The following is a 53,750-nucleotide window of genomic DNA, read 5'->3' as shown; positions in this document are numbered from 1 at the left end:
TGCATGCAGTTTGTACAGTTCAAAGCTTACTCTGCATGCAACGCATGTACACCAAGGCTTTCAGCCATCACTCCAAAAGCACCGCAGCAAGCCACACTAAGACAAGAGCTCTGACAAAAGTCCTTCACAAATCCCTGTCCTACAGGGAAGGAAGTCAGCTGTCAGGGACACAGTCTGCAGTGATGTAGGGAGGAAGTCAGCAGGTAGATGAGGGGTCAGACGTTCCCGCTGTTTGGGCTGGAACAACCCCCTGTATCTACCTATGTAATCCTCGGCCCAGCACCAATATCTGAGAGGACACGGCTCCCTGTCCTAACAAAGAGCTAAAGTGCTTCTTTTGTCTTAAGTGCCTTGCCTGTTCCCAGTGCTCCCTGGGGTATTTCAGCTCCATGGTCTACTAGATGATTCGTACTTGCTTCTGGCTCAGCATCAGTGAATGAGTTGAACAAAGCCAAAAATGGCTGGGCTTCTTATCTGCTATGTCAAAGGAACCCTTGACCCTACATAACTGCTTCTGCTTTTTATTCTGTAGCATACAGCCTGGATGTGAGTCCAGCAAAAGTTTCACAGGAATGAAGTGATGCAACCCATCGCCATCTCATGCTGGGATTTTTCCCTAAAATTTAAGAGACTGAGGTTCCCTCTCTCATGGAAAGTCTTTTCGGAAAGCCTTGGGATTCACCTGTATTTGGGTCACTGCCTTGTGTAACTTCCTTGTCAATGCGAGCTACTAGAAAGAATCCTATCCTCATAAATAGGGAAGGATGTTTCCTCGATGTAAAAATTACAGGAGAAGCCTGAATTCCAAATATCCTCCTTATAGCCCTCGCTCTGATTTTGCATAATGCATGCTTAGTAAAAGGACTCTGTATGTTGTTATTCCAGCAGCCAGTGATGAGAGAAGATGGACTATTGATATGCTCCTGTACTTTTGATGTGCTGTCAGTAAAATGTATTTCTGTTAAGTAACTCAGCACGCTGGGTGAGACCAGGACAATTGCTCGGGTGGTATTTCAGAGGATTGAAAACCCTAAAACACGGCTCAGTCCATGCAAATCTCACATCTACCTCAAACTCTTCACCTGACAGTTTGTTTTCAGGGCTGGATCTGTCAGCAGCCCCACTGGCCCCACTGGACATAGCATGTTGCTTGCTATGGGGGCCTCCAGCCATACTTACAGGGCAGCTCTCTACCTGTGAACCCTGCAATTTATCACTATGTGATTACTCTTCTGGCTAAACACTCCATCCCAGCATCTTCTCTTCTTGAAACACCGAAGAAGAGACCCTCAGGTAAACCCTTGCAGTGTGGTTTAGTGCCTGGGCTGAGTGCTGTGTATTTGGCTGCTCAAATCCCTTCAGCAGAAGACAGAAATACAGAATGGGAAGCAGCTCATGACTGCAAACTACTGTTAACTGTAGGGGTCATGACCCTCCTGCAATATCGTGTCTCATCTCTACTCACTTCCTGCGGTCCAAGCAAAGAACTTGCATTTCCAGACTTGCTCAACACTGTTAGCAGTGGAGATGGACCTTTGACAACCTCCGTTCTGATTTGGATCTGAACTTTTGGAAAGCTTAAAGGGGGCAAAACACTGCTGTTGACCCCTTCTAATATGCTGAGACTTGACTCATTTCAACTTTCTGCCGTATTCTGAGATGAGCTGAAGTTCATGCCTTTCAGTAGCATTATACCAAAACAAGAGTTTACCATGTAAGTGGAATTCAGTTCCTCTCTGGCAGCAACTAATCTGCATACAGTGTTTGGCTCTTGCAATTTTGTAGTGCAGGCTACTGTAGACAGACACATCTAAAATACTACCGAGCAGGGTGCTGAAATGTGTTCACCCCCTAACAACTCTTAACATGTCACCACTGCCCAAACCTGTCCTCTGAGCACACACAAACCTATACAGTCACTCCCTTTGCCATGCGGTGGATGAGATATCACTGGGACATTCATTAACAGACCATTCACAGTAATGTTGTGCTAATTTCGAAGTTATCAGTTTATTACTCCCCCCAGTAGCAGGTCAGGGTACCGGTTAAACTGGTGTTAAGAATACCTGTGTTAAGAATACCTTAACACACTGGTGTGCAGCAGTCAGCTGTGCTCAGTGCTTACCAGCCAGCTCCTGGTTTGTGGAAGGCAGATTCTGAAGGTGCAGTTCACAAGTTTCTTTTCCAGAGAATTGAGCAGCTGGAATTACACTGTTTGGCATGTGACATCTTTTTCTCCTTTGAGATACCTGCCTCACAACGTGTCCAGCCCTCGGTAACCTAGAGACTGAAATATAAAGATGGGGGAAATAAATAAATAAATAGGTAAACAAACAAACAAATAATCAAAGAATGGGTGTGGTTCAAAACGTATAGAAATCAATGGAAGTTTCAGATCACACCCACCGCCTAGCCTAAAAAGAGGTGCCAAACTAACTTGAAGCTATTGGGCTTTCCAAAACTCCCACCTCCACAAAGAACATATTTCTAGAGTGTTGTGTTTCCAGACAACTATTGGGTCTTGTTACAGCAGCATGCTTGGCTGTATCAAGAGTTCAGTGAAATTGATTGTCGACTGTGCGCAATGAAAAAAGGATCATAAAGCGTACAGTGAAAAATCCTGTTTGTCGCAGAGTCAACTTCCCAGCAAGGGCAGGAATCTTGTATCACACAACACACCTTCTTGTTTGTGATCGTACGCTTGAATCACTTCCTCATCATTTATACAGCAGCTATCTAGGAAATACGTTCAGGGAGTATCCTAGTACGTGCAAGCATGACTTTCTGATACGCCGTTTTTTTGTTAGGCAAACATCTTTGCTGCTTAGAAACAGAGGTCCCTGTGACCACCCTGCCCTGCTGATAAGTCTGGAAGCCTTCCTGCTGCGTGGCGTGGGGCATGGCCAGGTCCTGGCCAGGAGAGGACCAGCGCTGCTTATTCCACAACACTCCCCATGGGTGAAATGGCCCCTCCCTAGAGCCGGAGAAGGGAGCCGAAGGGATTTGGTGCCTGGGGGCTCAGATTACTGAGTAAGATAGACAGGAACTAGGGCTAATGAAAAAGCTCTGTCTGAGAGATAAAGAAGAGAGAATAAGTAAAAAGCAGGAATTAATCTGAAGAATATTTCAACCATGGCCATTGAAATGCCACAGATAAGGAAAGATCTTGGAGTAGGAAAAGTCTCCAGCTTGGCATAGCAATAGCTGAGTACCTTTCAACCAGGAAACTCTTAACATTTTTTATGCAGGAGCTTTATATCATCTTCCCTGCTGGAACACAGTATCTGCTTAAGCCTGACATTTTGAAATACTTCTGCCACATGGACACAGGCGGGTGATTCGGTAGAAACACGCAGACCTCAGCTTGGCCCTCAGATCGCAGAACAGCGTGTGAAATCAACAGCTATGAGATGCTTCTGGGAGAAGCATGCCAGCCAGCGGGCAGATCTGCTTGCACAGTCACTGCACCTGGCACAGCAGCTTATGTTACCCTCCAGACTCTCTACGGATGGAGCTGTTCAAGGGTCTGGGGCGGCCCCAAGGAGCAATAGGCTCCGGATGGAGCATGCTGATCGCTGCTACACCAAAGCCAGATGAATGAGGTTTACTGACAGGGCTGGAGTTTGTTTTCCTGCTCTCAGAATGAGGTGCGATTTCTGTGTCACCAGCTGGATCACTAACAGCAGCAGGCTGCAGATCAAATCCCTTTCTTTGACTGACACAGAGGGAGTAAGGAGCACCAAATGATTTTTTGCTGAGCCTAAAGCTGAGCTCCCCTGCGCTGGGTTGCAGCATGCAGACGGCGGGGAGTGGGAAGGCACACACCGTCAGCGCACGGACAGAAAGCTCTCTGCTCTCCAAGCCTGGCACCCTGCCCAAGCCCTACGTTTGCTTAAAATGCAGTCTGTAAGGGTTTGTCTTGAGACAATTTGATGGATACTGGGGGCAGGCGAAGCCAAGAAAATGAGGGATCTGTCTGTCAGCTGATCTATTCCCTCAGATTTTTAATGCAAACCCTTCATTTCTGTAAATATACTCTGCATGCTGCTATAGATAGGATATGATTATTGGTGTGATGCCGTGAGAAAAAGGTGCCATACGTGAACCAAAACTGAAGAGTTTTCATTTATGGACCACATTTCTTATAGGTGGTGATAACATCCGTGTGATAAATTCATTTATTTCTGTAAACAGGTAATATATTACACGTCAAAAAAAGTAATCCACGTTTATCCCATTCTTTGACCTTCCCTGCAATATGCCTATTGGGTCTTCTCTGTTTGGACTGCTTTTAACTTTACAAAGTGCCTTAAACTCCCTGAATTTTGATCATCACTTGCCAACAACTGCACTTCTTAAAGTGAAGCCTGAACTATCCATATTAATAAAAACTCAACACTTGCCTTTTCTGCAAATCAGATTTCAACAGCACTCCTCTCCTCTTCCCCCTTGACTGGCTCTGCCTGAAAAATATGCAGGACCATTTGCCAGGGTTAATTTTTAATAGTGTCCTCACTGCTGCAGTGAATTAAGTCATTTATTTTCCAGCAAGCAGCATGCTAACACACTGGGCAATAACAAACGCTGAAGAAGGTGACTCGGGAATAAGCAGCCGGGCAGAGCTTTACATTTCCACCTGCCTGATGGCTCAGCATAAAGGGCAGAGCACTGTGTTTTGGTTTACTGTACACTGAGTCTTCATTCGAGGGACTTCTGGATCGAAGCCACAAGGCCAGCTAGGTTTATTTACTCTGTAGTCATGTGTATACATACATATATAAACAGAGTCACAGCAGGCTGTGTGGCCAGCCCTCCTCTCTGCCTGGCACTCATCTCCTCTAACTCAGCGGGTTAATATTCCTCCTAGGTGGTCACCCCTGCAGGGGGAACGTGTCAGCCCGGGCAGTCTGGCCCTAAATACGCTTTGTGATCTCTGGCGGCCTGGAGCTCAGCCTACCCACCTGTAAAACAGGTTTAATGGTTGTCAGATTTTCTCTAGAAATGCTAGAAGGATTACTTCATGTCTGAGAACTTTAAATGAGAGCTGCTCAGTGATAGAGAGCACTTTAAAAGAGCGACTGGAAAACTGGGCTAGAGCAGGCTGGCAGCCCCGTGAGCATGTGATGACCACAGAAGGAGCGCTGTTCTCATCTCATCACCCCAGATCCTCAAAAAGGCTGGGATGCAGATGATTCAGAAACAAGGGGAGAAAGGGCTTTTGAATTACTTATTAGGTAGGATTTATGTTGATTTTACTGTCCTGGGACATACAAGTTTGGGTTGTAGAATCTCTTTTGCCATCTCTTCTGGGTGGAATGCGGTGGTAATATAGGGTCCCCTCCCCCATGCACCTACCGGTTGTTGTGTTTTTGTGTCCACAGAGTAGTCCAAAGGCCACTAAAGAATCTTCCCCATAGCCTGCAGTAAGCTTTGGATCAGACCTCAGTGATCAACAAGAATGTGCTCCTCGGCATGCTGTAACAAGTTCACCGGCACGTGCTGATCACTGCAGGAGAGCTGTTACAAGAATGCTCCTCCTAGAAATGAGGAAGGCCTTGACTAAGGAGGCAGCGCCTTCCCGCTTAGTTCTCAACCCCCACGTGGTGCCTGAAATGTACCAGTGTCCTTAAATTTGGGAACAGAGCAGACCTGAATCCATTGCTTCCTCTCTGTGATATCACAGGGAAGCTAGAGAGAGAGTATTGCATTACTCTTAATTCACTTTGTGATCGTGTAAGTCTCCCAAATCCCAATGCCAGTAAGCTCTGATGATTAAACAGCTTACTGAAAGGAAAATATAGCTAACACTTTCTACCCTTATCAAAGTGTATTGCTAATGAGGGCTGGGAAATCCCTCAGTGTTAATACAACATCTGTAGATTAATGTTAGCTTACTCATGTTTTCATAGTCAATGGCTAAAATTCAGTCAATCACTTGGATTCACACATTTCTAATTGGTGTTACAGTACATCAGTCTCAGTATTTTCCCAACTTAAGCACACTGACTGGAAGTAGAAAAGGCAATGCCAAGAGTCTGAGGCCAAAGAAGACATGTGCTACACATTGATTAAGACATCTTGACTTAGGAATCTTACAGAAGGTCTGACTTCAAAAACGTTTAGCTCACAGGGAGCAGTATAACTCGGGTTCTCTAGCTGTGATGGCAAGTGTCTGCTCTGCAGGAAAGTCTACCTTTGCTGTAAGTAAGGTGGAGGCTGAGGCCAGTGCAGATTTTAGGTAATCACAGAAGAGGATGAAGGGGCGGATGGAAATGCCCCGCAAGAGCCTCAGAAAGAGGCTGCCACGGTGGCAAACAGCTTTTTGCAATGGAAAAGGATCAGATGAGCAACGCCAGCTTTTACAAAAGTTGAGTATAGCAAGAGCATCCATCATGGAGGTTTGAGAGCACCAAAAAGCAGAGGTGGTGGAAAGGCCGGACTCCATCCTCCTGTCCAGTCTATAGGGTGGCTACATTTTATGTGAGTATTGCTTTGCATCAGCTTTACTCGCTCACAAAGGTGGGAACAGAGGTTCAGGGATCCTTATGGAAGGAAAAACATACTTTAATGAAAGATGTGACAGAAAAGAAAAGGTCAGCAGCTTGACTCTCATGATGCGAAGGAGGGACATGATGCGTGGCAGGGACAGAGACAGTGTGCAGCCAGCACATTAAAAAGCAATCAAAGGAAAAGAAACCAGTAGTTTAACTGGATAAACACAAATGTCTTTAATTCTATCTAGTTTTACCATGTGTGCATACTTGAATCATGCTGCGCAACATTGCTTTGAAATTTCTGCGAGAAACGGGTGTAGTTAACAATTGTTCCCCACCATTGAAGGGAAATCAGCATTAGTTGACAGAGGAGTAAGAAGACTTTTCAAAAAGAATGAGAATGTCTTGTCTGGAGTGCATGTGGGATGGTCTCAGACTTAAGCACAAAGTCATCTGCTACAGAGAAGCAGATGAACTACACAAAGATAAATCTGTTGCACATCAGTGAATACAGAAATGACAGAGAGAGCAAGACATCCCTTAGCAACTCATCTGGTTTCCACGCCTGGAAATCTGGCTCCTGCCAGCAAAAGTGACATAGATGACCCAGAGCATGGGAAGTGATCCGAACTGTCCCATAAAGAAACTGCTGGTGTGCCAGTGTTCAAACTCCTCCATAGGGTTTGAAAATGAAAATCACAAGGGGCCTAAATAATATTGCAAGAGCTTGTTAGAAAAAAAAAAAAAGAAAAAGAAAAAAAGAAGTAGGGTTTTCTGCTTCCAGAGACCTGAGCTGCTGCTGTGTGAAGATGAGGGCAAAAACCTCCCTCAGAGTACAGTGATCTGAGGATCAGGCTGCAAGAGAATGATTGACGTTCAACTCATGCTGACAGCTAACAAAAGCTCTTGCACACGTGCCAGCAAACCGCTGCCAGGAAAGTCAGCATGGCTCCTAACTTGCAGATTTCTCCATTAGTAGACCTCGTACCCTATTTGACCTTTGCTGATCTACCCTGGCAGTCTTGGCAGAGAGGCCCGGGGTTGCGTGGAAGTGGACACAGGACACTTATCAGCCCTGGTCCCTCTTGGTCAGGCGGGGACATCTCACAGAGGAATCTGCGTCATTTCTAAGTAACTCAGACTCTCGACTCATTGTACAATCAGCTATAACCCAAGCAAAAAAGCATAAAAAGTCAAAAAGTCAACATTTGCTAGGGACTTAAGCACCCACAAGAACAAAGGGGACGCTTTCTGTAGAGGGCAGTGTGTTTCGCATCAGGCTGCAACTGGTAGAGAGCACCACTACTTCTAAATACAGCCTCTGACCTATACAGATCTGACTTACAGCTCATCTCTCCCCATCGCCAGCATAATTTGAAGTCCAAACACACCACTGTCCTCCCAGGTGAGGGCTTCACATTAGTAACTACTACCTATCGTGTAGGGAGATAGAATTGTTCATTCCTACAGTGTCTCTCCAAGGAGACCGGCCCATTAAAAGTGATCAGTCTTTGAATGATGTCCATTTTTACGTATTTTTGTTTGTTTGTTTTAAATGGAAAAAAGGCATCAGCAGTTGTTTGTATTCTTAAACTGTGGAACACACCTTCCATGTCCAAGCTCTGATTACAAAGCCTTTCCCTTCTGCGATTCTAGAGCACCTCATGTCTGTGAGTTTCTATTTTCAGTTTATAATTGATCAAATCCGACTGGTAGCAAAATCCATTTAGTCAATAGGAATCTTTCTCTGGGGGAGCTTGGGTCCTTGGGAGTACCTGGCAAGGCGCTGCCTGAATTCTTTGTTTATTTCAAAAAGGAAATCCATGATGAGAAAGTTCATGATGTGGATTAGAATACTCTCTGAGACCAATGATTTTGCTCTGTCCACCCAGAATCTTCTGCAATGTTTCAAATGGTTTGATTAAAAGAAGCTTGAGTATTTTATTTAGTAGAATTTAATCCAACCTTAATGCTGTTACTTTTAGGATTAAAAACAAAGTGGGCCCAGTCACCGGTTGGGTCATCTGAAGCAATGCAATATTTTTGGAGATGGTATGAGAGGAAGGTTTTGCTAATTGATTTGGGTTGATTAATTAATTCAGAGTTTGGTTTTGTTAATTAATTAGTACAGGAAATCTGTCTAGTTCTGCTCAGTGTCTGTCTTAAACAAAAAAAAAAAAAAAAAAAAGAAGAAGAAAAGAAACCAGGACTCACTGGTCTTCTTTTTTCCTCTGTCTGGTATCTCAGCTGGACTTCTGTTTCCAAGTTTCAGGTGTCTCTGTGTGTCCCAGCCCCTTGGGATGATGGCAGAAGTTCACGCTTGTGATATCTTTTGGTGCAATCTGCAGTAAGGATTAGATGATAGACTTCTTCCATTCTCTAGAACACTGTGTTAAATTATAGCGTTGAATAGTTTTAGCATGCATTTTTTTTTTGTAATTAACAACTTTCATTTACCTCCCGGTTTCTTTGTGCTGCAGAAGACTCAGATTTTCCCCATAGTGTTTTTATAGCCAGTCATTCACAGCACAACAATTCATTGTCAGGAGTAAGCTATAGCCTTGCATCCCCATATAGATTTATCTGATACATTAAGCACTTCTCTCAAAGGCTGCTTTCCAAGTCGTGCTATTGTTGGGGCTTGTGATCCAGCACTATTTTCTCTACAACCTCATCAGGAAGTTAGACAAGGATTGTCCAGGAGTTACAACAGTTTTATCTTTAAGTCCCCAGGCAGCTCAGAAGGCTGGCCGCCATTTCTCATGCTGGACCACTTTACTACTATATCAACAGGCTAAACTTTAACTGCGAGAGAGTGTTTTTAAAATAGAAAGGGAGAGCATATGCTTTATTCTATCACTCGGTTGGAGCTGTGTTGCTTGTAGTTCATATCAGTAGTCTATGGATTAAGAAACTTTCAGGTTTTCTTTCATTTTTCAAGGCTATCCCCCAGAAGGCATCCTTTCCAGCTCAGGCATACAGCAAACTTTTTGTGTGTGTTCTAGACCTACTGAAGGTTTACAAACGAGCCTACCTTAAGTGCAGGATAGCTCCGTTGGCTTCTATGAACACTTGCACGTACAGAGCGGTCTGCCCTTCCCTGAAGCATCCCTGTAAAGAGAATGGGTTTGAACATGGACTCTGCGAGCCTATTCCATCCTCTGTCCCAGGTAACTCCACAATACTCCCAGATCTGCAGAGGAGGGTTTTCCCATTAAAAACAATCGGGAAAAGATCTCCTGGATCTGCAGCAGAGAGTTTTCCCCTTAAAAGCAATTGGAAAAAGAATGGAGACTGCCAAAGAATGGAAGCCAAATTAATTTCAGTAGAAATAGCTTCATCCCTTACTGGCATCTGCAGAGTTGCATCAGCTTGCTGCGGAAATGGATTAGGCCTTGTATTTCTGAGAATCCAGCTTTGTTTCAATTCTTTTGAACACTTCCTTCTTTCCTTCTGACTGCACTTCAGCTTTGGTCCAAGTATCAGAAAGGCTGTTATATACGGTGCTGCCACATATAACATAAGGTATGTTTTACATTTTACAGTATAAACTTCTACTGACAAGTTCTGTTACCTAGATGATGTGCAGCTCACCAGTGAACAAAAAGGGTAAGGTCTCAGCTTCCTCCCTTGCTATAGTAACAAACCACCTTGTAATGATTTTTTTTTCTGTTTCATAAACTGGTTGCCATGACAAGTTACTTGTGTTGCATTGTCAGATACGAAAAGGAAACAATTTGCATTCCCTAGAAAACTTAAAGTTTTAAAACTCTCTCATGTATCAGTTTGCTTTCTGCCATGACATTACTCATCCCCTACGCTCAGGGAGGGACGAGCAAGGAAAACATCCTAGTACAGGAAAAGTACTTGCAGGTTTATTGAGTCTGGTGTATCCGCAGAAGGAATAAATTAAAAAATCATGAAGAGTATGGTGCTGTGGGAAAGCAGACTTCACCAGATTCTCTGTTTTTGTCAGTACGCTCTCAGACAACGATAAGGAGAGCAGAATGCTATAGTCTTCCTTGCAAACACTTCAAGAAAGTTTCAATCACACAGAAGAAAATATGCACCCAGGAAAATAGACTAGCTGAATGTAGCAAGAGCTCAAAAGCCACAGAAAGAACCAGGAAGTAGTCTGCATAATTAGAACAAAGCTAGGTGAAAATGTGGATATGGCAAAGTGACAGAAGACACAGGAGAACAGCAAAAGCAATTTGACACCACTCATCTACCCTCTGTGCCTGCTGAGAATTGATATACCCTTCAGTTTTTCTTGGTGAAAAATGGTAGAGCTGAGAGCAAAATCTGGATATATTTAAACAAATATCCTTGTGAAGCTAAAAAAAATACTGTTATTTACCTTGCTGGTGATATTGATGATTACAAGAAGTTGTTTTCATGTTTATTTATTTTTTTAAGGGCAAAAGAGAGGTTAGTTCAACTTGGCAATTACCTGGGTGTTTCTACTAGAAAAAACAACAACAACAACAACAACAACAAAACAAAACAAAACAAAACCCAACGTAAAATAGATTAACATCTCAAAACTTTTGGGGATAGCCTTGACCTATAGCTGATGTGCAAGCTCAGTTGTTAACGAAGCTTGCGGCCTAAGTTTGTATGTCACAAACTTGTGTTTGTATGTTTGCATGTCACACTAAGTCCCTTCTTGCAGAGGTTAAAGAGGGAATGACGATTATTTTGGGGGTCATAGCACTTACAAAAATCAGTGATGTGTCTTTCCAGGACTGAATTTAGATTGCTGTTTTAACAAGTTATGCTAATATTGATGGGAAGAGCAAGCCCATGAGATAAGGCCTCCCGCTTGCATGCTATATACAGTTTGGAGAAGATGATCAGGAAAAACTGAAGGCATCAGAATGACAGAGCAGCTTTTCAATCCCACTGCAGAATCTGTTTTGACAGTATTTCTGTGGCAGTAAGGCTCCTGTGAGATTCTCCCCATCTCCTTTTTATTGCACTGTGTGTCAGTAGGCCCAATGTTAGACTAGCCTTCCTTTCCTGTCAAGCAAGGCTTGCAGTGGTTTGTACCTCTGCAGGATTTCTAGAGAGGTCAATATTTCTCTTTGCCCTCCTTGAAGTTTGCCACAAAGGAAAAAAGAGAGATCTGTCTATAGATCAGGCTATACCCTAAGCAAGTGTAAATCTGTCAGCTTTGCCAAAAGCTGCACTGGTTTGCAGCAACTCAGGGTCTTATCCCAGTATTTTGCCTTTTTATCAAAACCAACAAGAACAACAACAAAACAGGGGGCAGGGAGACATATTAAAGCTGTATCACGCTCTGTGTCTTCACAAGTTTATGTCATCATCCCTATGTGATTGTGTGGTTATGACTCACCGATGGATGATTATGCCTCTGTCTTCCAGCAGTCCGCCAACAAAAAAATAGTCCTCAGGTATCTTACATCCTGATGTGATCTGGCATTGAGGAATGAGCAAGAGGCAGTTTCAGTCCCGTCTCCTGGTGTTTTTCAGTTCTTGGAGGTCACTGAGAAGCCCAAGATGCGTGAAACTGGGGTTCACCCATAGCTGTGTCTATTACACTACCTATTTGGTTTTTGCTCCCCGATCAGTTCTTCTGGGCCACCTAGGTACTGATAAATACAACCCTGCTTTCAGGGTGCTTCAGAAAGCCGGATTTCTGCACACTCCAGTACCCTGCCTGCTCACCAGAAATGGGTAAGACAAGACGAGACAGGTAGGCAGAGAGGCGGTGCGCTGTGCGTACGTGTGTCTGCCTGTGGAGAAACCCATCACCTTTGTGTTCGCTGCTGCTCCTGCTGTTGGCTTGCTCAGGAGAGATGCTGTGTTCCTGTGAGCTGCGATCCTTGCTTTCGTGGAGAAGCGAGAGGTTGTTCAGAACCGGGAGGGCTTGTTAGGAGCAAGCAAACAATTCTCAAAGTAAGTCAAAGCTTCATCCTGTTCGTTCGGACCTGTCTGTTTGCGTTCTGGCTTTTAGAAAGTGCTCTGGCAGGTTTGCTTGTGCTGGTGCAACACATGGCTACGAGACCTGAAAAAACCTGCATGACTTCTCAATGGGTATCCTTAGAACTTGCTTAATCTATTCCAGCTATGAGCTCTGCAGGGCATGAGCTTTCTTTTTATTGTGTGTCAACTGTAGTATCTAGAACAATGGTTTCTAGATCAATTTTCAGATTACTAGATACCTTTCTAATGGAAACAATAAATTGTGGTGATGCGGTTGAAAATTACATCAGAGCGAGCGGTGTTTTTCCAGCGCTAGGAACACATGCTTTATTCAGGCATATCCCACTGTCCTGCCTCAAAGCTCGATCCTTTCTGCATGCTCCCGGGTTGAAAGGTGTTACGATCCACTGCTCACTTTCCACAGCAGCAGGGGAATCGCAGTGTCTGGCACAAAGCATTGGGTAATATAGGTGTGCTGGGACAGGACAGAAGTGCTGTGTTGGCATAGCTGGAGTCACAGAAGGAAGCCCGTGTCCATCGGCTTTACAAGCTCAGATTTAACTGTGCTGCTTGTGGGACCCAAATAGGGTCGGGCAGGGCTGCTCACCACATGCAGACATGAAATCTGAGTATTTTATGTTTGCCTAGCATGTACCTCAGCTGTCTTTATACTGAACCAACTCATCTGCATTTGCTTTTATGACCTGCGTGTATGGCTCCTGGACAATTTTGGAGTTACCGTGTTCCCTAGACATGTCCAGGAGCGATTGAAGTGTCCTGTGAGACGGGTTTAGCCTCCGGGCTACCACCTAGGGGCCGGTAACAGCCCGGTAGCTCCCCCCGTCCTCACCTGGCGGGCTGCCCGAGCAGACCGGGTGCCGGCAGGCCGCAGGGCGGCTGCCCGTGACCGAGCCCCGGTCTCCCCCAGCACCGCCACCGTCGGGGCCAAGCCCTGCGGGGGAAACCCGACGGCGGCTCCGCGCACTCGGGGACGGGGGCGGCGAGGCCGAGGGAAGGGCAACAACGGCTGTGGGGCGCTCGCCCCTCACCGGGGCCTTCGCTGGCCGCCGGGGGGGGATCACCCGCAGCCTTCCCCGAGCGATGGCGGGCCCTGAGGAGGGCCGGCGGGCTTCGTGTGCGGCCCCCCCCCCCCCCACCACCGCCCCGGGGCCGCGCCTCAGGGCGGCCTCACAGCGCCGCTCCCAGTCCTCGGCGGGGGGGGCGGGCCGGCAGGGCGTGATTGACAGGCGGCGCAGCCCACGGGGAGGGCGGTGGCGGCGGGAGGAGCCTATCAGAAGCGTCGGGCGGCGGTGAGTGACAGCTGGGCGGGACTTGTGTGTGCGTTCGGGGGGGGGGGGAGCTGGGCGTGTGCCGGGGCGCGCTTCGGCTGGGTTCGGAAGGGTTCGGCCGCGTTCGGCTCCGCTCGGCTGGGTTCGGCTGGGTTCGGCGGGGCTCGGCTCCCCCCGCCCGGCCGCACATTGTCCGGGCGGCGGCGGCGGAGCGCCCCGGCGCCCGGTGCCAATGCGGGGGGGGCGCTGCGCACCGGGGGCGCCTCCACCACCGCGGTGGAAACTTCACCTCGCCGCCGGCCCGACGCACGGCTGAGGACCCCCCCCCGCCCCGGCTGCCCGGCTTTTGGGGCGTTTTGCGAAGAAAAACGTCGTTATTCCGCCGCAAACTTCCGCTCCGCGCATCCCTCCGTGGCGCGGGGGAGGGGGGGACGAGCCGGTGAGTGACCGGGAAGGGGGGGGCAGGGCCCGGGGGGGGGGGTGTACAGGGACCGGGGGGAGGTGTACGGATCTGAGGGGGGGGGTCTGGGCATCGCCCACCGGCGGGGCACAGCCGCAGCCACCTGTTAACGGGGCGGCCGCCCCCGCCCGGTAGCGTTTGTGCCCCCCCCCCCCCGCCGTGTGCCGGGGGTTTTGGGGCGTCCCCGTGCCCCCCCGGCGGCTCCCCCTGCTCGCCCGGTACCGCCATGGCCCCGCTCGGCTGGGCGCTGGCAGCCGGGCCCGGCCCCGGGGGGAGCGGGGGGCACCGAGCCGCAGCCCCCCGGTGCCTGCCCGCCCTCCGCCGAGCCCCGGGGGCGGCCCCACAGCGCCACGGGCAGCAGGCGCCGAGCCTCAGGCGTCCTCCGTGCCCCCTGCTCGTCCCCGGAACCCCCTGCCTGTGCCCGTCCCCCTTGCCTGTCCCTCTGTCCCCATCCCTCATCCCCCCTTGCCTGTCCCCTTGTCCCCCCTAGACCCCCTTGCCCATCCCTTGTCCCCCCTGCCTGTGCTCGTGTCCCCATCCTGTCCCCCTTGCCCATCCCTTGTCCCCCCGTCTGTGCCTGTCCCCATCCCTCATCCCCCTATCTTCATGTCCCTGTCCCCCTGCCTGTGCCTCTCCCCATCTCCCTCATCCCCCTCGCCTTTCCCTTGTCCCCCCATCCCTGTCCTCCTTGCCTGTCCCTTGTCCCAATTTCCCTTGTCCCCCGTGCCTGTCCCTCAACCCCCTTGCCCGTCCCGCTGTCCCCATCTCCCTGTCCCTCTTGCCCACCCCTTCTCCCCCCACCTGTGCCCGTCCTCCTGTCCCCATCCCTCATTCCCCCATCCCCATCTCCCTGTCCCCCCTGCCCATCCCTCGTCCCCCCTGCCCATCCCCCTTGCCTGTCCCTTGTCCCCCTTGCCTGTCCCCCCACAATCCCCCCCCTTGCCCCCCAGCCCCAGGAGGTGCCACCAGGCACCCACCGGAGCGCTGCCCCGTGCCGTAGGGCCGCGTGCAGGTGACGGAGGTGCAGGTACGTGGGGCATGGTTCCCTGTGCTACGGGGCCACCGGCACCTCCCTTCCTCTGAGGGACACCTGGCTCGGCAGCGTGCACCCTGGGAGGGTGGCACCCCTGGAGCTCAGCCCACCTGGTTCCTGGATGCGGACACGTTTTGTGGGGCATGCCCGTAGACAAAAGAGCCGATGAGCAATTGGAGAGCACTGGTGGACTCAGGAGTGATGGCAGAAAGGCTTAAAACAGCTGGAAGGTCGGTGTACATTAGGCACAGCTGCGCTGCTTATATGGCCTGAGTTGTGTCTCGTTAACCTGCGGTGCACAGAGTTGCTCCCGGGCAGCCCTGTAAGGTGCAGGATGGGTACAAACCCCCGGGGGGCTTTGTCGTGACTTAGCCCCGCTTGGGTGGCATCAGTGGGTCGTGCACGTTGAAGGAGGAACTGAACAGCACAGAGCCCACGAGGCTTCGTGCTGCCTTAACTAAACAGTTACTGGCGGGTTGGGCTCTTCTGCAAAGTCTGACCCAAACGCACCAAATTGCTGAGGAATTGCCTGCCTCAGAGACCAGAGCATCAGCTGTAAGGCTGATGGACGCTGGTTTTCCCTGGTCAGAGCTGCTGGCCTCTCTGTCCTCGCAGAGCTCCCGAGTATTTTGCTTTTACTGCAGGGGACTCGCACGATTTTCCCAGGTGTTCGTAACAGAGTCCGTGTGTGTCCCCCCTCCATTAACCCAGCCTCGACAGTCCTTTCTTTCCGCTCCTCCAGCGCCTTCCCAGCGTGATTAATAACATGCGAGCTGCTTCGTTTCAGCACCAGGGCGGCTGATGCTGATTGAATTCCCGGCTCGGTCTCCTCAGTGGGCCTGGAGACTGACGGCTGTTTTCTCCGCGAAGGAGCGGGCTCTGGGGTGGGAGCTGTCAGCACGCCTTTTTTTAGTCTCGGTGAAAAAACGAGCGTGCACGGTTGTACCTTCTATGTTTGCATTCGAACGATCCTGTAATTAGCAATAATTAGCTCAGCTTGGGGTATTGCTTATGCGGCAATATTTAAACAAGGCTTGAGACCCGAGGGGCGCTTTTCTGCCTGGCGGAGAGCCCCGGGGAGTTACCCTCGGGGTGGTTCTCTTGTAAATCTGCTGCTCGGCTCCAGGAGGTGGTGAACATGTGGTGGGAGCAGCATCCCGTGGCCTCCAGGGTGGGGGAGAGAGGAGAGGTACTGGTGCATCGTTTTCCACGTCGCTTTCTCGCAACTTGCCTCGCCTTTGGGAGAAGCAAAGCTAATTTCCCAAACTTTGCTTCCCACGACGCGGCCGTGCAGCACCGATGCCCCTCGCTCTGAATTCACCCTCCTGCTAATTTAGGGTTGGCTCTCCCCACGTTTGTAACCCGGACCGAGAACTTCACGTTCTTGACTTAAAAGAGCTTTCTGAAGTTGAATACAGGGAAATATTAAACACAATGAAAACGGAGACAAAAACTACCCCGTGCAGAGCGATTTTGGGGGGAAGGTTGCGGAAAAAGGGAAGAGGCAGGAGTGCCGGCCAGGCCCCGTCTCGCCTGCCATCTTCCCAGACGCGCTGTGCCACTCTGCTTCTGGCAGCCTAGGAAAGCAAAATGGTTGTGCGCTGAGCACGCTTATCTAATTGTAATTTATTATCAGCTTTCTACATAATAGTTTTGAAGTGTAAGCTTACAACCAGAGCTTGATAGGCAGCAGATAAAAATGTAGAAGATATTCGGTGTTACCTGTATTAATCTAGCAAGTATATTTATGAAACGGTATTTGATCCCCTTTATAGCTGGTTGAAGACCACGGAAGAGTATTAATCAAATACATTATTTGACAAATATGGATGAGATTAAACAAATGATTTATTTGTTAAGCGCTAGTCAACTGCTCTGCCGTGTCACATTCCTTTTTCTCTTCTTATCTTTCCCTTCCAGTTTCACTCCACTCTTCCGTGGTTTCTCTTTCCCTGAACTGTTCTCAGTATTTGTTTCACTTCATTTTTCCTTCCCCTTTCTCCTTTCCCTATAGCGTTTTCACTTCTCTGTCATCATTTGTCTTTCATTCTTTCTCCTGCCTCTCTTTTTTCTGCCTCTCTTTTCATGCTTATTTGGTCTAAATTAACCGTTTTCCCCTTTTTCTCCACCTTGGTGGAGATTTTTACTGAACGCTCTGTAGCCAGCTGAACCAAACCCAGTGTCTGTGTACAAATATGAAGATGTTTGCTCAGTGCTGATGCTCCTCTACCTCTCCCCTGACTTTCTGGCTGCTGTGAGAAGGGTGTTTCTGCAGTTCTGGAGTTTTTTTCCAGCTCTCATTTTTGCCATTTCTTTTTTCCCCTATGCCTTTTTATTTTTTTGAAGCGATTTTGACTAAGTATCCCAATATCTTTGTATTCTAAGAGAATGACTAGGACCAAATGGCCGACTTTGTTCTTTGTTTTTGTATCTTTATGCAATCTGTTTTCATCTGCTGCCTGACATACCCCCATCACCCCTCCTGGACCTCGTGGTTCCCTGCTCTTGGCATCGTCGTACCTCCCTTTCCTGCCCTCCGAGGTTACGTCCAGGAGGTATCTTTCAGTAGGGCAGAAGGAATTATCAGGGCACTGGAAGTTTTCTCCCTTACCGTTACTTTTCAGAGCCTGAGTGTCAGGTTGGTTGCTTTAGTGGCAGGAGGCAAGCGGGTTATCGTGCCTGACCGGGCAGGAGAATATCCACCTTAGTGGATCCAGTATTAAAAGATTAAAGTGTCCTAAAAAAGAGAATGCTGTTACGGATAAGAGTTTTTTTTTTTTTTGGATGAAATCTACAGAGAATATTCTTGAAAACAACGCAAGGAATAGAAAGCTATGTATTTCAGGGGAGGAAATTTGTCTTGCCTTGGCAGCAAAGCTCAGACAGTCTAGAGGAAAGTGATGGAAGCGTTCAGAGCGAGTGATTTGTCTCCGCTGATGATTGCAGTGGTGGTGCTGCAGCGAATGAGCTGAGGCACGGATGTCACAGTTCTCTGCTTCGGTGCTAGGAGCTGCGTGATGAGGCCCTCTCGTACCGGGGAGGAGAGGTCTCTGCCGGAGGTGAGTTACGCCGTGCCTCCGGGTCGCGTGCAATGCCCTGGATAACACTCGAGTGCGCTGCGCAGGGAGCAGCCCAGGCAGCCTGCAGTTACGAAGCACGACTGACCGGGGAGGAGGAGGCCAAGAGGAGCGCTCCTGTGCAGTTAATTTGCTGTGGGGAGAGAAGAAAGCTGGTGACGTTTGGTTTAGCATGATAGCTATCCAGAGGAAACGCTTCGTGATTATCTGTTCGGTTCTCTGCCCTTGCCGCCTGTTTCTTGGTCTCTAACATGAAAACCAGCACTGATTAATGACTTGTTCAGGCAAAGCAAAACTTGAATCACCAACTTCTTGCAGCTGGAATCCAGCTTTACATTTTAGCGGGATGGTCTGTCTCCCTTCAGATGCTTTTTCCGTGCTGGCTGCGATACCCCTGCCTTAATGCACGACCTGCCCGCGGCGTCCGTCTGACGGTGGAGTGCAATCCCTGAACACCATCCATCTCGCCAGAGCCGGTGCTGACAGAGGGCTCGGTGGATAAAGTGCAAGGCTGAGGACCCAGGAGTCCTGGCTCCCTCGCTGCTGTTGGCTGAGCTTGTTGCTTTCTCTCCCTGGACCCTCTGCTTCGTTGGGAGTAATGCTGAGCTGGCTGCTGGGGTGCTGGGTGGATCGGTGCAGAATATCCCCTAAAAAAGGGGATGTCCTGGCTGAGGAGTGCTCTGGTAATGCAGAGGCAGCAACAGGATAGGTGCTTGCATAATACAGCACTGGGCACATCTGTAAGTGGGTTTTTCCTTTTGCATAGCTAAGCCCATTACGAATCAGGCTGCTCACATTCAAGTTAAATTCAGGAGCTGATGGAGCTGAATTTAGATGCGTGTGGGAGCAGTAACTTGACAAATGCAAAAAAGAGACGTTGCCACAAGTACAGTTCTCTGGGAAGATGCCTGTACATCATCTGCTTGTTTAGCATCCTCGGAGAGCAGCAGGCACTAGGGAGGAGCTGTGACCTGTGAAACGAAGAGGAGGATGCTCTGGCAGTGGGAGAAGGTGGTGAGTGAGATCTAAAAAGTCAGGGAGCAGGAGTGAAATGAGAGAAGCCCCTGTGCACGATGGAGTTGTGCACAATGGGGTTGTGCACTTCTCCTGCTTTCCCTTGAGCTGTTCTTCAACACAGCCCTGTAGGAGGAGAGGCGAGGAGTGAAAGAAGAGATCTGTGGAAGAAGGCACCCCCAAGCCTGCTGCACGAGGTGGGGTGAGTGCTTTCCTGCCAGTCCAGGCTGAATCGGAGTGTGGCCAGCCAAGGGTCTCCCTGAGAAAAGCAGGCTCCGGTGAAGAGTCTTCGAAGGAGAATCTCACTGCAAGCACTTAACGCCTGAAGCAAGTTGGGATCTTGCTGGGAGGCTAGTTGAAAAGTGAACTCTGTTCAGCAGCCGGAGTGTCAGGCAGTCAGGGCTTGCTCCAGTGCCGGTGCTCAGTCTGCTCTGATGCTTCCTTCGCACCATTTTCAGCCCTTTTGTGGTTTGCATCCAGCTCCATTCAGTCTTCTCCGAACCAAAGAGGAATGTGTATAAAATAGGTCTGAATATATGAAATTAGGCTGCAAGTGATTTATTTAGTCGCTTGTCCTTTTCATTACCCAGCTAGCTGCTGCAGCAGCCTCCTGGTGTGGCACTGGCTCGTGTATTTCTGCAGTGGCAGTAGCACGTGTGCTCTTTCTGTGTCTGGCTTTGTTAGAGCAAGAAAGAGATGTCAGAGCGCTTGGTGTTACACAAGGCACTAGAATTCAACTTCCAGAAAAAGAAGGGTGGGCTTGAGAAGACAACCTTTTTGGTGTAAATAGGTAAAACATGAGTCGCTTGGAGGTAAATGGGACAGACTCCAGCTTAGGCGTGTGCTAATTCTGTAACTAGCTTTTCTCTTGAATCCCCTTGCATCCGCATCTGATCGGGTAGCTCTTTTCAGGTACTGTTGGGCTCCTGCCGTGGACAGACAGGCTCTCCTTTGTAGCGTGCAGACCCAGTTGGCAAGGTCAATGCAAATGTGTTGTCCAGTGCTGCGTCAGTTCTGCGTTCCCATCCCTGCGATACGGCCGGTGTCAAAGGACCAGAGACTGAAGGTTTCCGGCACCTCGTTAGAGATGTCTTCAGGTGTGGAAGGCTGAAAATGCTGTCACTTCATCTCAGCCACTGCTAGTGGTTCCTTGGAGCTGCAGCACGTGCTTTTCTTGGTCATACCACTGCAGCTCAGCTTTGGCCTCCACGGAAGAGTTTCTTTGAAAGATGCTGGAGGGTGGGATGGAGTGAAAGGCTTTCTCCCCACAAAGAACCTCAAGAAAGTGGGGTTTTATTCCCTTCTATCATTTTCAAGCAAGGTTGTGTTGCCTTTTCTTTTTAAATATTTTTCGTATCAAGTCTTCAAACAGATGTGGATGTCCCATGTAAATCTTCGAAGCTGTAAGTGGCATCATGTCTTCAGGAAGGAGTTGATACCCCCATAGTAAAACTAAGTGTCTTGGCCTGTTGTGGGTTGGAAAAAGAGTGAGAAAACTCGAGTAATTGACAAGAAATGTTGTAGCCCTCTGGATGGGGAGAAGAGGAGGGCTCGATTAAAAACCCGGAGAGCTTTTGGCTCTTGATTTCTGCTTGTAGCAGGTAATTCCGAAATGAGCCATCCCTCTTTTGTCAGCTGCTCTGAGGCACTTTTCATGGAAGGAACGGTGGATCTAAAAAAACAGATGCAGTTAGTTGATGAGGTATTTTAGGATAAAACAACTTCCTGGGGGGTCGGGTGGTGGTGGAGGGAAAGGTAGGTTTCTTTGAGAAGCAAAAAACCTCTATGCCTTTTTTTTTTTTGACTTGTTTCCCAGGCACCTAATCTAATCTATCCAAAACAATTCTCCTGCAGCCAGGGCTCACATATTTTAAAAAACAGTGTAGAAAGGAATGTATTGTGACAGTTTAATTTGCCACTGAAATACGGTCACCTCTGGGGTAATTCAGAGAAACCATAGAAGAGCGGATGATAAACCTGCTCAGGAGAGGAGGTGAGTAACGGGAGGCTATTCGGCTGGAATGGCAGGCGGGAGATGCCTGCGGAGAAATATAACTCCTGGAGCTCAGGTTTATCCGCTTGTTCCTTTGGCTCTGTAACGGGGCTGTAGGCTTGGCGCTGCACCGCATCGGGGCACCGAGTCCCCGTGCACACCATCGCCTGGCGGCCAGGGAGGTGTTTGTGGAGGTGCTCCGGGGCAGGCGAGGAGAAGACCCTCCGGTCCTCTGGAGATCGGATGGATTCGGAGGGAAAGGTGGAGGATTGCAGCACGTCACGAGCCAGGCTGTGTTTCTGGGAGCTTACATCGCTGAACGCACACGTGAAGGACGAGTCCTTCGGTATGCCTGCAGATAGAAAATTCAGACTAGCTCTTGCTTCTGGAGATGGATGAAAGGGCTGAGACTGCACCCGTGCTCCTGAGACCTGTCCTGCCTGCTCGGTATTAGGGGCAGCGTGACTGAGGAGTCGCTCTCTGGGAAAACACAAGCAGCAGGTCCCTGCCTGCTGAGCCTGCAGTACAGCAAGCTCCCCGTTGGCAGAGAGCAGACGTGGAGACAGGATTTCAGAAAGCCAGCCCGGTGGTTCTGCAATATCTGACACAAGCCAGCGCTTTAAAAATACACAGTGCTGCTGCTGCTGCTGCTGTCGGGAAACCCTGCAGGCCCCGGTCTTCTGTGCAGTAGCTCCAGGTGGAAGCCAGTTGGTTCACTTTATGCTCTGCAGGAGTGAATTATTACTGGTTTTGGTGATAAACGGTGGCACTGCGGGTCAGATCTGCACAGTCTAATGCCTGTGGAAGTCACTGTGTGCTCTAGTCCCTGGCTAGGGACTTCTGAAGGCACAGGACAGCTGACTGGGAATTGCAGGTACTGGTACATGGGTGCAGCTTCTCTCCCTGCAATCTCTACATTTTAAAGAGAAAACAAGGCGATTGCAGGACACTTTTAAGACAACAACGGAAATCCAGCAGGAGTTTTGGAGGAGAGATGTCCAATTCTAAATAAAGAAGTCCAGAGTTGATTCTGTAGGCCAGTTTGTGGTCCTCAAAACCAGTGTTGTCCAAAGTGTGAACTCTTGGTGAGGAGAGGGAAAGCTGAGTGCGTAACAGGGGGTTGGGGTTTTTCAGAGCATGCTAGTAAATGCATGGTTTTTGGCAGGACTTGGCGATTGCATTGCAACAGGGTTACAAGGTCTTGCTCAAATTCTGCTGAAGTCAGCTGAAAAGCTCTGTTAGCTGCAGCGAGCATGGGCCGGCAGTCGGAGCGGCATCTCTTAGGACAGTTTGGGTTTTCATCTTTGTTTCAAAGCCTGCGTCTAGAACAGGCTTAACGCAGCTTCAGTAAATATCCCCAGGGGAGGGGGAGATGACAAAAAAAAAAAAAAAAATCAAAATAGTCAAAGTGCTCCTGCTGTGAGCTGTGGCTGGCAGCGGATGCGTGGAGCAGGACAAGCAGTGGGAGCAGGTACCTGTTGGGATGAGGCTGCACGGAGATAATGGTTGAAATCTGAGGTGGGAGTCTGCAGGCCCCGTCATAGGTGTACACTGGGGTGGATGCAGAAGAAAAAGCTCTGCCACCCATAAGTCATCCTTTCAGGGAGCTAATTTGAACTTCTTTTTGTCTTTTGAACCCTTCAGTTCGGTTCCACTGTAGGTAAACGTCGTGCAGGCTCTTCCATGCTTTTTTACCCTGTTTGATTCGAGGGCTTTTTGTAGCAACTTACTCCTCATTTATCCTGCTGTCAGGGAAGTTATTCTGCCTGCAGTCCGTCTTTGAGCTTAATTTTCTTATTTTCTGTAGCACTAGGGCTGATGGCTTCACAAATCTTACAATAACTCTTCAATCTCTCCCTGGCCAGTCTAGCAGCGTGACAGCTCCATTTAATGTGTGCTCTCTGCTTTGGCTTTCTGCCCCCAGACTCATTATTTAGCATTTGTCTGCATCAAACCCCGGCGTTGCCAGCCCCAAAGGGTCATATATCAGCAGTCATGAAAAAGAGAATCCTCGAGACTGCTCTGAAAATCCCAAAGCCGTCCGTGGCGCACGCAGATGACACAGGTCTTTTCTCCTTCCCTGTCCCCTGTGTCTGTCCCCAAGCCCCTGTGTGTGCATCCTTCTCTGCCTGCCCCGGTGCCTGTTTTGGGGGGTAAAGTGAAAGCTGCAGCCTCGCCGGGCTCTGCAGTTCTCACGGCACCGAGCGTTTGGCTCCTGGGACGCTTCCCCTTCTTCTGCTGGCACAGAGGCGGGTCGAGACCTGCAGCTCTGCCTCCTCGTCGGCAGCCCAGCGGCCCCCGAAACAACTTGGATCCACTTGGAATATCGTTCCAGGGAAAAACGCTGTGGAGTTGTCTCTGCGGTAGATACTCGAGAGTATCGGTCTCTCTCCTGCCGTTTGAAGTGTGGTGTTACCTCCAGGCCTTGGAGGCTGGGAGTGCTTTCATGTTGGGTGCAGTCCCTCTCTGAAAAGCTTCCGAGCTTGGTGCAGGATGAGAAACATCAGGGTGCAATTTGCGTGCTCAGACGTTGACATCTAACATCTCGGCTGCTTACCCTCGGCCCCCGTGGATGCGCAACGGAGGAAACGAGTGCTTTCATCTCGTCCTAATGCAGATGTCTGAAAGCAGGCAGACAGATTGCGCCTGTCTCTTCCCATCGATCGCAGGGAGGCTCCAGCTGATGGGCTCTGTTGTAGGTGAGATGAATCCCACCTTGACTGGCGGTGTTTTGCCAGGAAGAGTAGCACAGAGAGCAGGGCGGCGTTGAATATAGCCTGTCCTTAGCTGCGTGCTGTCTTACCTGGTAAACCCATACTGCTTCTTTGCTTGAGAAGCTGTTTCGTTGCAGTTCCTGAGAGCTGGAAGGGTGCAGATACCTCCCAGCAGCTCCCTCCCGTGAAGCAGAGGCTTGAGACCTTGAAATCCTAAATCTGGAGCTGGGGTTAACAGATGAGCCCTGTGGTGCCCCCAGGTTACGAGGGCTGCAAACGTGGGTGCTCTGGGGTTTGGTGGGTAAAACCCATGCCTCCTAACGCTGGAGCACTGCTATGTTAATGGAGCTGGGCTCTGTAGGTTTGTTTCCCGCTGGTGCTCAGCCTTCGTGGTTGCTGTGGAAAGCAGAGTGGTCTTCAGGGAGCAGGGCGGAGGTGGCGAGAGCCATTCGCGAAAGAACTGAAAACCAAAGCTGAGCCAACAGGTAGGAATAAAGCCTGGTAGCCTGGGGAGGATTTTCTTCGCTGGCTGAGTTTCCCCTTTGATTGGGAGCGCTTGTTCCATCATGCCTTCTCCTGGAGAAGAATTAGCCCGGTGGCAGAAACGTGGTGCACCAGGTGTTTCGGGAACGAGGAGGCTGTCTGCAGCAGGAGCCTGCAGAGCTCAGCCTGTGAGTCCCTGCGCTGGCAGCCAGCACTGAGCCTGCCCTGCCTCAGAAGGGGAGGGTGCTGTGCCACATTTCTTGCCCTGTCTCGTGCCTGTGTAGTTAGCATCAAATCCTATGAACCCCCAAAAAACCACGGCTTTGTACCCCACCTTGCTGCTTGCTGAAACATTAATTCCTGCGAGTTCAGATACCGGTAAATCAGCGTTCGGTTCTGGACAGCCTCAGGAAACCTACTGCATGCATTCCAGCTGCTTCAGACCTTTTAACTGCGGTTCTCAGCCACTGCTCCAGATGTAGGCGAGGAGGAGCCCTGGGTGGTTTTTGAAGGGTCTATGAAAGCCGTGCAGTAAAAACAAGAACTGCTGTCAGGGAGCTAAAGTGTTGTTCAGGAGGCTGCACAGAAATGTGTTTTTTTTTAGGATTGATAAAGGCAGAAAACCATTGCTGTACAGTAAACGTACCCTGTGCAGTAGAAGACCAAATGTCACAACCGTAACGTGCCCACGAAGAGACCTGGAAATGTCAAAGGGACCGCCAGTGTCTTTGCAGTCACGGAGAATATGTTAGGGGAGAAATTTCGGGCTGACCCCAGGTTGGAAGCGCACATTGCGTGCTGCAGAGAAAGGCAAAGATACCTTATCGTTTGCTACGTGGTGCCTCGTCCTCCCTTTGCAATGCGCCTGACCTCTCCCTGCTCTCTTAACCAGCTACCTGTGTCCAGGACAAACTTTTCTGCTTCACATCCCACGATGTGAAGGGATGGGGCTGCATGAGGTCTACTCGAGGGGATGGATGTGGCTCTGCAGCCAAGATGGAAAGCGTATGGAAAACCTTCAGGAGCCTTTCATTCCCGAAGGAAGGTGCCCCAGAGCCTCATAGTGGAGCCCCACAGCATGCATTTTGCTCCAGTGCTTTCATTGCTGTCCTTCCCCTCTGAACTTTGGCACGATAAATAGTGGCCGTGTTTGAAGAGTGTCCCAACGTCTGGCACAGCACCAGGCACTCGCTGCTCCGTACGCGCCTCCCGGTGTTTGCTGTGCCATCTGCCTGCTGTTTGCAGGTCCCGCAGGTCAGCGGGTGCGTCGCTGGTGGACCTGCCCCGTTTCCCAGCTCTTCTTCGGTAGCTGCTTCTGTTGTTTCTTCCACAGGGCAAAAACCAAGTCAGCAAGGGCCCAAAGAGATGTTAACACAGGGTTGTTAGCGCTGTGGATTTGCTTTGCTCTCCCACCTCAACAGGCAGGGGTACTGGTGCTGGAAAGCTGGCGGCACAAAGCAGGAGCCATCACTTTTTCTAAATTTTCTGTAACCGTGTGACCTTCCTAACTAATTTCTCTAGTCTAATTCCCAAACGACATGTATATGTAACTAAATCCAGCAGGGCTCAGAAGGCTGCATCAAGCCTTAGGCACGGGAAATAATGGAATATGTGTAAAGCTGCACATCGTGTCCCTAACCTTGTTGCACGAGGAATTTCCTTACGAGTTTAAAACCTTTCGGGTGGGAACCAGGCTCCCATCACAGAGAAGCCATCTTCCCTCCCGTGCTCCTTCCGACGGCTCCTTCGGTTTCTGATTCAGCTCTGCAAATACCGCCTGGTGCCTTCAAACTGCCTGAGAAGGAGGCTGGTATTATTTCCCCTGTGAAGGCTGGAGGGAGGGAGAGAAAATTAAAGCAACTTGTCTTAGCCTGAGTCAGCATCACGGAGTGACGAGTGTGTCTCTCTGGAGCCTAGTGAAAGGTCTCTGCCTTATCTGGCTTGGTACTTCACCGGTTGCACAACTCTCACATCCCCTAGATGCAAATATTTTCCCGGGGATGGCCCCAGTTGCCCAAGCAGGGCGTTTGTTCGGATTCTCATGCTTTGCAATTACTATAAGCTTCTCGTGAGAGAAAGGAGGGGGAGTGGTGCAAGGTGGTTTTTTTTTTCTTTTTTTTTTCTTCTCCCTATTGTTGTTCCTCATCAGCTGGTTGCTTTGAAACAGCGCATTGTGGTTTGCCTTCAGAGGCAACGTGGCGCTGCGAACGCGGCTTCAGAGAGCTGCTGGCAGCTTTTGGCTGCGGGCGAGAGGTGCAGGCAGGTCGTGGCGCTGGGGTGCCGTGGTGCTGAGCTCAGCACCGCACCCGGCTGGTGCCCAGCAGGTCATCCAGCACGCAGGAGCAGCAACGTGAATGCAGCAGGATGTCATCCAGGGGAACAGAACCTGGCACTTTGCAAGTAAATATCCACGGTGGGCGTATGGCACGTTTCGTTTTAGGTGCAGCAGCAGAGCTTTGAGTGGACCTCGTGCAGCTGGTGATTCACGGTGTTTTGGAGTGTGCTGAGCACTCCTTGGGCTTGCATTTCTGTGCTCTTCAAGAGCATCGATTCCTCTGGTGCTGTAGAATTTAAAAAAACAAACAACTTGCTAAAAGTGGCATGAAGCAGTTGTCCTCTAAAGCCCAGCTGGAGCACTGACTGTGTTTCACAATGATCTCAGTGTCTTCTGCAGACCTTGCAGCCATGTGGGAGCCTTTCAAAAAAGGCCAACTGCGTGGATTTTTTGTCTGAACAGAATTTTGGACTGTTAAGTCAGATTCTTGTTTGGGTTAACGTAGTTTATCTCGAGTTTGATCAGAAGTAAGTGGAAATAATGACAAATTAAGCCTGTGGAATGGCAGCCACTGCTGGGAACAGCTCCTTTGCAGCAAATCTCCATTCCTCTGCCCAGTGTTAAACATTGGAGAAAGAAACACTAACTTCTGCTTACATTTCTAAGTGTGATGCTGAAGATAAACAGAGTATGACTGGTGGTGACAGGCCAGCAGAACTTCAGCTGCCCCTTCATCCTCCTGCAGGCTGTAAATAGGTGTTTATGGCTTGTGTGACGTGCTTGCTCCCTGTCCTGGGGCAGCAACGGCCCAGGTCCAGCCACCGAACCCTGGTTTGGGATGCAGGTCCTACCCGAGGCAGGGCAGGAGGGGTGTGTGCGGGTAAAAGCAGGACATCATTGCATGATGGTAAAAAGATGCGTGGTTGGTAGGGGTTTCCGAGTCCAAATCCTGGATCCTAATCCTGGATCGTAATCCAGTCCAAATCCTGGACTGCAGGAGTTCATTTAGGAGTTCATTTACCCCAAGTTTTTGAGGATGGATTTTGAGGATAAGTTGACAGGCTCCAGCTTTCAGAGCTCGCTGCTTTTTCCCTGCTGTTCAAGTATGAATTTTCCTCTTCCATTAATATATTCCCTCTGCAGAACAGTGCAGCGTCTATTTTTGCTCGAGTAGTGTTTCAAGTTAAAGTTAGCTTGTTTGACATGCAAGCTGGTGGTTTTCTGTGGGCTTTTTCTGTTTAAAAAAGCTTTTTGCAAACATTGAATTTTTATTTTTTTAATGCTTCAGTTGAAGTTCTTGTGTGGGAACAATGAGAGCTATGTAGGAACCATACCCACTCCACCATGCTGTGGCCTTGGAGGTTCATTGTAGGGACAGACACAGTCCTCAGGGAGTTGCTTTCTGAAAATAAGAGTGGGTTTAAGGGGGAAATGAGGAAGCAGTTTATTTCCAGTTAGGTGTGAACTACGTCCAGCAATGACAAAGTGCTGTCCATGCCTTAAGAGTCCTGAGGAACAATGCTGGTGAAGTCTGCTGCTGCCAGATGAAGCAGGGAGCCTTCATCAGTGTGTCATCACTTGCCAAAACCTCGCTGGTCTTGTGTCTCCTCCAGGCTCCTGCAAAAGCAAATAATCACGTTTGAGATCTTACAGCCAGTCCCACATTTCAGTGTGTTTCCAAGAGGCCTGATGATACTGGCAAGGCCATTAAAAAAAAAAATCACAGTTCAATCTTAATCTCTGCATTTATCCTTATTTTCCAAGGAAGGATCACTTTGTCTTCTTACCAAGCATTTAAGGAGAAATGGACAGTTTGGTTGTTCTCCGTTCACTTTAAAACAAAACAAAAACCAAACCAACAACAACGCTAAACCAAAAGAGAGCCCCCAAGCCCTCAGCAAAGCTCTGAAAGATGTGGTTGTTCACAGGTAAAGACGTTGTGACTGCTCTTAGTGGCTGTTGGCTTAGAGGGATCTCTTTCGTATCTTACAGGTAGTTTCTGAGCCTGACTTGAGGCTCACAAGATGGGTTGTGTTGTGACAGAAGCTAGGAAACTTGCGTCACCTCACAAGACAAGGTGGTGTTTTTAGGAGAACCAGTTCACATCACCTGCCCGTTTTCTCGCTTTCTTGTTCTAGCTCCTACAGAGCAACCCAAGTTCATGACATGTGTTGTTACTTGGACGTTAGTTGCCCTCACAGCCTCCAACAAGTCAGCAGAGGTACCACAGACAAGTTTTGCAGGCAGGGGTGAGGAAAAGTGGAGAGGCCTCAGGCCACACGTAGCACCAGGCCGTTACTGATCAAACAGCAGCTTCGGAGCTGTTGCAATTCATGTTTAGAGTAGCAGGCTGACAAAAATGAAATAAAATCACTGTCTTTGGTGCTTGGGAGGGCAGATACTGAACATGTTGGAAGGAAAGGTCGGGGCCTGTTTGCTGGTTGATGGAGGCTGATGGAGAAGGACGATAGCATGAGTTGCTCCCAGCACTTGGTTGTTTGCGGAGCGATACTGGCCATATAACTGTTCCTTACCCCCACTTTAATAGCATATATCAAGTAAGTTTTACTCACAATAATGAGTTTGCTTTGCTCTGTGGTAGGGAATTGAAGGGAGATACTTAGATTTTTCCCAGTGGGCTGAAGGGAAGGTCATTTTATTTAAGTTTTTATATTTTAAACCAAAGCCACAGGGTTGTGAGTCAGCTGGGTCTTGGCTGCAGTAGTTCTGTCTGTGGTCCCCAGGCGTTCTCCAACGTGCCTGCACCTCCCCTAAGATGGACAAACCCCGAGACCACGACGGGACACCTGCAGGCCTAGTTCTGTCGCTTCCCTCGCAGGAGCTCCTCCATGGAGGCTCTGCACATCCTCGGGAGCCAGTGCTAAGGAAAAGGAGGGGACACGAAGGTAGGATTTGGGATAATTAGGAGACCTCTGCACTTGTTTTGACTCTACCATGCTTCACTTAGCTGAATCGGTCCATCATGTTTCTGCTTGTTTTTTTTTGATTGCTGACTTTCAGAGCTCTTCTGCAGTCTTCCTCTGTGCCTCCTGACTGCGTGAACGTGTATTTTTAATCCTTCATTTCCCAGGAAATGTCACTCTACCTTGTTCCTGTCTCAAGATGCTGAGAGGGTTAAATGCTCCATATGTGCTAAGGTTGAAAATTAAGATAACATGAAGCCTTAAGCCAATGTTGTCTGGCTTGGCTTTAACGGCTTCATTGATGATACTTTCTACCCTTCCCTTAAACCGATCCTCCAAGGTCAGATATCAGATTTGACACTCAGGAGTTTGTTTGTGACTCTTAGCTTGGGCTGGCCTCTTCCTTCTTCTGGAAAATTAAAAATCTCACACCTTTTCCATACTAGACACACATGGTGGCTCAGGGCTGTCAGGTGAAGGTAAGTTTTGAAGTTCTGAATTTGCCTTTTGTGGTCCTTCTTTTCTGAGGCCAAACAGAACTGTTTCCATGAGCCTTATCAAGTCCAAGAATAAATCCAATGAATGCTGCTGCGTTTCCTTTTGGAATGTGTCTGCAGTGTGTGCATCCTCAGCGTTGTAGAGCTGAGCTTGTGCAGCAGGATCAGAAACTGAGGGTACTGGGAGACAGCCAGACACCTGAGGAGAAACTGGGGAGCCATATGTACAAGCTTGGTGAAAAGACACAGTTTTATAGCTTGGGGATCTCATTGCTGCAAGATGTTAGGGAAGTCATTGGCTTCAAAAGATGAAGGTTGACTGAAGGGCAGTGACACCCAGAGTTAATAAATAAATAAATAAATAAATAAATTTGGAAGTGGAAACTTAGGTGTAGGAACCCTCTTTCTTGTTTGGAGAACACCCAGCAGGATGAGACCCTGCTCTGGGTCTCGTAATTGGGGTTGGTCTCCACTGGAAGGAGGAAAAGACAATTTTGGGGCTACTTGAGAATCCTCTATGACATCTTCCATGCCCAGTCATTGCTTATACTGTCCTAAGGAACTGAGCTGGGAGCCAGGCTGAATGCTGCTTTTTTACTCTGTTTATCCTGGGAAGTGTAGTACAGTTCAAAGTTCAAAAGTCCCTCTTTTTTTTTTAATTCTTTTTTTTAAACAATGTGATTGCCTATACTGGTAATAACAATACAGGGAAAGAAAGCGTGCCTATTTTTGTGCACGTGAAATCTGACAGTGCCAGTTTAGACCAGTGCTTTAGCCTTTGGCTTTTAGCCCTTTGGCTTCGTACTTATTTTTTGCTAATACAAATAACATCAGGCTTGTGCCGAACATTTTATCCTCAGCGTTAATTTCACCAAACAACTTACCTATCCTCTTTCTTTTTGTTTAGCAGCTTTTCCTCGCCTAGCCCGCTCTTGCTCCTGTCCAGCTGTGTGCTCTTGACTCCGTCCCTCGGTGTGATGCACACCAATGTTTCTTGCTGCTGCGTGGCCAGGGGAATTTGCCCTGCAAGGTTGATCTATGATGGAGGCACATTGCCATGCCTCAGGAAAAAAAAAAAAAGGACATTTCAGTTAGATGAGTATCCATGGGCTCGTGTTGCTCGGTTTTGCTCTCCCCAAGCTGTGACTTCTCTGGCTCGCGCTGCAGACGTTTGGGCTGTACTTTGCACGGTCTCCTCCTTGGTGCACCCGCAGCAGAAAGCAGATGCTGAAGAATAAGGTGAAATGCTGTTTCTGTGTTCTGTAAGCACCAGCTGTGTTTAATCACCAGGTACCTGCCGGAATGGCACCAGCTGCTCCTCTGTGCCATCCCACGGGCAGGTGCTGGTCCCTGGTTGACTTTTTCTCCCTGGAGACTTGCACATTTTCTTCTTTCTGCCCCCAGTTCAGAGCCTGCATCCAAACTCCCATATTTTTGTCCGTTTTCTTCAAAAATGGACAGCCCACCTTTGCGTCCTGTTACTTCATAAGCAACCTGACTCTGTTTCGCCCAGCAAGTTGTCATTCTGGAAGCTCAGGTTATCTTTCAGACTGGGAAATCTGGCTGGTGTGACTGGAGGGAATGCTTGCCAGTGCTTTTGTGCTGATCAGAGCCCCGTGTTGCTTTTTTCTTCCTGAATAGTTGCTCTGCATAGAGCCAGCACATTGGTCGAGTCCGAGAGGTAGGGCAGGGTCCCTGGGGTGTGACGGCCATGTCAAGTGCAGTGGGATGGCCAGATCCGGACCTCCTCCTTGCCTCCACCATGGACATCCTTGTGGCAAGGGACCAGTTATGCAGCACCAGGTTTCAAAAGGGGGAAAATATTCTCGGGGATCTCAAAAAGACCTTGGTGCCTAACCTTTAGGCCTTATCAGGGAAACCTCAGCTGTTCTGCTGCTCTCAGAGGCTTTATTTACTTGTTAATCAGCTTGTCAAGCTTCAGTTAACTTCTGCGTTGAGGTGGAGCCACATCTCTTGCAGGTCTGGTGCCTTGCTTTTCTGTGGTTTCTTTTCAACCTTAATGTGCCTTTGGAAGCTGGCTGTGAGCCTGCCCAAATCCTGCACGTCGTCGTTGCTGCAGGCTCCTGAGGAAATTCTGGAAGGAAACCACCCCCCCCCAGCTTCTGCTGATGGTGCAGTTCTGCCCGCACATGCTGGAGGTGATGGAGCTGGCATCGTGATCCTGTCCCCTGCACGCTCAGCCGCGGCCGCGGACGGGAAGCACGGTCTTGTGGCAAAAACTCGAACTTGAGGGAGCAGAAATCCCCGGCTTTACCATAAGTTTCCTGTGTGACCGTGACCGCGTCACTTAATTGCGGCGGGTTCCTCATTGCAGAGGGGAGTTATGTGCTTGATCTGCTGGGCTCTGAGTTCTCGGGGTGGGATGGGTGCAGTTGCATGACAGGCAGGATGGAGTCCCTGTGCCGTGTCTGTTCATCTGTCGCTCCACAGCCAAGAGGGAGAATCCTCTCTTTCCAGTATCAGGACGTCTAAGTCTTATTTGCAGCAGATCTGTGCCGTGACAGTGATTCATTTAAATAACTCACCCCCAGCAACAGTGCTTTGATTTTTGTTTTTTAAAATCCAGGCTGCTGCAGAGGGAGGGAATGTGAGCATCACAGAAAATAAATCCTCTTGTAGCTGATTTACCGGGAGCAGCAAAGTGAGGCTTAGGTAATCCAGGACCCAAACTTAACAAACAAGGGCTCCTGATCCAAACTTGGCTCTCGTGCCTTTAGACCTCTCTCTTTCTGTGACAGTTGCTCGATACTGCCTGCACGACGCGCTGCTGGTGTCTGCCTGGCTTCACACCTGGCCACGTCTGATTCATTCACCTCGGTTGTCCAAGGGCTGGGTTTGGAGGCGCATGAGATCTTCCCCAGACCTCTCTGCCGTCCGTGCTCAGCACCCAGCTCGCTGCTGGTCCCTGGCAGTCATCCTCCTGAGCTGCATCTTGCTGGGGTGGTGTCGGTGGCGTGCCTCTGTTCCTCCTGCGAGGAGAAGTGCTTGCTCTGGCCAAGGTGTGTCTGTGCAAATCCTCACCTTGCTTTTCTTCTGCAACGCGGCTGAGCGAGGTCAGCTCCTTCTCTTCCCTCTCTGGGCCCCCCTTTCCAAGCCACCCGTCAGGGAGAGCGTTATTGTTGCAGAGCGGTTCACCCTGGGCGGACTGCAGGGTGAGAAAGGGATTTGTTTAGCTGTCCTGCTCAGCCTGTAAATCAGCGGCGTGCCCCGGACTATCTGCTGCGTAACGCCTGATGCATATTCATGCCTGCGAGCAGCGCAGCACGGCCGGGATAGCTTTGTGTCACCGTGCTCGTAACGTGCCCCTGGGGAGCGAGGGCAGAAAGGGGTCTGTCTCAGCAGCAGGTGCCTGCTTGCTTCCCTTTATCTCCTTCCCCAGCCGCCCACTTCTCGTTGGCTCCCCAAGATGCACCGGCACTTGCTTTCCTGCAAAAAAAAAAAAAAAAAAAAAAAAGTGCATTTTTTTTTATGCCTGCAAAAGCTCTGCAAGGGCTAAATGAATGCAGAGGGATGATCATTGTATTTGATCACGTAAATGAAATGGCTCGCTAATAAAGGAGACACTCTAGAAATATCTGATTTTGGCTCTGTGGGGTCACTCAAGCTGTTCCTTTGAGCTCTGGCTTTGAATGAAGCGTGAGTAGCTTTTTATCAATGTCCCGTTGGGGAGGGCAAGGCAAGGAAACTCGCTCTCCGTCCTTCCTCGGGCCCCCCCCCTGTGCTCCCTCACCCGCCTCCACCTGCAGAGACGAGGCCATCGCAAACGTGCTGCTCTGCCCCGTGTTTTGAAACGTGGGTGGGAAAAAGGCTGTGCCACGTTTCCCTGGAAAAGATAACACTTCGGAGGATGTGATTAGCAGCCTGGGATACCCTGTGTGAGAGGGTGGGTGGGAATGGACCCTGCTTTTCCCCTTCTAGGACAAGATCTAGGGGCTGGCTGGGGAAGCTGGCGGAGATGAGTTAGGCTCTAACGCGAGGGCTGCTTTGTCCCCCTGCGGGGAGCAGACCCGTGGAGCTCCTTGCTATAGGATAGTGTGGGTGGCAGGAGCTTACGTGGGTTCAGGGGAGGCTGGAAGAGTCCTTGGGAAAGAGATCTGTTGAGGGTTGCTAAACACAAGCTGTGCCAGGCCCAGGAAATCCCCTGGGCTGAAAATAGCCGGACGCTGGGCGAGGAGCAGGGGGAAGCAGCGCAGCGAGGCTGGTCTTTGGCCACACCAACGCGGGGATGCTGGAGCCTTGCTTTTGCTCCAGGATGAACCTGCCTGGAGCCCAGCCGGGAGCTGCCACCCCGTACCGGTGTCCTGCCGGATCTGAGTGCCACTTGGAGGTTGTGAGGGTCTGGGGTTCCTGCTGTTCCGAGATCTTTCCATCTGATTTCCTGGTGCTGACCAACAGGCTCCATTCCTTTCCATCCACTCCCCAAACCCGGCTCCCTGTCTGGATCTTCCTGCGGCAATAGCTCCAGCAAGACGGGGCATGTGCTGCTTGCACCGTTTTGTTCCCAGGGACCAAAGCTTACTGATACTCTTCCAATAGCATTTTGCTCCCAAAATTGACCTTTTTAAAGGCTCTTTTCCACAAAATATTAAAAATGAAAGAATGAAAAGCATTATCAAGACAATTCTCAGAACTTCCCAGTTGCAAATACCTTGTTTCCTTGTCCATTTATTTACTTATGTTATTCATATAAGTTAGGCTTTAAAGCAAGCAGGAAGCCCAACAGCCAGACCCTATTTCCATTGCAAATTTTTTCTAAATGAAAATGGCTTAGATGTGTTTCCTGAAACCAGCTTTTTGGTTTTTCCCTGTCAGCAGTTGCTTTGGAGGAACGGGGAAGGGTGGGGAGGGAGAGGAGAACGGAAATCGTGTAGGGAGAATGCAGTTCTTGAGGACGGGGCACTTTTTTCCCTGATACACGGCGTTGGTAGCTCTCTGTCGACTCTCCAAAAAAAAAAAAAAAAAAAAAAAAGGCGTGTCCCAGCTGCAAAATGCGGCCTGCGACCCCTGCAGAGTGTGTTAAATACGGACCTGGGCTTGTCAGTGCTGCTGGTTGCTGCCCCAGCCTGTTTCGGCGTCGGCTGCTCTCTTCTCTCCTGTTATCCCGCCTCGTCTGTGCGTCGGGGCATCCGTGTCCCTGCCTGTCACTGCCGCCTCCCCACGCTGGTGACACAGTTGTGATTTCATGAGGATAATTGGAGAGCGGTTTGGGCTTTCCCTCTCGCTTTACTCTGCCTCTCCAACCATCTCTGCGCAGGGAAGCTCCGCTCCGTGGGGGAGCTGTCAGCTCTGACAGCCAGACACAAAGACCCAGCAGGCAACCAACGGCTTTCCCATCCGAAACCTGCGCGTGGAGCTTTTCGGCTCCCGCTAAGGCCCTGGATGGGAAGTTGCCTCAGTTTAGTTTCCGCCTTTGCTGCTGGCGATGACTTCGGGCCGGTCCCTTGGCTTCTTTGCCGGGCTTTGCCGGCCCGCGGGACGAGGAGGAGGATGGTGTGCGTGACCAGCCCCGCCTGTCCAGCCCCCCGTGATCAACCCCAAGGCATTACAGCTTGGTGCCAAGTCAAGAGGTGGCTCAGAGGCCAGGTTTTTAACGGGTCTAGTTGTTACCTGTAACGTGGGCCGTGTCTTTAACTTCCCCAGGTACCTGTCCCTCTCTCCATAAGCGCCTGCTTCTGGAGCGCCTGCCTGGCCCCACGAGGCCGGGCCGTGGGCCGGAGGGGAAAGCAGAGGAGCCCATTTCCTTAGACCTCTCCGTGGAGCAGCAGCAAGTGACGTGCAGAGCAGCACGTTTTGTCTCTGTAAATAATCTACGGTTCGCTTGGAAGTGTGCTTCTCCTGCAGCCACCCCAGTGGGACGGGCTGGTTGCTCTCAGGGAGAAGCGGTGGGGGTGGGAGGTGAAGATCCCGCCATGAATTGCAAGCACGTTACAGCACCAAGCAGAGCTTCTGGAGATGTGGGCGTGAGCAGCCCAAGCACACTCAGTTTGATCTTGGGGCCATTTTGTGCTGCTAGAAGTTCCCCTTCACCGGTGAGTGCAAGTGTAATGAGAAATTGAGGAAGTTGTCTGTGCTCACACTCAGGCCAAGAGTGGAAATATTGGTGTTGCTGATGGCAGGTGCTGCACTGACTGTTCCTTGGGGTCAGGCTGTAGTAGTGTGCTGTGGTTTATAAGCTCCTGAAATAAGGGGCCTGCTGGTCTTTATATTGACTATAATCGTTTCGATGGCCTGTATCGTCTACGGCGTGATGCCTTTCTTGAGTATCAGTTCAGAGAGAAAGCTCTTGGATAGCTGGTTTGTTATTTGCGTTACCAATTTATGGAGATTGTTTACTGGTTTCTGGTATTTTAATAAAACCACTCGGCATTGCTGTGACTACCAGGTGTTTTTCTTACAGAGTAAGCTGGCGAGAAAGAACTTCGTTAAACTTAGGAGCGGGTGAGCAAGAGCAGCATGGTCAGACCAGCTTAGTGCTGGCAGCAGGTAACTGTACTGCGTTTATTGAACTACCAGACAAGGTGCAACACGAACAGAGCGAAACCAGAGATCAGCAAGCTGTCGGCAGTGCTGGTGGGGATGGTGCCATCCTGCTTTCCTCTGTCCTCCCATCTCTTCTGGCCCGTGCGATGAGGACCAGACGCTTGTGCACCACCTCCTGCCACCCGTCTGTCTTCCAGGAGAGCACCGAGGGCTGGAGGCCCTGCGCTGCCTGGTGGCACGATGGCAAGGGAAAAAGAGCAGGGATTTAACTTCTTTGTGGTCGGGTAGTCTCTGGCAGAGGCAATCTGTTGCCAGAGGTGCTCTAACTAAAACTGCGTCCAGAGCCAGGACTCGTCCGTGCCTGTTGAAGACCTCATGCAAAGCCATGGCTTGCACCTTGGTGCTGGGGCTTACGAATGCGCTGCAGAGACAATCCCTCTCTTTCAGGCTTGCCTCTGACTTGAACCTGCCTGCAGCTTTCTGCTCTTCTTCCTCCAAGGTTTCCTGCATCCCCTTGAATGTCTGCCTGTGCTTTGAGCCTCCTACGTGATGTCATTCCTTATCCCTTTTCTCCTCTGGAGCAATATTTTTGTGCTCAGTCTCTTGGGACAGGCTGCCTGTTCCTTCAGGTCTTAAAGAGCTTGCAGAGGATGGAAGAAGTCATTCTGTTCCTCTTAGACTGCCTTTTTTTTTTTTCTAATGCAAGACATTTATTACGTCCAAGCTGCTTCTCCAAAGCAGGGCCACCATTTGCAACTTTCCTTACGCCTCTGGCACCCCTCTCTCTTTTTGTCTCGCAGTCTGCATCGTCTGAGGTTGCAGATACGAAGCCAGCAACCAAACACATTGCGTTAGATTTGCAGCTCACTTCTTTGTTAATGTAAAAAAAGCAGCAAGTAAATGAAAATGAAGCATCGGATGGGCTGTGATTCATACCAGAGCAGCAGCTTGCCAGCCTCCTTTCCCTAACCTCTTTCAGGCTGGGCAGGCCACCGAGAACGTCAGCATTTTGACCCTCAAGTGAAAACTCAAGGTGGCATTTCGTGCTCCTGGAGGGGTTCGTTCAGGCCCTTTGGAGGCTGTGTTTTGGGACGCTGGTGACACTGTTGTGCCAGAGCAGGTGGAGGAGTGCAGGCAGCAAGGTTTGCCTTGTCAACGTGTTAAATCATCAGACAGGATTCCCGAATTGCAGGCATGGTGGGCTGCTGGTGACAGGCTGAGATGAGCCTTGTTCTGGTAGAGGACTTGGGACTGTTCTGCCTGCTAGGAATCTTTGCCAGAGGGAACTAAATTCAAACGCTGCGGCGTTGGTGCTCGAAAGGTTCCTCAGTTCTAGGGACGGGGCGCTCAGGCTGAGACCTATTCAAAGACATTTGCAGAGGTGGAACTGTTTTCGGGTGCATTAAAACATGCTCCCGGTCGACAGGTAGAGTGTAAACGTTCAGCAGTGAACAGCGTTTGTGAAACTTCCATCGTGGAAATGTGAAATCCACGGGGGAGGACTCGGGGGCTAGCGGGCTGGGAGCAGCTGCTGCTGCCAGGCGGAAGCGCTCGGCTGGGCTTTCCTAGACAGCTTGAATGGGAGCCAGGAGCCCTCTCTCTCTGGGAGAAAATCCACGAGGTCAGGAAATACAGCAGCAGCTCCAGCTCCACGCTAGGGCCGTTGGTTTGGCACTAAGATCCCAGCCCTCTTCCCAGGCGGTGCGCTCCTGAACGGCTCCCGTCCTTGGCGTCTTGCTCAGCTCTTTGTCCCGCTGCCCTGGGCGGCTTGCTGGGGATCCAGCTCTCGGGAAGGATGCTGGGTGCTGCGGAGGTGATGAATTTTGTTTGGTGGGGAAAACACCAGGCAGCGACCCAGCTCAGCCTTTCAGACCGCTGTTCCCGCGTGGTGTAGAACTGGGAAGCTGTGCTTTTGTGTTTTCTTTTTGGTCAGCTCTGTCTGGGCTCTGCACTAGCTGCTGAGAAGCTCAAACTCTTGTTTTTCCTCCGTTGGAAATTCTCACACCAGGAAAGGTTTTCACAACAATTGTCAGGCTGTACATCTCCATCCAGCAAATCCCCGTGCTGGAGCGCGGTAACCCGGCGTGTCTGTCACCATCTCCCTGGCAGAAGCCCCCGCGCTTCTCCTCCCTGCCTCCCCCTTTTGGGAAAGCCACAACCACCAGAGGTCCTGCTTTGCATCGCGGTTGTGCTTGCTCTTTTGCAGCCGTTTCCTTGCTTTTCCCCGCGATGCCGAGTGCCGAGAAGGACACGCTCTTTGTTTGTCTTCCTGCTGCTGAGCCAGCAGCTGAGAAAAGGGCTCCGGCGAGAGGTGGCTGGCTCTGACTGCTCCCAGCCTGGGTGGGTGATCGAGCTGAGTGGTTTAAGGTTGCAGTCAGGTGGGGACTGAAGTCAGAAAGTTCTGGCCTACTTTAGATGAGATCTCTGCTGCGTTAGCAAATCCAGCAGATGCGGACGGGGGCTGGGTGCAGGGTGGCCGCTGCTGGTACGCCGGCTACCAGCCTCCTCACCAAAAAACCCTCCCTCGTCTTCGCAGGAGAGGTGGCAGCTTCTGCCGGTGTCAGCACGTTGCTAGATAGCAAACGCCGGGCTACCAGAGCTTTGAGACGAGTGTTTGGCCTCGTTCTGAGCACTTTTGCAGTGCTCCATATGCCGTGCCCCGTCCTGGTTGTTCGCCTTGCCCGCAGAACGTCGGGAGGTGGCCAGGAATCGTGATTCTGGCTTAATGCTCTTCTATGGGTTGTCTTCAAATCTGTCTCGTGGGTTGTGAGCTGCTGGGATTCCTGCTCCTCACAGCCTTGCCGAAAGCTGTGGGTTTCCAAAAGCAAAAGGTCATTGCTCATTGTTTCTTTTGCAATCCGGGATGCATCTCCCTGTAACTGGGGGTGATCGCAGCACCGGGCTTTTGAGGAACGCCTGGAGTACTGCTCGGGCAGCGTCCTGCTCTCCACCTGGGTGCTAAGCTGGCTTGCAGAGCTTGCAAGGCGCACAAGGAGGCACGAGCAGCCCTCGCCCTTGGGAGAAGCGGGCTGGTGGTGTGCGAGCAACGCCTGCGGGATGGCAAACGACCGGAGGGGCCGCGCGTGCGGTGGTGCCTGGCCCTGGGGTGGCTCTCAGCAGGCAGGGCTTGCAGCCCAGCGAGATTGCTATTTAAACCTTCGGGGTTTCGTAATCTTCCTGCCGGAAGCGCCGAGCTGAAGTTCCTCTTTCTCAGTAGGAGGGGAGCAGAAATTTAAGGGAGGGGGGGAGTTTTCCCCTGCCGAAGGGTAATGGCAAGTCCGCATCGCTGCCCGAGTTCGGCTCGCTCCTACCGGCTGTAACGAGCCTTCCCAATTAGTGCTTTCCCTGGTAGCACCCTTCTCCCCTGTGGTCTCTGCCGGCCTTCTATATTCCCTTACCTAGCGCCACTCACAAGTTCGCATGCGGACTGTCAGGCTGAAGGATTGCAGAGCATCAAGGGTTAGGCGTTGGGCATGTTTTTGTGTTCGCTTTGATTGATTTCTTTCCCCATTTTAAAGTAGCCTTCATTACTCGGGGAGGGTATTAGGTTAAAGAGCTCTGGATGCTGCAGTTTCTCGCTGTAATTGTAGACCAAGCCTTGTGTTTTAGGTGAGGTCATCTCGTGTCTGGGACCCCAGAGAATCGGATCATAAAAGGCAGCGGATCCCGGAGGCACGGCACGGCGTGACATAACGAAACAAATGTCGTGTTTTTTCTGGCCAGATTTCCAGGGTAGTTGGAGTGCCGGACGGGGAGAACGAAAAAAGTCCTTGACCCTTGGGTCATCCCACGTTTTCCCCGTTTCTGGCCGTGTTTAGCAGGGTGGTATGTCTGCGAGCTTGGGAGGAGAGGCCAGGGCAGTGCTGGAGAATACCGTGCAGCGAGAATTGCATGGCTGTTGCAAACCCCCGTGAAAAGCACACGCATCCCCAGCCTCTCTGCCTTTCCCAGCCTCTGATCTGTGCCCCCTGCTCTCCTGACGTGGTGGCCGTGTTTCTCCTTGCAGGTCGGGGTGCTCCTGGAGGTCCTGAGCTGGAGTCGGCTGGAAGATGACCGAGTACAAGCTGGTGGTGGTGGGAGCTGGTGGCGTGGGGAAGAGCGCGCTGACGATACAGCTCATCCAGAACCATTTCGTCGATGAGTATGACCCCACGATAGAGGTAAGCGGCGCCGCCTGCGTGTTGTCCTAGTGCTCTTTGCCACTTTGCCGCAAACCCCGTGGTCGGCTTGGACTCGAGTCTGAACTCGAGCAGGGACGGTCCTCTGCTTTGCAAAGCCCTTCTCAGCTGCTGCCTGTGCATTTGGAGGTCACGGCGACCGACGTGTGCCTCCTGAGGAAGGACAGCAGCGTGTGCTGGAGAGAGGCAGCGAGGGATGCAGCAGGAGCAGGCAGAGCCAGGAGAGGCAGCACAAAACTCCTTTCCGCCGCCGCCGCCTAGGGAGGGGTTAAAGGTTTGGGACCGATGAGCCATTTTGTGCCCGTGCTTCCATTTCTCTTTCTGTGAAATCAAAGTGAAGGTACTGACTTCCCGTGCAGGACGTTTTGAGATTTTTCTGATGAAATGGCTTTTGTCAGAGCTCGTCCTGCAGTTTGGGTGAGGCAGGCGAAGCAGCATGGGGTCAGGAGCCCAAGCAGAGCTGAAGACTGATGCTATTTATCTTTTTTAAGAGATCCCCACATCTCTGCAGAGCAGGGAGCTCAGGGATTTTCTTCGGGCTGCCTAATACATGGTTATAGATCTGCTCTGCGGTAGGAAAAATGACACTGCGGTTCTTTTCTGCAGCTTGCAGGCTCCGTGAAACAGCCCAGGGAGAGACAAAACGGGGTGCTCCTCTGTCTTGGGCGCTGAGCTCTGGGCTTTTGTCCTCCTTCGGAGCCCAGCGAGTTCATCCTCCAGCGGGAGGCGGAGAGCTGGGGTGTGCTGCAAGGCCCATTGCTGCTCGTTCTCCGTTACGGGGAGCAAACGATGAACGTCCAAAAGATGAATGTACTTGTCTGGAGTCAGCGGGGATCTGTCTGTCGAGCCTGGTCTGTCACGCTCAGTACCCCACCTGAGGGGCAGCCAAGTACCTGCGCAGGAGAGGTTCCGTACTCAAAACCCACTTTTCTGCATTTCAAGTGTAAACAACAATTTATTATTTTTTTTAACCTTTTAAAACCAGCCCCTTCTCCAGCTGTTTTCACTGCGTCCCCGCTGCTCACAAGATGCTGATTACCCGCCGTATGATTTACACCTTGGTCTGGGGGAGGTTTAGGCAGGACCGTGCTCGTGGTGCCGCTGCGGACAGGAGGCGTAGGTCCACCCTGGGAATGCAAATCACAGCTCGGTCACGCCTCTCAGACAATAACCTCCCTGTCTGCAGTCCTGGAGGATTCTCCACCAGATGTGTCTAAATACAGCTGTGGTTACCGCAGTTATTATTATTATTATCGTAGAGCCTAAAAGGTCCCAGCTGAGGTCAGAAAGCTATTCTGGTAGGTGTTGTATGTGCAGTCCCCACCCTGAAGAGCTCACAACTTAAACAAACAAGAGACAGCGCTTGGTATAAAGGCAGAAACAGTCTTATCCTACAGATGGGAAGGAGAAAGAGCACTTAACAACACGTGCTATTACATCATTTGGCCAAGGTCACCTAGAAGGTCCGTAGCAGAGCCTGGAATTTAATTTAGGGCTCCGGAGTCTCAGTGCTGCACCTTGCATACAGACCCCGTTGCCTTCTTCCGCATCTCCAACTTCTACGCAGGCAAGAGAGCTGTTTTATTTTCCTGTCTGTGACTACTGCAGGTGATTTCGGGTTTTGGTGCTCCCTCCTCCCTCCTGCCGTGGATTTACGGTGCTGGCCTCCAAGGGCCGGACCCCTCCGCAGGAGGGTGGGACGTGGCCAGCCCTGCCTTCCTGTGCGGTTGTCTGTACAGCGAGAAGTGCCCTGCAGCCCCCCAGCCGTCTTATTCAACCCATGGCGGCTCCTGTTACTCACGCTTTGTTTTATGGGGATTCGGGATGCACAGGGTTAGCTACCTGCTGCTGATCTGAAGGTGCCCAACAAACCATCCTGCCGTGACTAAGCCGCTTTGGATCGCGCCCAGGAGCTGACTCTGCCCGTTCAGCTGGCTAACGAGCAGCACGACAGCACTGAAACGGGCAGCTTGAGAGAAGAAGAGCGCATGTGCGTGGAGCCAAGTGTGGGTTGCTTAAATAAACCACTTGAAGGGTCACTGTGAGCAGGGGTGCGTGCTTGGTGCCCTGGCCGGGGTAACCAGGCGAGGGGCAGAGACCCCGGCTGCGTGCCTGCATCCCCAGCCCGCTCAGCTCCACCTCAGCTCGCTGAGGCCCCGGGGACTCATCCGGCAGGGAGTAGGAGGGCTGGGAAGAGGAGAAGCGGCAGGCAGGGCTGCTTGTCTCTCAGGAACCAGAGGCACTGATGAAACGGCTGCTCAGCCCCGGGTCTGCAGCTGGCAGCGTCCCACAGCGCGCGAGCGGGGATGGAGTAAAAAGCCAGACTGTGTTGAGAAACCCTTCCGTTTGCCTCGCAGCTTTTAGCAGTCAGCACTCCCTTAGCCTCAGGTTGTATCCTGACCGTAGCGTTTAACACACACGGGGTGCTGGGCACCCAGCTTGGTGGGGTCCTTCTGCTGCGCTGCAGCCATGGGGACAGCGGGGTCGGCACCGGCGATGTCCCGGCTGTGTCCCTGCTCCTGCGGGCGGCCCCAGGCATCCTCTCCCAAGTGCCTGCAATTCCTGGCTCGTGTGTGAACGTCGCCGGAGAGCCGGGATCACTTATGTTGGTCCTTGCACCTGCTGGAGGAGAATCTGTCTGGGATCCCAGGTCAGAGCCCAGAGCTGCTGCTTGCTGTCCAGGGGCGACGGCAGGGTTTGTTTCTGTCACCCGGCACTTCTTGTTCCAGCTGGGCAGTCCGGCCCGTCTCAGTTGTGCAAGAAGATGGGGTAAGACATCAGGGGCCGCGCTGAGGCTGAGGATGGGGAGCTGCGGGCTGTCAGCATCCACGCTGCACAGAGGGGCTGTGCCGTATGGGTCGGGGTGCCGTGCGGGACGGGGTGCCGTGCGGGACGGGGTGCCGTGCGGGATGGGGTGCCGTGCGGGATGGGGTGCCGTGCGGGATGGGGTGCCGTGCGGGATGTTGCTCGCTGTTAATGTCGTGCACTGAGGGACTTGTCCTCTGGCCGCAAGCCAGGGCGCTGGGCTGGGAGGGAGCTCTGGAGGACGTGTGTGAGAGCAGACAAACACGCACCGTCTGCCCTCCCCAGTGCTGCCCTGCTCCGAGGAGGCTGTAAATGGGAGCAGAGATGGTGTTTAATTACAGACAGGCTAATGAAAATTGCACTGTGAGCTCCCCGATCCTAGCGCCGCCGAGGTTCCCTGCGCAGATAGAAGCAAAGGACGGGGATAACAGCCACAGAAAACGTGGTCCCAGCTCATGGGCTCTGCAGCCCTGCCTCGGCCACCCTCTGCTTTTCAGGAGGAGCCGCCGCGAAGGCCGCGGGCCCGATGCCGTGGCTCTGTCTGCGAGGTGAAGCAAGGCCTCCTTAGGCCCGGTGGCTGCTGCTGGTGTAGCGAACAGAAGGGTGGAGTCCGTGCTGGCCTCGTTCCCTTTCCGCACCGTTGCCGGTCCCGCCGGTGACCTTTGCTGTGTCTGCTCTTTGTCTGCAGGCCTATTTTTCAGGGGCAGAGCTCATCTGATAACATCGTTGTGGTCGCTGGAAGAGCAGCAGACGTTTGAATTAGTTTTAAGCTGAAACCGTAGCTGCCGCAAGCGGCCGCAGAAGGCAGAGCTCTGTAATCGCGCTGTCACAGCCCCCCACCTGCGTGTTTTTCACGCTTTTTGGCCTCCTCCTGTGGCCGAGAGTCAAGACAACTGTGCTGGGTGCGGGGCAGGGCTGTCAGAGACACCCCCGGGCTGCCCCAGCAGGATCCTCGTGATAGGGAGGTGTGGTAGGAGGGAGCAGTGCTTCCGAGGAGCCCGTGTTGAAAATCAGACCTTTGGAGGGAGACCCTGGGAGAACGCTCGTGGTGATTTCCAGGGCTTCTCCCACGTGCGACAAGTTGTGATCGTCTCCTCCACAGGGAAAACGCACAACTTCAAAGGGCCTGGGTGCTCCTTACCTTCCCCAGAGGCCTCCTGGGCAGGGGCTGGTTGTGGGAAACACCCTCCTCGCGGCCTCATTTATTTATTTTTTCACGTTTGCACGACAGCACCAGGTTCGCCATCGCTTTGCAGCCTCACTGGTGGCGATTGCCTCTGGTGCCTGATCCGTGTCAGGGATGCTGGGTGCCCAGCTGGGTTAAACACCTCCCAGCCCCAGGTATCCCAGCTGCTGGAAGGAAAGCCTGGCTGCCAGGAGCCTCGGTGTGTGCGTGTCCCCTTCCAGCATCCCTGCGTGGGACTCACCGCCTGCAGTGGAGATGGCAGGGATTAGCCGGGCCTAAATAAAGTTAGGAAAATAGCCAATGTCGGTGTGGCAGTGACAAAGCTGCCCCTTGTCTGCCAGAGACAGGGCTGGGAAGAGCAGGCCAGGGGCTGTGTTCTCCGTGCTTCTGCCAGAGGAGGGGGAACCTGCTCAGCCGCTCCCTTTATTGATGTGTTTTTTCCCTTGTTTTCCTCCTTCTCCCTTTCCCTCCCTCGAGTCCGTTTTTAATGGCAGCTAAACCAGGCCGAGGGGTGGCAGGAGCCAACCTCCCCTTGCGTGCTCTCCCTTAACGCTGACTCTCTCTCCGTCCCCTGGCAGGATTCCTACAGGAAGCAAGTGGTCATTGACGGAGAGACCTGTTTGCTAGACATCTTGGACACAGCGGGGCAAGAGGAGTACAGCGCCATGCGAGACCAGTACATGAGGACGGGGGAGGGATTCCTCTGCGTCTTCGCCATTAACAACACCAAGTCCTTCGAGGATATCCACCAGTACAGGTGAGCGCCCCGGGGAGGCCCCGTCCCGGCACCGTCCTGCCCTCCCTTTCACATCAGGCCCCGCGGTGGAGGCGCTGGCTGCCAGCACAGGCAATTAGCTCGAGTGGCCGTTCCCCAGGGAACAGAGGGAGCAGACGGCTAATGTCAGTGCCTCCGATAAAACCCATCCGAAGGGATTGCTCGTGGCCTTTGGGGACTCGCTAATGTAATGTTTAAGTGTTTATGGTAACTAAAGGGAGAGCTGATCCTTCACGACCCCCTCCCTCCCCTCCCTAATTAATGGAATTGCTTTGTTAGTGGAATCGATCTCAGCAACTTCTGCTGTGCGGGGAGCTGGGAGGGGAGCTGGGGGAGGAGCTTAGGCCTTTTTGAGGACTTGTCTGGGACAAGAGGTGTTTGCGGAGGATGCAAGAGATGGCTTGCCGGCCAGCAAGGGCCTTTTGAGAGCAGGGTAGGAAGTGACTCATGCCAGTTTCCTCCTCTCCTGCCCGTGCCCAGCTCCCTGCCACCGCTGCCAGGAGCAGCCCAGATGGTTTTATGGGGAAAACCAAAAGAGTCACGTCTCTGGAAACCCCGAGTGGTGATCCTGATGATCCATCCAGGAGACGGGAGGCAGCAGACCGACCCTGGGGGCCAGGGGCTGTATTCAGCGGGTCGCCCTCCACACAGAATGGGGTCCTAGCGGGATCGGGCGTTGGGGTGCCCCCGGGCAGCTGCTGAGCAGCAGTTGTGCTGCGAACGTGGCTCCCAGCTAACCCTGTAGCTCCCAGGGCAGGCACAGCCCTCCTCGCTCTGTGGTCGGAGCCGGTGAGATGGCTCCAGCTAACAGGCGTGTTCACGGCAGTAACTCTGTGTATGGCAGGCTAATTTGGCTCGGTTTAGCTGAACCGTAGGACAAAGGATGGGATTTTCCTAAAGCACCTGAGGGATTCGGTAGCGTTCATCCCACTGCCTTGTGCTGGTGCCTATGAATCACTCACAGGATGGCTTGGTTTCAAGCCCGGGTTTTAATCATGATGTAAATCACTGGCTTTAATCTCGTTTCGCATGTGCTCTTTGCATTTGCACTTTTAAAATAATTTTCCCCAGAGAAATGCTCGTTCTCCCTGGTTAAGACCCATTAGGAGGTATCTCTTTTCAGCTAAGTGTAGCCTGTGCACTAGATTTAGTGCTCGGGTCTGCTGATCAGGATGTTACATCGAGCATTTAAGTGGCTTTATGGCATATCTGACATATATTCAGGCTTCATTTCTGTGTTCTACTATATTAAAAAAAGATGATTTTTTTTTTTTTTGGCGTGTGATGCATGTCCAGCTACTTTTGGATGGGGATTTTGAATTCAAATAAGATGCAGAAACCAGCATTTTTAAAAAATGCTTTTATTACTTTACATAAAACCACGTTAATTGTCCTGGATGCGTGAGCAAAAAAAAAGAAAAGCTGTTTTGCATCCCAAGTTAAATGATTTATTAAACAAAGGAAGTTATTATCTGTCATGAGGGAATTGAGTGGATTGTTTGTGGTCATAATGGCCTTTAGGATTTTAGAAGTAGTAGATCTCGTCCTCGCCCACCTAGTTTTAAATCAGGGGTTGGAATGGAGAAGCAAGCATTACTGCATTTTTGGTTCCCAGTTGGTTCCTCAACTTTGAGTGAACTGAACTAAGCTGAAACGAAGCAAATCCTGTCTGTGCATCTGCGGAAAAGCCTACAGCTGCCAAACGCTGGCTCATCGGCTCAGCAAACTCTGGTTGCAGGTGTTTTTTCTGGTGACTTTTACCCATTCAGAAAGATTACTCGATCTAAAACGCTGGAAGCATCCAGGTAGCTGCTTAGGTGTTCGTTTTTATTTAGTTCACGCCTTGTTGGGAGGATGTGGTAAGCTTTTGTCTTGATATCGATTGCCATAATTTCAAGCCGAATTTTTTAACGGTTGCATTTGAAGAGCAGAAGCATGTTTAGTTTCCATTTCCCAAACTGCCCGACTATTTTGCTGCTGTTTACTTGCTTACATGGTACGGTCACGTTCGTCCTCCCGAAAGCCCTGCCCGAGGCATGCTGCAGCAGGGAAGCACAGCTTGAGGAAGAAGCGACCTTTCCTCCGTGCTGGTGGGGAGCGCTCTGGAGCCTTTTCTCCCTTCACTTCAGCATCTCTTACTGTTGCAGGGAGCAGATCAAGAGGGTGAAGGACTCAGATGATGTCCCCATGGTGCTGGTGGGGAACAAATGTGACCTGCCAGCCCGGACAGTGGAGACGCGGCAAGCACAGGACCTGGCCCGGAGTTACGGGATCCCCTACATAGAAACGTCGGCCAAAACCAGACAGGTAGGAGGAGGAGCAGTTAACACACAGACCAGTGCCCCCTGCCAAAATCTTCCTTTTCCTTCCCTTTCCCCTCTTTCTTCCTATAACCCCGGAGAGCCGGACCCACATCCGGGGTTGCTTTCTGCCTGCAGCCTGTGAGTAGCAGCAACGCCAGCTGGTCAAGTCATAAACCCTTTCCCTCTCACCCCCTCTTCTGGGTGTTTGTAGCTTCGCTGGGACTACAACAGTCGCCTCCACTGGCAGAGGGATGAGCCTTCCCTCCAGCTGCCCTGCCTCGCGTGCGAAGGGGCAGCGGGAGGTGGCGTGGCTCTGCCAGCAGCCTCCCTGACGGACACGGGCAGGACTGACGCACGGCTGCGATGACAGGGCTGTGTGCTCGGGCTGTCGGGCAAGCAGCGCTCCAGCTGCTTGTTACCCGGCGTGCTGTAAGTCTCTCTGACAGCTCCGAAGTGGCGGCAAGCAGGGAAGGGAGCGTGAATTAGAGCAAGCCAGCATGGGCGCTGATTTACTGCCGCTGAGATGCTGGGAATGGAGCTGCTGGAAAGCTCCCGGATCGGCCGCGGCCTTGCCTTGTATGCAAGCTGTGATTGATGGCCCAAGGAGCCTGTTCAGTGATGGCACCGGGGAAATAAATTCTCGTGGCAGGATCCCCAGCCCATCCCCAGGCCGCTGCCTCTGTCTTGGGGTGCCCCAGCAGGACAAACCCTGGCAGTGCAGAGCGGCAGTGCGTGCTTGGTCTCTGCGTGCCTTGCAGATAGATCCGCTGGCGTTAGCTGCTTCCCCGAGGCTAAATGCTCCATCAGGATGTTCCCCTCCCCATGAGGGCTCACGCTTCCAATCTGCAGAAGATTTGCGCTCAGACAGCAGCGAAGGGAAGATGACTTTACTACGTAAGCTCACGAGTCGGCCTCTGAATGCCTTTGTGCTGCTGCAGTATCAGGAGCTCTGGCGGATAGGATCTGTGTTGGTCCGAGCCCATGGGGTGGCCCAGTTTCTGCTGGGAAGATGGAGGAGGCTCAGACACGTTGCAGAGCCAGGGGAACCCCATGGCAGCCCGGGCAGCAGCCGTGAAGCAGCACGGTGTTTTTCCAGCCTCCCCAGGTGTTTGCTCTGCAGGCAGCCAGAGCACAGAGGTGGCAGAGGGGCGGCCGTCGCCTTCAGTCATCGAGCAGGGGCTTCCCTCCTGGATGGCAGACCTTGCTCAGGCTGCCGAGAGCTGCTTAGTCACCAGGAATCCTCAGCCGTGCTGTCGCTCACTCAGTCTTGCTCACCATTTGGGGGCCGTGCTAGGATTCCTCTCTGTCCTCTTGGCTTAGTCTCACGCCTCCAGCTCGGCAATCCTCGCCGCTTGGAGGCAGCCCGGGGGCTCCTTGCTGGCGGGCAGGCCCAGCCCTTCTCCCTCTCAAAGCGGGCAGCTGCTACAAGCCACGTGTGTTTCCTGCAGGGTGTCGAGGATGCCTTCTACACCTTAGTGCGGGAGATCCGGCAGCACAAACTGCGCAAGCTGAATCCGCCCGACGAGAGCGGCCCCGGCTGCATGAACTGTAAATGTGTCGTCTCGTGACTGCGGTGAGTGCCGCGAGCGGGGACGGGGGGCAGCGGGGCACGTAGGAAGCGGGGCAGGGGTACTTGTCTGCGAACAGATGCATCAGAAACAATTTCAGCGATGGCTGTTTTCTAATTCAAGAGATTTCTGACTGAAATAGCATCTTCTGTCAAAACATAGGTAAGTCAAAACTTCCCACTTTCCTGAGGAAATGTGTGGGAGGAAAGGGTTGTTTATTTTTTCCCCTCATTCAGCAGAACAAAATTCTACAGAACACCGAAAAAAAAAAAAAAGACATGTTTTTGTCATGCTTTCCCCAGGAAAGCTCCTTCCCATGCTGACCCTCCGACAGCGGAGGGATGCTGGTATTCGAGGTGTGCGTGTTCACCAGGCTGACCCTGTAATTGCTTAGATGAGAAACTGCATGAGCACATCGCCTCCTAATGCATAAATCGCATTGTCCTGAGGCTTCAGAGCATCTGAATAAAGTCAGATAGATTTCAGAGGCAGAGCATCTGACTCTGAAAGGCCTCAGTTCCTCAGAAGAGTTTTCCCCTTAGGTATATATATCCCCAGGGATATGTGAAGCTGATGCAATGCCGAGAATTAGCCATAAGGGGGCTGTTTTGCTTCTACAAATGGTGCGTGCTGGAGCCAAAAGGAGTTGTTCAGATTGTCTATATTTGCTTGCCTATTTTTCTTTTCTTTCCTTGTTTTTTTTTTTTTTTTTTTTTTTTTTTTAAGCGATGAATGTGTTTAAGTCACTGCAGTCCTGTGGGATAGCAGAATTCTGTAGCGGAAGGAGGGAGAGGCAACGGGGGCTGAGTGCCCCAGGGAAATGCACGTGTAAGGGACACCTAGAGACTGTGTCCCTAGGGCTGGGTTTAGGAGAAAAGCCTGCACGCCCATTGCTCTTGGTGCGATGTCTCCTGGGGGGTCTCCCAGACGCCCCACCTGCCCCTTCATCCCTTCACACAGCTCTATAAAGGCAGCGTTACAGCAGCGACCGTGCTCGGCGGCTCCAGCTGAAGGTGGAGGCGGGCAGCTGGTTTCCCTCCCTTGCTTTTTGAGGCAAAGGCCGCCAGCTCAGCAGAGCTCTTCCCCCCAACACCAAAAAAAACCCCTCGCTGGCAGCGTTTGCTTCCTATGAGCAAGAGCCCAGCCGAGCACCCCACCCCTCCGCTCCCCGCCGAGCAGCGCGCGGGCCCCGGGGGCTGAGCCGTGCGCCGTGCCTAGCGCCCTCCTGGCTGCTGAGAGCTTTCCAGATGTTTGGCCCCTCCAGATGTTCAGCGGCGCTTCCTCCGGATGGGGATGTGAGCGCGGGGCTCGTTTCCTGCTCTGGCTCGCGGCTGACAGCACGTGGGGACGCGCGGGCTGGGCTGAGGCAGCCGCCCCCTCCTGCGGGGACTGCTGGTGACCGGCGTTGGCTTCAAAAAGAGGGGCTGGCCGTGGCCAGGAGGGTTTTCCCCTCCGGTTCCCCCTGTGAACAGATTGCCCCGTGTCACCCACGTCTTCTGCTGCTGCCCTGCACGGGTTGCTTGCAGCGGGGCGGAGGAGCAGGGCCTGTCTGGGCAGCACTGCGATGCACACACAGCCCCCGCGGAGATGCAGAGGCATCCTGAGACGCCTCCGTGAATTGCACAACCCGTGGCAGCTCCCCCACGGCAGGCAGGAGAGGAGGCTTGAGACTAGAGGAGTGAAAGGAGAACGTTTTGCTGCCGTGGCTCCTGCCCTACAGGACTAGGCACAGTCCTTTTCTCCGGGCAGTGCAGCCCCAGGAGGTGGTTCCAGCGTCACAAACCGGACACCGGGCACGCCAGCTTGCGTTAGCCGCGGTGGCCAGCTGAGGACAAGAGCAGAGGAGGAAGAGGAACATCAGGACACGAGAGGAGAGGCTGCATGTGTGGCCGGGGAGCTCAGAGGTTTGGCTCCTTGCCCTGCTGTGGACTCGCCTCGTGGTTCCCCTCTTCCCTGGAGGAAGGAGGAGGAGATCACCGCAGGGCAGAGGGTTTGGTGAGCCCCCCCGAGCCTCACCCGCTGCTCCACGGAGCATTTGTTCCCTTCGGCACACGTGCAGAAGCCTTGCCTGGCCAGGTTCAGGCTTCCAAGACCTGCCTAGCCCTTGGCTTTCCCTCCGTGGGCACTAGCAGGGCTGTCCCAAAAGGCGAGGGGTGGCAGTGGGAAGGGCTCCTGTGGGTTCGGAGAGCCAGCGGGTACTAATTAGCGTCGTCCCTCTTCTCATTTCAGCTGACTGGACCGCGACCTGGAGAGGTTTCCCCTGTGCAGAGCGCAAGGAAAGGTGAAGCGAAGGAAGAAAAAAACGGATCCGGGGGAGCAGTACAGGGGGAGAGGAAGAGGAGGAGGAGGAAGAGGACGGGGGGAGCGTCAGCCCCTCCAAGGACTATCTCGCACTTCACCCGGGCCTGCAGCAAACGACTTTTTTTTTTCTTTCCCCATCCCCTCCTCCCTTTGGCCTCCTCCCACCCCCGGCAACTGTACAAAGCCACAGATTGAATCACAGTAAATTATTATTTGATGGTCTCGACAAACCCTCTGGGTGGCTGTGTCCTGCTTCCGGAGCTTGCTGCCGCTGGCGTGTCCCTGTGAGGTCTGTCTGGGGGACGGGAGGGCACGTGCCGGATGGGAGATGCTCAGATTTCCTCTCTCGGCAGAAGGTTGCAGGCTGTGGAGGAGGTAGGGACGTGCCATTTAAAGGGGGCTTTGGGGAAAAATCCAGCTGGGTAGCTCCGGAGCCCACACGTTGTCTCCTGGAGCCCCGTGCTGTTTGAAGAGGCGCTGAGGTGGATCGGCATTGGCCTCTGCGGGCAGAAACCTGGGAAGATGTCCAGCAGCCCCAGGCTGTGCTGCCACTCAGGGAGGGCACGGCGGTGGCTGCGCTGCCCTGCGGGCACTGCGGCTGGCCGAGGGGGGTGGCAGGATACCCAGATCAGTGGTTACATGGCACAAAACCTCGTGCTTTGAGGGCGCTGGGCCTTGCGAATGCTCACTGCAGAGGATTTGTCCTTCAGAGGAAGAGCTGTCTTGGCTGTGAGTTGTCGTTGTCACCTCCTTCCTTATATGCACATGTTTTCGTAGGAGAATCCCAACCAAAACGTGCTGCTGGCCCCCGAATTTTGTCCAGGTGGAAGCGTGCAACCAGCCCCAGCCTGGCCTCAGCTCTCCCCCTGGTGGTTTGCCTTTGACCTAGCCCGCGTGAGACTTTTACGAGCTCAGACGTGATGCCTGGAAGGGAAGGAGCATCAGGGAGGAGATCTGAGAGCTGCCTGCACCTGAGCCGGTGCCAGTTCGGTGCTTCCTTGATTTACCTTCGCCGAGCGGCTTTTCAAGCTGGGCAGGCGGGGAGAGGAGCTCCTTTCTCTCCACGGCTTTGTACGGGAGCACGGGGCAATGACTGACGCCGCTGCTGCCAGCAGCCTCCCAGCCACGGCCTCTCCCGGCAGCAGGCTGTCCTTACGGCCCGGCAGCCCCTTGCAGTGTAGCTTGCATCTGCCCTAACAGTCCAGACCGAGAGCGTCAAAGGGGGAAGGTGATGCAGGAGGTAGGGAACCGTCCTGCACGGACTGGCCCGGGCCTGAAGAGGTTTCAGTAGCCAAGGGTAAGTAGCCAAGGCAGGCGAGGGCTGGGAGCGGCAACGGCAGCACGTGAGTCACGTAGCAAAACGGGCACAGAAACCCTGCTCGGCCCCAGCACGAAGCCCCAGCACAAAGCCCCAGCCCACCGGGGGTTCTCCGTGCCCAGCATCCATGCGAGCAGCCTCCTGCCCCTCTGCCCTGCCCCCTGTCGTGCCACGCAGAGGCAGAATGGAGGCAGGGGCTGCTTGGTGGTGCTGCCTTTGCTTTTGGCCCAGGCAAGAAAAGACTTGTGCTAACAGCCTGCCCCAAACTGCCGTGTCAGCCGCGGGGCTGCAGCCGCAGGTTTTGTTCCTGAAGGTGGCACAACCGAGAGAGCTTGCGTGCAGCTGAGAGGAGGGCAGAGGGCGCGGGCGCTTTGTCCCTCCAGAAAAGCTGAGCAGCTAGTGGGTGGGTTGAGCTGGGAGCCCTGGCTTGCTGGCACCTGGGATTTTGCCGCAAGTTAGCCCATCCTTCAGCAGCAGCTGTAAGCACAGGTTAGAGGTAACGCATCGATATTTGGGGCCCCGCTAAGGACCAGACTCAGGATGAGTTTGGCCAGGAGCACAAAGGCACGGTATGAGATCTGCCTTTCGGAGAGGTTTCTGCACCCCTCAGGGT

At 51.9% G+C, this 53,750-nt stretch overlaps 1 protein-coding gene across 4 annotated transcripts; it reads left to right on the top strand.

Moving 5' to 3' along the window:
• Window positions 1–12,273: 12,273 nt before the first annotated feature.
• On the top strand, window positions 12,274–52,049 carry HRAS (HRas proto-oncogene, GTPase). 4 transcript variants are annotated; one of them, XM_040557473.1, is made up of 6 exons: window positions 12,274–12,416; window positions 40,710–40,863; window positions 45,451–45,629; window positions 47,795–47,954; window positions 49,399–49,523; window positions 51,748–52,049. In XM_040557473.1, the coding sequence occupies exons 2-5, from the start codon at window positions 40,753–40,755 to the stop codon at window positions 49,516–49,518; spliced, it is 570 nt and encodes a 189-aa protein (XP_040413407.1). In that variant the 5' UTR covers window positions 12,274–12,416; window positions 40,710–40,752; the 3' UTR covers window positions 49,519–49,523; window positions 51,748–52,049. The 4 variants fall into 4 exon arrangements, with proteins under 4 accessions (XP_040413407.1, XP_040413406.1, XP_040413408.1 ...); XM_040557472.1 differs by lacking the exon at window positions 12,274–12,416 and adding an exon at window positions 13,802–14,171; XM_040557474.1 differs by lacking the exon at window positions 12,274–12,416 and adding an exon at window positions 24,490–24,508.
• Window positions 52,050–53,750: the final 1,701 nt, after the last annotated feature.

The sequence above is a fragment of the Cygnus olor genome, chromosome 5, assembly GCF_009769625.2.
Source record: "Cygnus olor isolate bCygOlo1 chromosome 5, bCygOlo1.pri.v2, whole genome shotgun sequence".
Taxonomy (NCBI): domain Eukaryota; kingdom Metazoa; phylum Chordata; class Aves; order Anseriformes; family Anatidae; genus Cygnus; species Cygnus olor.
Note: the sequence above shows the minus strand (reverse complement) of the source record. Positions and strands in the feature narration are given on the sequence as shown.

Bases quoted from the DNA above. Each gene is read 5' to 3' on its own strand.
- HRAS (XM_040557473.1), top strand. From the start codon at position 40,753: ATGACCGAGTACAAGCTGGTGGTGGTGGGAGCTGGTGGCGTGGGGAAG. The intron at 45,630-47,794 runs GTGAGCGCCCCG...TTACTGTTGCAG, and splicing joins GAGGATATCCACCAGTACAG to GGAGCAGATCAAGAGGGTGA. The intron at 47,955-49,398 runs GTAGGAGGAGGA...TGTTTCCTGCAG, and splicing joins CGTCGGCCAAAACCAGACAG to GGTGTCGAGGATGCCTTCTA.